At 46.8% G+C, this 70,316-nt stretch overlaps 2 protein-coding genes across 5 annotated transcripts; one reads left to right on the forward strand and one right to left on the reverse strand.

The window, feature by feature from the left end:
• Window positions 1-900: 900 nt before the first annotated feature.
• Window positions 901-7,969, reverse strand: MGME1 (mitochondrial genome maintenance exonuclease 1). 2 transcript variants are annotated; one of them, XM_084774554.1, is made up of 5 exons: window positions 7,830-7,969; window positions 6,540-7,105; window positions 3,752-3,968; window positions 2,189-2,321; window positions 901-1,846 (listed from the first exon to the last, which is right to left on the reverse strand). In XM_084774554.1, the coding sequence occupies exons 2-5, from the start codon at window positions 7,042-7,044 to the stop codon at window positions 1,685-1,687; spliced, it is 1,017 nt and encodes a 338-aa protein (XP_084630680.1). In that variant the 5' UTR covers window positions 7,045-7,105; window positions 7,830-7,969; the 3' UTR covers window positions 901-1,684. The 2 variants fall into 2 exon arrangements, with proteins under 2 accessions (XP_084630680.1, XP_084630681.1); XM_084774555.1 differs by having other exon boundaries at window positions 6,540-7,076; window positions 7,830-7,966.
• Window positions 7,970-8,037: 68 nt separating this feature from the next.
• On the forward strand, window positions 8,038-25,488 carry SNX5 (sorting nexin 5). 3 transcript variants are annotated; one of them, XM_084774551.1, is made up of 14 exons: window positions 8,038-8,194; window positions 8,430-8,522; window positions 15,816-15,920; window positions 16,535-16,645; window positions 17,427-17,548; window positions 18,496-18,619; window positions 19,249-19,344; window positions 20,765-20,870; window positions 20,958-21,033; window positions 21,421-21,460; window positions 21,543-21,629; window positions 22,835-22,994; window positions 23,938-24,023; window positions 24,897-25,488. In XM_084774551.1, the coding sequence occupies exons 2-14, from the start codon at window positions 8,466-8,468 to the stop codon at window positions 24,945-24,947; spliced, it is 1,221 nt and encodes a 406-aa protein (XP_084630677.1). In that variant the 5' UTR covers window positions 8,038-8,194; window positions 8,430-8,465; the 3' UTR covers window positions 24,948-25,488. The 3 variants fall into 3 exon arrangements, with proteins under 3 accessions (XP_084630677.1, XP_084630678.1, XP_084630679.1); XM_084774552.1 differs by lacking the exon at window positions 8,430-8,522 and having other exon boundaries at window positions 8,064-8,194; XM_084774553.1 differs by lacking the exon at window positions 8,038-8,194 and having other exon boundaries at window positions 8,301-8,522.
• The last annotated feature ends 44,828 nt before the right edge of the window (window positions 25,489-70,316 follow it).

Raw genomic sequence — 70,316 nt, forward strand, 5'->3', positions numbered from 1 at the left:
TGTTGTGGGACCCATGTTTTTGGTTGTGAGCTTAGCCTTTAATGGCTGAGCCATCTCTCCAGCCTTCTTGTGGGACTGACGGTGGGAGCAGGGGCTGTCTCTGCCTCTTTTGCCTTGGGACTCTTTTCCTCCTACTGGGTTGCCTTCCTCAGCCTTAATATCAGGGGCGGGGGGGTGTCTAGCCCCAACCCCCCCTTTTTCCCCCAAGACAAGAGTTTCTCCGTGTAGCCTTGGCTGTCCTGGACTCACTCTGTAGACCAGCCTGGCCTCAAACTCAGAGAGATTCACCAGTGTCTGCCTCCTAGAGTGCTGGGATTAAAGGCGTGTGCCACCATGTCCACCTTGCTCAGGAGAGGGTTTTTTGGTTTTTTGTTTGTTTGTTTGGTGTACCTAGTCTTATTGCCACTTGATACACATGGCTCGCTGCTATCCCTGGGAGGCCTGCCTTTTCCTGAAGGGAAATTGAGGAGTGGACCTGGGGGAGAGGAAAAGTGGGGGGGGAGGGACTAGGATAAGTGGAGGAAGGGGAAACTTCGCTCAGGATATAATGAGAGAATAAAAAAATAAAGGTGAGATGAGGCAGAAAATTAAAGGCTCATCATTTATGTGATTGTATGTCTGAGCATATGAGCACAGGTGTCCTCAGAGTCCAGAAGAGGGTACAGGATCCCCTGGAACAGGAGTTAACAGGCAGCTGTGAGATGCCAGGCCTAGGTAGTAGGAACCAAACTCTGGTCCTCTGAGAGACTAGGAAGCATTTAACAGCTGAGTCAGTTACATGTCGTCTTTTTTTTTTTCTTTATGACTAATGAAAACTAAATGTGACTGCAGAACCTACAATTTTGTCAGTAGTTGTAACTTCAATGCTACTAGACTTACTTTATGAAACAGAAAAGCCTCTTCCAGGTAAATAAAGGGCATTTATTTAACTTTCCCAAATTCAAGGACAGCCAATGATTTTTGTTACCAAACACAGGAAAAAAAAAAGATCATAAGTGTTCCTTTTAGCTGAAATATTCCACAACAGTATTTTTTTCTCTAGTACATGGCCTGCTGACTGACACAAAAAAGAGATACTAAAACCCTAACAATGGTGACTTTCAGACTCAGGCTTGATGACTGCTGGGGCTTATCGGGTACACAAGAAGAATCCAGCCAATGACGTGTGAGTGTCCCAGCATCCTAGGCAGCCAGGTCTACACTGGGCCCAATAACCGATGTGAATGAATTTAATGTGAAGAAGAAGAAGTTCTCCTGTAGTGATAAGAGTCCTAATGTATAAAACACCTTTCAGGAAACTGTTACAGTGGCAATGTCGACATGCTCTCTCTGCACTCTCGGGGTTCGAGGCCCCTCCCCTTCCTGAGAAACTTAGGGACATGCTGGGTGTTTGACGTTTCATGGCCTTCTGATTTCAATTCTAAGATTGGGCATCTTGGCAGGGAAACATAAGGATTTGCAAAGGAGTGCAGAAGTCACCAAGGTCACTGCCAATCGTGTGTGCCCTCTTCTCAGGTAGGTGACAGCCTGAGGTAGATTAGCTGGTGTTTCAAGTGCTGATTTTTGACTTTCTGACTTTTAAGCAGCAGTACATCCCAACCCCTTCCATTTTCATCTTGTGCTAATGGAGCGCTCTCCCCAAGCGGTGCAGGTGTGTGACGGTTCCCAAGCGATGTCCTGGCCTCTAGTCTGGCTTCGGGATACTCTGGTTCTTTTGCTTTTCTGTATATTCTTCTAATCGAAGAAGCCACTTGGCCCAGTACTCAGAACAGAGCTCTTCATCCATGAAATGAGGGTGGGCAGGGGACCCATCTTTATAGGCCACCACAATTAAGCCACACTGAACCTAGAAAGAAACACAGCACGGCCCCAGTAGTTTCTCTCGATCCAGGGCAAACTAGCCAGTGCTAAGCAAGCTACAGTAGGATCTCTAAATCAGCCTTTAAGGCAGGCTGGTTAAAGACTGCACCAGGACACAGAGATGGCAGGGAAACACTGAATAATGGACTGTGCTCATTAAACAACTATGGAGAAGACACAACAAACAGCAAACAAAACAGCCCAGAAAGGGAGGCGGGCTCCGTAGATGAGAGAACCCTAAGGAACAGCCAGCAGTGCTGTAAATAAGAGTTAAACCCTAACCCCCGCCCCCCGACACACAGGAGCTTGTCAAGCTCAATGTTCTGACCTGAAAACTGTAGTGGGCATCATGGTTTACGGCACCCATGTACGCCACAACCTGTAGCGGGTTGTCGTATGTATTTCGAATAAAAGGCTTTGGTTTTTCTGATGTCTTCCAGTCAATCACACACAGCTTGCCCCTAAGGAGAACCCAGAGGAAATCTCTGTAACAGTTCAAACAGAAAATCGTAGGCCAGCAAGACGGCTCAGTGGGTAAAGGCACCTGCTGCCAAGCTGACGACCCAAGCACAGTGCAGGAGAGCAAACTCCCCAGGATGTTCCTGGATCCTCACACACACACTGGTGTGGGAGCCCACATATTTACACAGGTACACACAAATACATATACACACAATAAATAAACAAGCAAATAAGAAGGTAATTTGAAACTCCTCTGGAACAGAAAAACTACCAAGTTAAGTCTTCTCTTGTGTACTTTAATTCTGGTCCCTCACTGACTGTTGCTTTTCTCCTTCACTTCTTAGGATTAGAAAGCTTGGCAGCCGGGCGCGGTGGGGCACGGAATCCCAGCTGTGGTGGTGCACGCCTTTAATCCTAGAACTCAATAGCCAAAGGCAGGCACATCTTTGTGAGTTCAAGGCCAGTCTGGTCTACAAAACGAGTCCAGGAGAGCCAAGAATAATGTAATAAAGAAACCCTGTCTCAAAAAACAAACAAAAAGAAAAACCCAGCAAAAAAAAAAAACCACAAAAAACCCTTACTGTGTAACCAGAGGTTCCGATGTCACCCAGCTCCCAGCTCCCCTCACATCCTGTTATTGCCTCCCACGCTTTGTTTGGAATGTGCATCTGCAGATGACAGCAGCCCTTGGACTCGGCAATGCCTGTAAGAGCAGCAACTTAGGAACCGGAGGCCGGTTCAGCTGCTTCAGAGTCCTTATCATATCAGCCACTGCCTGGGAGCCAGGAAGAGAGTTGATACTCAGGGCCAAGAGACCACTGTACAATCTTTGGGAAAACAGGAAAAAAAAAAAAAGAGGGGGGAGGGGAGAAAACCAAAAGAAAACAGCACTGATTAAAAGGAAACCAGAAAAGAAAATGTAGGAATCAAGTTGGGTCTTCCAGCCGGCAACTTTCTTAGAGAGAAGGGCAAAGAGACAGCCTAGAAGATAAACCATGCTAGGGACAGTGAAAACACACCCTTCCCTGTCACTTTCATTTGTTTTTTTGTTTTGTTGTTGTTTTTTTGTTTTTTGTTTTTTGTTTTTTTTTGAGACAGGGTTTCTCTGTGTACCGTGGCTGTCCTGGACTTACTTTGTAGACAAGGCTGGCTGGAGCTCACAAAGATCCACCTGCCTCTGCCTCCCAGAGTGACAGGATTAAAGGCGTGTGTCACCACGCCCAGCTGTCACTTCGATTTTCATATTGTCACAGAGTATGTGGCTTACCCCACCATGATTCTCCTACTTCCTGCCTTATTCTCACTTCTCTCTTACTTTAAAAAGGTGGAGGCCACGATTCCTCAGGCACATCTACAAGGGCAGTTAAGGGCCACCTGCCCCACAGACATTCCTGCGCTCCTGCACCGGGATGGAAACTCCTGTACTTACTGGTACTCAGCCACGCAGTCCAGCAGCCCGACATACTGCAAGGCCTCATGCTGGACAGCGCTCTCCAGAGCTTGCACACCACTGATCTCTTTCAAAACATGCTGGACACTTTTGATGTAGCCAGACTGGGAGTATTCTTCTCTCTCTTTTACGTTCTCCTGGGATGCAAGTATGCTTTCCAAGGCCTCATGGAACTGTTTGCCTTGTAAAAACATATCTAAAAAGAAAATCAAGGAAAAAAATAAAACCAAAACAGGATTTAAAAACTGAGTATTATATATATTTATATATAATAATGTATAGTTTAAATTACACAAAAGTTATCTTTAGCTGGAAACCCTTTAGTCACGAAATCTCACTTTTTTGTTGTTGTAGGCAGGGTCTTGTCTGTACTAGACTGGCCTTGAACGTGAGATCCTCTTACCTATCTCTCACGTGCTGGTACACACAACTATGCTCAGCAAAATTTACTGTTCTATGAAGCCCAAGAAAATTTTTTTTTTTTTGAGACAGGGTCTCACTATATAGCTCTGTCTGTCCTGGCTCTCACTATATAGGCTAGGCTGGTTTTGAACTCACAGAGATCTGCCTGCCTCTGGCTATTGAGTTCTAGGATTAAAGGTGTTCAACACCACAGCTGGTTCTTCTTTTTTTTTTTTTGGTTTTGGTTTTTTTCAAGACAGGGTTGATCTATAGCCTTGGCTGTCCTGGACTCACTTTGTAGACCAGGCTAGCCTGGAACTCACATCAATCTGCTTGCCTCTGCCTCCTGAGTGCTGGGACTAAAGGCGTGCGCCACTACACCCAGCACCACGCCTGGTTCTTTAAAAATTTTTCTGAAAGAATTTAAAAGAAAACCATAGGGCAGCCAAGTGGTAAGTCTTTTTTTTTTTTTTAAATGTGTAAGAGTATTTTGCCTAAATGTGTATCTGTGTACCACATGTGTGTGCCTGTTGCCCATGCAGGTCAGGATATCGGACTCCTGTTACAGGTGGTTGTGAGCTACCTCGTGGGTGCTGGGAATGCAACCTGTGTCTTCTGGAAGAGCAGCAAGTGCTGTAAAACACTGAGCATCTCTTCAGTACCCAAGTTGTAAATCTTGGCAGCTGCCTCGAGGATGGAGAAGAGGAAGAGGGGCAGACTCACAGCAATCCGCCTGCCTCTGCCTCCTGAGTGCTGGGATTAAAGGCCTGCTATTCAAACTGGAAGGAGATTGTCATTCTCTTGAACAGAAGGAAATAGCTTTCACTTAGTAGGCCTCACTGGAGCCTGGATTAAGGCCCTGCCCCACATGCTGAGAAGCAATGCTATAAAGGAAAGCCTGAGCCACTGCTGCTATAGCCAAGTACCACCCACATAATTATATGCTTATACTATTTTGGTATTTTTCCCCCTAAGTTACCTGGAAATAAGGACAATCATCTTAAAAGAAGAGTGCTCATGCATCATTAGGGGTGCACATAATATTCGTGGGGAAACAAAGGCTAGAGAATGTCAATGTGAGCCCTATTTTACCAAGGACACCTATGTAACCGGTGAGATCAGCTTCTTCTCTTCATGCCAATGGTTTCTCACCCCTCCCCCACCACCAGGGGCCCCTTAGGTATTCCAGACTGGCCTGAACCTGTCACCTTTACCTTGGCTTCCTGAGTGCAGGGACTATAGGCATGCACTGTCATGCCAGACTCAAAAGTCTATTATTTTAAAAGAATCTGTCTTCTTTGTTTTTTCGAGACAGGGTTTCTCTGTATAGCCCTGGCTATCCTACACTAACTTTGTAGAGCAGGCTGGCCTCGAACTCACAGCGATCCACCTGCCTCTGCCTCCTGAGTGCTGGGATTAAAGACATGCGCCGCTTGGACCAAGACAGGGTCTTTACTATGCAACCCTGGCTGCCCTGGAACTCACTATGTAGACCAGGATCACTCAACGGAGATCGGTCTTTCTCCTCTACCACCACGTGCTGGGAGTAAGGGTGTGCGCTACCAAGCCTGGCTTAAAGAACCTGGTTTAAGGAAGCTATATTCACCCGTCTAACAAAGAGTTGAAGGCTGACAATATGATCAAACACATTGTACAAAATTCTCTAAGAACCAATAAAATTTTTACAAATGAGAGAGTTGGCTAGGCGGTGGTAGCACACGCCTTTAGTCCCATCATTCCAGGAAGCAGAGGCAGGTGGATCACTGAGTTTGAGGCCAGCCTGGTCTACAAAGTGAGTCTAGGAGAGCCAAGGCTACACAGAGAAACCCTATCTCAAAAAACTGTAAGAGTTAGAAAATAAGTGAAACTGTTTATAAATTAAATCCATTTTATGCGTTTGTCAACTTATTTGATCACTGAGTTTCCATTTTATCCTAACAGGAAGATTATGTCAGTTAGCAGATATGAAATGCTACTTAATGCTATTTGAAAGTAGTTCCTCAGTAAGATCTTTTTTTTTTTTTTTGAGACAGGGTCTCTCTGTGTTAGCCTTGGCTGTCCTGTACTCCCTTTGTAGACCAGGCTGGCCTCGAACTCACAATGATCCGCCTGCCTCTGCCTCCCGAGTGCTGGGATTAAAGGTGTGCGCCACCACTGCCCAGCGTTTTTTTTTTCGAGACAGGGTTTCTCTGTGTAGCCTTGGCTGTCCTGGCCTCACTTTGTAGACCTGGTTGGCCTTGAACTTACAGCAATCCGCCTGCCTCTGCTTCCCGAAGTAAGATCTTTTTAAGCCTCATTCCTCTGCCAGGAATGCTCTATCTCCTAGGATCTGGTGAGCACATAAAACCAGAAGTGAGAGAATTACTTGAAGTATATTCTGCAAACCCTTCTTCTCCCAGCTCCAGAACCATCCGCTGCTTCCATCTCTCCAAAAAGAAAGCCTGTTCCGACGTCATGGTCTGCTGAAGGATTCGAGTCACGCTGGGTGTCACATTCCTCTTCAAAGGGATCTTCAAAGGACTGGAAAAAACACTTGTGTGTGGTTTTACACTTCTCTCTTCATTGAAGAGAGGACACCAGTTCTGTGGAGCTCTTGCCTGCCGCCCTTGCTCTGGAGCCTTCTGCTTACTCACAGGACCATAGAGGATAGCATCTTCTTTCAACAGTGACTCTGGGGTCTGGACGGGGCCTCTGGACAAGACAGACTGTACCAAACGAGAGTACTTCGCTTGGTCTACTGTTTCGTAAGAGTTTTTTTTCTTCTGGCCACACGAATAAGAGGAAGTAGAGAAACTCTCAAGTGGGTTTGGATTTACAGGAAACCTGTTTAAACTTCTAAACAGCCTGCAGATGGTCAGAAGCGGCTTCATGTTTAGACGTCACCCCCTTACTCTTCTCTAGTCTGCAATATTTAAAAGCGCACTGTGTTATCTTTAAAAAAAAAAAAGGTGGGGTTAGGATTAGTACATTTTATATATTAAAACCATGAAAGTAAACACACACACACACACACACACACACACAAGAATAAACATCAAAAGTGCCTACTCTAACCTTTGGTGTATTGAGAAAAATTCTCAAAAATGACTCACCAAAATCATTTAACATTCGTTAAATGTCAATGTATTGGCAATTTGGGGCAAGACGCCCTGACCTATTGTGGAATAGGTCAGGAAACTTAGTACTTGGAAGTCTGAGGTTAGCTTGCCTATCTCTAAAAATAAAGACAACTACCCTCTCCCTCCTCCCCCCCCAAAGTAACCAACCCAAACTCAAGTCTTTTTTTTGTTTTGTTTTGTTTTTTCAAGACAGGGTTTCTCTGTGTAGCCTTGGCTGTCCTGGACTCAGTTTGTAGACCAGTCTTAACAGCTCAACACCCTACGTCTATATAGCAAAGTCTTTACAAAATATTTTGTATGGACATTACTCATTTATTCCTCACACCCTTTAAAAAGTGGGTCCCCCGTGGGACAGACTTGGGACAGGTGCTTCTGCAGGTAGGTCACTTGGTAACTCCAGAAAGTGACCTCTGCAGGCGTCTCCCATGGCGGGGGAGGGGGGGGGACAGGACAATTGTGGCCCCTCACGCGCGAGTTTGAACAGGAAAGAGACTATTTAAACAGCCGCTCAGCCTACTGCAGGGTTCTCTCTGTACCTGAGATGCCACCACGCTTTTACATCCAGGGTGCGAACAACCTCTCGGGATCCGTATTTTTATCGGTCCCGCGCTTTCCCCAAAGAGAGGCGGCCCCAGCATGCACTGCGGCGTCCACGCACCACCCGGAGAGAGATCCCTCTTCCGAAGCAGAAGCGTGGGCACCGTCAAGCCTCGCGTTTCCGTTCTCGCGAGATCTGGCTTACGTCACCGAGGGTCGCCATCTTGGACTCTGGCTGAGCAATAAATTCCCCGGGCCGCCGTGCGCGCTCTTTCTCGAGGCGTGCCTCGCCGGTCGCGGGTCCGGACCCTGCGTCCCCGTCCCGGCCCTACGGTGCTGGCTGTCCGCGTGGCGCGGAGCGAGGGTAGGCCCCGCGTTTCTTCTTTGCCCGGCTCCAAGATGGACGGCTGCGGGTACGGGGGAGGCCGTACTTGGGGGAGCACGTGGCGTGCCTCTGGCCTGCGCCCGGGGCTGCTGGGATGGTGGCGGAGTCCAGCGGCCTCCAGCCGCCGTCCGGCAGGGAGGCCGGCGGAGGCGGGGCCGCGGCCGCCCCCGAAAGGCGCCCCGGCGGCGGCCCAGCCTCTTCTTTCCTCGCACAGCCGGGCGGCCCCTGCTCGAGGCCCCTGCGCGTCGCCATGGCCGCGGTTCCCGAGTTGCTGGAGCAGCAGGAGGAGGAGGAGGACCGCAGCAAGGTGAGGTGCTGCCTGGGGCTGCACATCCCGCCGGCCTCCCTGGGCGGGCAGGGGGAGCATTGGCAACACCCGGAGCTCTCCTCCCCGTGCCGCCCCGGTTCCCGCCGCCCCTCCCTAGATGCTTTCCAGCTCCGTGCCCTTAAGTGCTCTGACCCAGGAGAGCCAGACAGGCGGGACCCAAGTTCTTTAGCTTTTTGGTGCGAAGCCGACAGACGCTCTGCCAGTCCATGAGGCTAATGTCGGGAGACCCTCAGGAGCGTGTTAATTAAAGGCTCCTAAAATTTTTTTTTTTTTCGAGACGAGGTTTCTCTGTGTAGCCTTGGCTGTCCTGGACTCACTTTGTAGACCAGGCTGGCCTCGAACTCACAGCGATCCGCCTGCCTCTGCCTCCCGAGTGCTGGGATTAAAGGCGTGCGCCACCACCGCTCGGTAAAAGGCTCCTAAAATTTAACTCGCCTCCTTGGTAGTTGGAAAGTGAATCGGAGGTTTGTTTGCAATTCTTAGCCCCATTTAAGAAAATTGCCTTTTTGTTTAGAATAGTGGGGAAATGCCACCGAGAATTTGTAGCATGTTTCTTGCAACTTAGAAGGGCTAAATGTGTCCCTGTGGGAGTTGTAATTCTTAGTAAGTAAACCCTGTGTGTTGATGTACGCCCCAGGCTGCAAATATCTTGAGGTCTAATGCAATAAATGTAGATTGCTATGTAGACAAAGATTTCACTTTTATTGGCCCTTTAAATTACAATTTCCATCGCACAAGTAGGTTGTCGGCCACAAATTTGTTTTCAGAATCATAGTTCTTTGACAAAATGAGTTTTTAAAAATCTAAAAAGGAAATTAGCTATTCTGTTAATAATAGCTGTATTAGTGGGTGTTTTTTTTCTTTTTTTGTCTCTGAATAGACAAAATTTCATCTAGTAAGAAAATACAGCTCTGATCACCAGTTGGATTGTTCCAACAAAGGTGCTGGATTGAAATAGAGCTTCTGTACTTGGTGTTTTATTTCTGTTACACGAGAAGAATTACTTTTCTCTCCCCTAGCATGTATAGTAGGTACTGGATGGGACTTGATGTCTGCTTTATTAACTAATAGATTTTTTAAAGGGAGTTCGCCATTATCCTGATCCAGCAAAACTGGAGATTAAAGGTTTAGTGAGTGCAAACTGGAGAAAATTACATAGCTTTTGCTTTCTTCTAACTAAAGTTAAATATTGAGATAATTACTGGTTTTAGCAGGTGGTTTCATTTTTGTTTCCTGATTTGTACTAGGCTGTGGCAGATCAGGTCAAGATGGCAGAAGTGATGTGAAGGAAATTTGGCAACTGTAAAAGGGAATTGGAGTCCAAGTTGGGCAAATTTGTCAACTAATGTATTTTGCAATTTTAATTGAATGCTCTTGATTATTTAGCTTTGAGTTTCCATAAAGATGGAATTCTTAAGTTGTTCTAGTGACAAATAGAATTAGAATTAATTTTTCAGATTTTGGTGTTGGTGGGAATGAAACTCTAGGAGTAGAGTAGAGGGTAGAGTCTGGACGTTTGAATTCTCTAAAAACCTTTTACCTCAAGATGGTTTCTCCTTATGCTGAATTTAGAGGTAGAATTGCATGGCACATATTTTCTTTTACATAGAAAGCCCATGCTCTTTCAGCCCTTAAGTCTGGTGGGGTAAAGTGTCTGTGTGTGTGGAAGGTAGGGTCTCCCTGAATAGACTAGATTGAGGTGTATATCAAATTTATTGTGTCTTTGTGAGGTCTTTTGAGATTAGTCTGATTAGTCTAATTTAGGGTACATTAAATGCACAACAGTATTGTTATGTGTTGGAGTGTTCTGATTGTTCCTGGATATGTCTTATTTTTGAAAAGCTTGATTTTTTTTTTTTTTTTTAAATCCGAGCATTTGGAAGACAGGCAGGTGGATCTGGGGAAACAAGCTTGGTAGTGTGTCCCCAGGACAGTCGATCAGACTCTGTCTCAAAAAAGGGGGAAAAAAACTCTGAAATGGGGTTTTTCTGAAAGACAAGCCTATCTTTGCGCTTGCAAGGGCTAAATGAAGACCCTTTCTCTTCTATAGCCATTTTAAACTAGGGATTCTCCTTGTTAAGAGGGCTGGGAATGTAGCCGAGGTAGCATGTTTGTCTACCATGAGCGAGGTCCTGAATCCAGTCCTCTGTTTGACTTGAACTCTGTGACTAGAGGGTCCCATGGGCTTAATGAGGGTTATCTGTTTAGACCCAGGAAAAAACTTTTTATAATTTAACTGCTGTTCCCTATAGATACTTGCACAAGCTGATAGTACAGCCTTGAACTCTTTGATCAGTACTGTTAGCAAGTCTTAATTTTATCAATTTTGTTTTTTATGTAGAGTGAAGTTTTGCACTGTAGTCATAACTGCGGAAGTGGCTTCTCAAAGCTGCCCACGCCTTAGTTCTGGATCAGTGACTTGCACACGGTGTCTTGGTGTCCCCTTTGTGAATACTTTAGCAGGTTATGATGTATTTGTGGGTTCCTCCCCCCCTGTGGAAAGCAGCTTGCCATTTTTAGATTTTTTAGAGGATTTTCTGTTCTTGTTGATGAGACTTCGTAAGTGCCTGACAAAGTCAGGCTTTTTGTCCAACTTGGGCACTGGTGAAATTGTGTTTTGGGAACCTGTCCTTCCCATAGTAGACACTAACAGTTCCACTTGAGATGACAGGCACCCCCTCTCTGTAAACACTGTCAGATGTCCTTTGGCACTGAACATGTTGACTGGTAGTTGAGAATCATAAGGTTAAACCAGCTTTCTAAAACAGTGTGATGGGTGGGGTAAAGTTTGCCAATTTGTTGTAAGGTTTATGATTAATAAGTTGTGAAAGGAAACAACATGACGTTGTTGAGCACTGGATTGTTGAGTACAGATAGTATGAGGAACTTTATCAAAGGCACTAAAGGGTGAGTTTCAGGTTCTGTGCATTTAATTTAGCGATTGGAAGTGATGTACTAGGCGTGGACTTGAGGAGCCTCGAGTGCTTTTGCTATAGCGTTCACAAAGCATTGTGGGCCAGAATTGGAACACACCTGGAAATGAACTGGGTTTAAAGTCACCAAGTTGTTTAGTGTGGCTGCCCTGCGACCCTAGCCGCCGCCTCCTCCTCAGGAAGCTGAAGCTGAAGGATCAGCATGTATGTGTATGGGTCAGCATGGGCGGGCTGCCCAGCAGAACAGTAACACGCACATAAACACTTTTTAAAAATTAATGCTGTTTCAACATTATGTTGTGTTACCAGCCTATTGCTTGAGCAGTTGAGCAAGAACAATTTTGTGGGTAGAAACTGGAATGTCTCCAAGTATCAATTCAAAGATTCAGTGTTACAGTTTTGATTGTCTCAGTTTTTTTGAGAAGACTGTTTCATTCTTTGGAATCAACTACTACAGGGCATTTTGTGGTAAGCTTAACTAATATCCAAGTTGAAATTTTTGTGAATATCTAACTTTCCACAGGTGACTGCCCTGCCAGCACATTGCCCTTTTAAAAATTTAAGTTTGGGGCTGGGCATGGTGGCGCACTCCTTTAATCCCAGCACTTGGGAGGCAGAGGCAGGCAGATCTCTGTGGGTTTGAGGCCAGTGACAAAGCGAGTCCAGGACAGCAGAAGCTAACACAGAGAGGCCCTGTCTCCAAAAAAAATTTTTTTAGGTTTGTATGGACACGTGTAGAAGTTGGAGGACACTTGAGGGAGTTTGTTCTTTCCCTTGTGTGTCCTGGGGAATCTATCTCAGGTGGTCAGGCTTGGTGACAAATGCCTTCTTGGTGTCACCAGCAGCTATTTTCTGTTAAGCCATTGAGGATCCCTAATCTTTTGCAGTTATTTGAAAGTAGTCCAGATAGCTAAGGCTTTTTGACACGAATTACTTAAGGCAGCAATTCAGCATATTCTGACTAGTATCCGGGCTTGCGGCCTTGTGAAATGATGATTCTGTTTATCCATTCGCTGAGTACGCTGCACTGACCTTCTTCCCGGCCTCAGTTCCTGTTCTGGGAACTTGGGGCTGAGTAGCCTCAATCCGCTGCTGTCTGCAGTGTTCTATTGCAGATGGCGTGTGTGTTGGTAGACTACTGCTGGTAAGAATGGCCAGTGTCAGCAGGGATGGGGCCTTCTGGATTCCATCTCACTGAGATGAGTGGTGCAAATCTGATCACTTCCTGCAGCCCTTCCAGTTCTTGTTCATACGTTACCCTTAGAATGAACAGAATAACTGAAGGGAGGGCTCTCATTAGCATGTGCTGGGTTAGATTTCTACATTAAGAATTTAAATAGGAATGGCTATTTTTTCTTTGTAGTGATCAAATAAAAATAGAAAAAATAGGGACTTGATATTGTATATGCACATACACACCCCTACCCCAGTTTCTTTGTGTGGCCCTTGGTGTTCTAGAACTTATCTTTGTGTGTTTTGTTTTTGTGTTCTGAGACAATTTCTCTGTAACAGCTCTGGCTGTCCTGGAGCTTGCTTTGTAGACTAGGCTGGCCTCAAACTCGCAGAGATCCACTGCTGTTTGCTGAGATTAAAGGAATGTGCTGTCACTGCCCAGCTCTGTAAATGTTTATATGGCAGAAGCAGAACTTGGAATTGCTGTGACAACCAAACCAGTTACCGTATCTCAATTTTGTTTCTCCTGTGTTCAAGGTATTGAAATCATGCCTTGGTGCTGGCTGGCCTCATCTCTGGTTTTCTGCCATAGCCTTCTAAGTGCTGAGATTATGCAGGGTGTGCATGCGCGAGCGTGCGCCGTGCAAGTTTCCAAAGGAGGGAAGGCAGTGAACATTCCCGCCTAGCCATGATGCCTATGAACTACAGCTATGACCCGCATGGCTCTAAAGCCCTAGGAGTGCAGTATATTTATATGGCTTGCATATCTCATTAACAGCTTCTTAGTTTTAAATTTAGGATCCCATCAAGAGAAAAACAGTGGCTGTTATTAGAAACCTAGCAACCTACCCAGGGGTATTGAAGTCATGAATCTTAGAGGGAAACTTAGGACTGATACTTTCCCTAACTACGTTCTAAATGTTTGTCCTTGTAACCACAGGAATGTAGCTCTCATCCCTCATTAAAGAAACTTCTTGCAATAGGCCACTTTCTAGAAAAATCATAACCAATCAAAATGCAGTTACAGAGGCCAGGCCCAACTGCTGCATCTACAGTACAGCTCGTGCACTTAATTGAGGCTCAGGGATCATTGCAAAAAGGGACAGCAAGATTGTAAGAGAACAGGGAGTATCTAAGTGAGATGTATCTGGGTGTGTGCTGGGAGTGTGAAAAACTACATCTATGAAGCCTCACGAACGTGTCTGTCTAAACATGTTCGGACAGCAGTGGATAGACATGTTAACAGAACAAGGTAAATCCAGGAGGTCCCAGCCATGCACAAAAGACCTGCAGAGGGCTGGGCATGGCGGCACACTACTAGCATTATTTTACATGCGTTGGTGTTTTACCTGCAAGTAATGTGTGGGTGTCAGATGTTGGAGTTAACAACAGTTGTGAGCTGCCATGTGGGTGCTTGAAATTGAGCCTAGGTCCTCTGGAAGAACAGTCAGTGCTCTTAACCCTGAGCCACATTGGTATCTTACTACCCAATGGTCAGCCCTGACTGAGCAAGCTGTGCTTCGTGTTTAGGGATGTGTGTGTAACAACAGTGAAAAAGGAAGCCGTGGATTTGAAGAATGAGGAGGAGGGGGTGTAACAGTGCTTGGAGGAAGGAAGGGGAGAGCGGTATACTTGGGTTAGAATTTTAAGATTCTTGGGAGGAACTAGGTGACAGTAAGGCTGCCACCCCTTTTATCCTTAGGCCTGGTTTATTTAGCAATTGCTATGCCTTTGGACTACTGGGTATTGGATTTGCTAAGTATGGGCAGGAATGCTGAATTTTTAATCCTCTTTGGTGGCTCCAGAATAAGGATACAAGCTCTAAGCACTGCACAACCTTTTACCACTGAGTGGGATAGAAGTGGTAGGGGCTATATATACCCCTCTGTGGTTGTCAGTGAGAGAAGATAAAGCCAGATGATAGTTAGAAACGGGAGGACTCCTGTTGTCACTTTGCCTGCAGTACTTAAGATAAACCCTGTTTATTTCATCACTTGCCCACTTAGGTCCTCTTACCATAATTCCAAAAGTAATTACACAGCGGTTCTTAACCTGTGGGGTCACATAAACTACTTATATTATAATTCATAATGGTTGCAGAGTTAGTTATTAAGTAGCAATGAAATGGTTTTATGGTTGGCAACACTACAGTATGAGGAACTGTCCTAAGAACTTATCTGACCATAACAGACATGAAAGATGGAGTGTGGCCAGTTTACCTTTGTAGTTCGTATTGATAGCTCTTGACTGTCTATTTAAGAGTTAACTTACAGAAGCAAGGCTGCTTACCAGAAATGTCAGAACTAAGCAAAGTTGTGAATAAAGAAACCCTGGGCTGCTGGGTGTGGTGGCGCACTCCTTTAATCCCAGCGCTTGGGAGACAGAGACAGGTGGATAGCTGTGAATTTGAGGCAAGCCTGGTCTACAAAGAGTCCAGGACAGCCGAGGCTACACAGAGAAACCCTATCTCGGCGGGGGTGGTGGCACTCTCCTTTAATCCGAGCACACAGGAGGCAGTTTTCTGTGAGTTCCAGACCAGTTTATGAAGCAAGTCCAGGATAGTCAGGGCTACACAGAGAAACCCTGTCGAAAAAACCAAGAAAAAGAAACCACTTGGCCTTAGGTTTCCAAATGTAGCCAGCCTCCTTACATATCTACTCTGGTTATAGAAGAAAACAAATGTTTTCTAAGTCAGCTTCTGGTTCTGTACTGGATTGTATGCACGGCTATGCTGGTGTACATGCTGCGTAGCCACAGGCTGGGTCTGAGGGAATCTCACATGGGCATGTGAGAAACTGAACAAATACTAAAATGTGGCCAGGGAAACAAGGGTTGTTTATGCTAAGATGTCAGGATCTCTTGACTGGGTATGTATCGTAGCATTTATTAATATAAGGTTTTCTGGGGGAAGGAGGATTTGGTTTTTGAAGACAGGTTTTCACTATAGTTTTAGCTGTCCATAGACCAGGCTGGTCTCCAACTCACAGAAATCCTCGAGGCCGGGATTGAAGCATGCACTGCCATGTCCCACTAGTATAGCTCTTTGAGATATTTGGATGATCTGGCCTGTGGCCATGGGTCACCTTACTGAAGAGTGCTTGCTGGCTCTCCCAGTGGGAAATGCTTTCTAAAGTGAACATGTCACTAATACTGAAATGTCTTTCAGCTGCGATCTGTATCTGTGGACCTGAATGTTGACCCCTCACTTCAGATCGACATACCCGATGCACTCAGTGAGAGAGATAAGGTCAAATTTACAGTGCACACCAAGGTGAGTGACGGTAAGAACTACAAGCGCTAGGTTGCATTTCAGAGGGGTCTGGAGCAATTGATCACTTGAGCTGAGATGGTACAGTTGTTAGGGCCGTGGGACAAACTGCTGGGAACTTGAGCTTCTGTCTTGCCTGTCAAGGGGTTAATTCCCTTCCGCTGAGGTGGAGCCCTTAACAGGCAAATGTGCACTCACAACCACTTCCACAGCTTGAGCCTCTTGGTTTCATCTGCATGTGAGGTAAATCACTGGTGTGAAAGGAAGCCAAGGACAGTTTCCAGAATTACATAGTGAAGACCTCAGGAAACATTGTACTTGCTGTTGTCTGTTTTTATGACTTGGGGAAGGTTCAGTCTGAAAGGTGTCTTTTACTAGTATTGTATTTGCTGTTTAATGAGAAGCAAGCTTCAAAAGGTCTTGTGACCTGTCTCGAAAAACAAAACAAACAAGGTCTTGTGAAATGTCCACTAGAAAAGAGAATATCTAAGCGGTGTAGGCGAGTGGCTGGATCATCCTGCTGTGCTCTTTATTAGGTCTTACTGTGTTGTTGATAGTGTGAGGCTCTCATCAGTGGGGCCTAGGAAATCTAAATCCATTTTTTTATCTCTTTACAGACCACACTGCCCTCATTTCAGAGTCCAGAGTTTTCTGTTACAAGGCAACATGAAGACTTTGTGTGGCTACATGACACTCTTACTGAAACAACAGACTATGCTGGGCTTATTGTAAGTTTATCTCAGGGAAAAAAAGTCAGAGTCAGATCCCTGGAGCTGGAGTTCACATGGGTGCTGTGAACTGGACTTTACCACTGAGCCATCTCTGCACACGCACCCTGGCACAAGTAGCACCGATAGACTAGAGTTCCTCAGTGGCACACAGTGAAGGAGACAGTTGGCAGAGCTCTCGATCCTGTCTGCTCCTGGGTGCTGTACACCACAGCTGTCTATAGTTCCTTTCTAGTTTTGGTGGTTTTGGTTTTTCAAGACAGGGTTTCTTTGTGTGGCTTTGACTGTTCTGGACTCTTTGTAGACCAGGCTGGCCTCAAACTCAGAGAGATCCACCTGCCTCTGTCTCCCAAGTGCTGAGATTAAAGACGTGCCACCACTGCTTGGCTACTTGTCTGTAGTTTCTTACATTGAATTAGATGGATGCCTAAAGTTTGCTCAGGAATGTTGTTAATTTAAAAAGAATTATTTATTTATGGTATGGGAGGGTCAAACTCAGAGCCTCAAGCCACAGTAGTTGGCCTCTGTAGTAGATCACATCAGCTTTGAACTTAGATCTGCCTGCCTCTGCCTCCCAAGTGCTGCGATCAAAGCATGGCCACCACACCTGACCTGGGATAATTCCTCTTTAAAAGGTCTGAGAGAGTGAGGTGTGGGCGAGAGGGGAGCTGACATTTATCTCCGTTTGTGGTGGCCACCTGTATTGGCAGAAGTGATGTGATGGCAGCTACCACATGGCCACCAGGATAAGGTCCTCACAGGTGCTGTGCTTCTGCTTCAGATCCCTCCTGCCCCTACAAAGCCAGACTTCGATGGCCCCCGAGAGAAGATGCAGAAACTGGGAGAAGGGGAAGGATCTATGACAAAAGAAGAATTTGCCAAGATGAAGCAAGAACTGGAAGCGTAAGTGAATTTTCTTGAGCTCTGTCTTGTGAGATGTATATAGGGACTGAATGGAAAGACCTGATACTAAAAATATAACTATTTGTTGTCTAGTGCCGGTTTCTAAAGCTGCATTTTGTAGAGTTTGATCTTGTAGAAGATTATTAATATTTACAGTTATTCATGTAGTTATTACTGCAGTTATATTTAACTTGCATTATTGAGGATAATTTTGGAGACAAGGTTACACAGCATCACTTGGTATATGTGAGGGTTTGCTCAGAATAGTAAGAATCTCGAGGGTCAAACAACTACAAAGTACCATACCATACCACAACGTAATGTGTTCTGGAACTTTGTTGTTGGATTATAGCAAATGCTGTTTGGTAAGTGTGAATGACCACATAGATGGCTTTAAGGAGGAGGCCAGGTTCACAGATTACAGCATCTCTTTCCCCCCACAAATTCCTCCTTATGACACATCATTAAAAGCATTCTGAGACAAGGCGTATGAATAATTTTAAAACCACATATTTCCATACTGTACACCTTTTGTTTATAGATGTGTGTGTCAGAGCAAGAGTGAGTGCCCTTTGGATTTCTTTATCTTGGCTCAGAAGTACTCTTCCCCTTCCATCAGTCCCTTGTGATTTATGACATTTAAAGAAAGGAGTATTTTGCCTTTGCAGATCACAGCAATAATTATATGTTGGTTTGGGGTCTTTCCCTTGATGCAGCAAATTCAGTTATAGTTGTACTTTTTTCTTCATTGGTTCATTCATTCTACAAATTCCAAAATGTAGGCTGCCTTACTTAACTAGACACCGAGTGGGATTAGAGTGTTTAGGTCTCGTCTAGTTGTGTTGTATCAGTGACCATGCGCAAAAGAGTAGAGTTAAATAAGGAGTGCTCTGTGTTGGGCAGGACTTGAGCAATGCCAACTGAAGTCTCTGCGTGTGTCTTTTCAGTGAGTATCTCGCTGTATTTAAGAAGACTGTGTCCTCACATGAAGTCTTTCTTCAGCGGCTTTCTTCTCACCCTGTTCTCAGTAAAGACCGCAACTTCCATGTTTTCCTGGAATATGATCAGGATGTAAGGCAATTTTTACATTTCCATAATTGAAGTACTTTCTAAAATATGAGCTTATTGAGTTTGAATTTATCATCATAGAAAACAAGTGGAGAAACAATACTTTCTCTTCCTCTTCGGATCCATTACAGAGCTCATTTTTAAAAACCACTGAAAGATAAAAATGGCCTCCTCCCCCTTAAACTAATTTTCTGCTGTTTAGTATTGTTGGAAGGAATTGAAATATATGTGCCTTTATGTCAGTTACCTTTTTTAAAAAAACATGCTTCTTCATACGTAAAGTGAGCCCTGACTTCACACACCTTTAGTCAGGCAGATTCCTGTGAGTTGGAGGCCAATCAGGGACAGGGAATGTTGCATGGTGAGACACTGTCTCGGAATATCTTTAAATTCTTGAAATCTGAAATGAGTAGAACTGAGCAGTGGTTCTACCAAGAGCTGAGCAAGCTCTGAGACTTGGTGCCTCCGTGGTTCGGAATGTTAGGTTGGCCTTTTGGACTACGGTGTTACTTACGTTTGAGACATAGTGGTTTAAGGCAGGCTTACAGTGCTCTGCATGTGTTATGATAGTAAGTGTGATTACTAACAGATGCCATATCATAAACGGTTCTTTTGGAATTTCCTTCCTTTAGCTAAGCGTTAGGCGGAAAAATACCAAAGAGATGTTTGGTGGCTTTTTCAAAAGTGTGGTGAAGAGTGCTGATGAAGTCCTATTTTCTGGAGTTAAGGTAAGGGGCAAAGATGCTTGGCCTGTTAGAAATTTTCTTTTCTTAGTTTTTTCAGACAGGGTTCCTCTGTAGCAGCTCTAGCTGTCCTGGAATTCACTCTGTAGACCAGGATGGCCTCAAACTCACAGAGATCCGCCTGCTTCTGCCTCCTGTGAGCTGAGCTTAAAGGCGTGCACCACCACTGCCCAGTGAAAGCTCTTGATTTCATAGGAATGGGTGGGAATGTTTCTAAAACAGTTGATACAATTTTAGGAAATCGTTGGCTCCCCGCTCCCCACCCCCCAAAAGGAACAACAACAAACAGGGTTTCTCTGTGTAGCTTTGGCTGTGCTTGAACTCATTTTGGAGACCAGAGTTTCCCTGAACTCAGATCCACCTGCCTCCTGGGCTCAAAGGTGTGCACTGCCATGCCCAGCAATTTAACTTTAATTTACTTCCTCAGAATATTCTTTCTCTTAGCTTTTTTGTCCTTAACAATTGAGTAGGTTACTCAATTGTAAAAAGAAAATAAGCATGGTGTCATGGGGTGTGACCTAGTGAAGGCTGTGAACCTAGTGCTGGGGTGAAGGCTGGCTGTGACTGAAGACAAGGATTGGGGGTGTAGCTCTCCTGTGTCTGGAAGCCAGTGTTCACTTATCAGAACCACAGGAAGTGTGGATTGCCCATTATAAGTCGTGGTGGAAAACATAAAGCTTGGCTGACACACATAAGAACTACTTTTCTTTTTTGAGGACTCACTGTGCAGCCTTGCCTGGCTTGGATCCACCTGCCTTAAGATGTGTTTGGCTTTTTGTTGAGGAATGGCCAGAGATAATGACATTCTTCACACGGTGTCTTTATGTTTTTTGTAAATAATTATTTGGGCAGTTATTATCTGATACTAGCTTTGCCTCTCGGGCTTGATGGGGGAACCCAGAACACAGGTAGTAAATGAAAAGGAAAGGTTAGAAATGGTGTTTCTTAGGAAATACTGTATGGGTTTTATGTATATTCCATGTGGGTCTGTTGCCATTGCTGGAATGGCCAAATTATAAAAAGAAAACCAAAACCAATACAAGTGGTATCAGGGCTAGGTGGCGGTGTCCACCCGACAGCTGCTGTGCTAGGATTACAGGCGTGTGGAGGCTGTCAATCAGTAGTTCCTGGCTAGTCACAGAGTGCTCTTCAAAACGATTCTGTGCAAATGGAGCTGTAGCTTGTTGTACCTGGTTGGTTTTGCCAGCCTTGGGAATTACAAATCTGTAAGTATCATGATAACCTAGTATGTCCAGGTTAAGTTCGGGATATTTATTAATAACCACTTTGCTTGGTGTGGACTTGGGCTCTTATTGTGTAGCCCATGCATGCTAGACTCAGTTTGGTCGTAGCCTCATAAATGAATGTGACATTTTTGCTTAAGTTTCCTTTTCCTCCTTTTTAGGAGGTGGATGACTTCTTTGAGCAAGAAAAGAACTTCCTTATTAACTATTACAATAGGATCAAGGATTCCTGTGCTAAAGCTGACAAGATGACCAGATCTCACAAAAGTAAATACCTTTACCTACTTGGCTACCTACAGCTGTGCTGTGTGCTTGTTCTGCTCAGATAACGAGGTCTGTGCCTGTTTCCTCCAGGTGTTGCTGATGACTACATCCACACTGCAGCCTGCTTGCATAGCCTGGCCTTAGAAGAACCCACAGTCATCAAAAAGTAAGTTTTGGGTGGCTGGGGTGTTTAAGCCAAGGGTTTTCCTCAGTTAGGCAAGGCCCTTAGTTCAGCTTGTAGATCTCTCCCCTTCCCTGATCTTCTCACTGGGTACTATAGTGAGAGCCCTGGTGCCGTGTGCTGATACAGTTACATTACATCAGACATTCCAGCTGGTGATCCTTGGTTACAGTGAGATTGATACACATCCTCATCTCTTTGTTTGGTTTGGTTTCTCTGTATCCCAGGCTGGCTTCAAACTTTGATCTGAGTGCTGGGGGTTAAAGGTGTGTGTCACCATCACAAACCTTAATTCTTGGCTATGGTGGTCTTAAGAGCACTGATAAGTTTATATATCATAGAGAGCTAAGATCTTAAACTATATACTTTCAGGTACCTGTTGAAGGTTGCAGAGCTATTTGAAAAACTTAGGGTAAGAAGTTTTGTGTTGATATTGGTAATATTTAGTTAACATTCTGCCTGGATGGTGACTGACCTTTACTTATTTAAAATAGAAAGTGGAAGGTCGAGTCTCATCAGATGAAGACTTAAAACTGACAGAGCTCCTCCGGTACTACATGCTCAACATAGAGGCTGCAAAGGTAAGGTGGAAGTTCTTTAGTGCTTTAACAGTACTAGTTTATTTTGCCATAACCAGACATTTAATGCTTAAGATAGTCTCTTTGGACTGCACAGGAATGTTGCTTTATATTGGGGTAGACTTGTTTGGAATGTTTGTGTGTGCATGCACATGCATGTGAAGTCCAGTCCCAAAAAACCAAATCTTAATACTAGAGAAAAGTCTTTACTCTGTGGGTGCTTTCTAGATGGGGGGCGGGGGGAGAGGGGGCTAGACATTTATTTTTCCTTCAGAGCCATACATTTTAATTTAATTTTATTTAAAAAATGTATTTAATTATTATGTACACAGTGCTCTGCTTGCATGTACTCCTGCAAGCCAGAAGAGGGCACCATATCACATTACAGGTGGTTGTGAGGCGCCATGTGGTTGCTGGGAATTGAACTCAGGACCTTTGGAAGAGCAGGCGCTCTTTTCCACTGAGCCACCTCTCCAGCCCTGAGCCATACATTTTAACCCCTAGTAAAGCAGGCCCTCTCACACTGGCCTGAAACTCAGAAATTATAGGGTTTATGTATTTGAGATGCAAATTTTTCAAGTCAGATAGTCCTTGGTGCTGATTTCCAAAAGTTCTAGATGGAAGCCTTTTCTGGGTCTTCTATATAAGGATTATTAAAATAATCTTCAGAAGTGTTTGGTCAATGGTGGCACACACCTTTAATCCCAGCACTTGGCAGGCAGTTGCTGTGAGTTCGAGGTCAGTCTAGTTTATAAAGCGAATCTAGGACAACCAGGGCTATTACACAGAAACCCTGTTTCGAAAAACCAAAGAGAAGAGAAATCATAGCGTGTGCGAGGCAAGTACTATATCATCCTCAGTCTCTTAAGAAATTTTATTATGCTGGAAAACGAGCTAGAGAGGTGGCTCAGCAGTTTGATTTCCTGCGCCCTTGTCATGTGGCTTAGAATGAGACATTCTATGTGTTTTCTCTGGATGGCTTGGAACTCAGAGATCTGCCCGCCTTTACCTCTGGTGTACCTGCATTAAAGGCGTGCACTACCACCGCCTGGCCCAAAAATAAACATTAATACTAGATAGAGAAAAGTATTACACTGTGGATGCTTTCTAGACTTTGGGTGGGACAGCAGGGCTAGACATTTCCAGTGTGTGATACTTTATTTTGCTCTCTGGAAATTTTTATGTCATGATTGTTAACTTTGTCCCAGGATCTCCTATACAGACGCACAAAAGCCCTAATTGACTATGAAAATTCAAACAAAGCTTTGGACAAGGCCCGGTTAAAAAGCAAAGATGTCAAGTTGGCTGAGACTCACCAGCAGGAATGCTGCCAGAAGTTTGAACAGCTTTCTGAATCTGCCAAAGAAGGTTGAGCATTTCTTCTATAAATTTTTATTTGGGAACAAATACTAGAAACTATGTAGACATAAATCCCTCCCCATATGGCTGAGGTCCAGCCTTCCTAGGGTGTCTGGGGCTATGGGCTAGACCCAGCAACACAAGAAGGTGAATTGTAACACTGAAGAAACTGTTTCTGTTAGGCTGGAGAGTTGGCTCACAGCCATCTGTAATTTGAGTTTTAGAAACCCTCTCTTGATCTCAGTTGGTTACTAGGCTCAAATGTGAACACACATATACAAAAGGATACTGAGGTTATGGGAAATTCAGAGTGTGTTCGTTATTATAGGAGTGTATTATAGAGTAATCTTCATGAACTGATGAAATGCAACATGGCGGGGTGAGAGTTTGTGCCTCAGCACCAGAGACAACAGTAGTGGATTATCTGAAGGATAACATGTTTCCCAGATGAGATCCTGGTCCCAGTGTATGTGTTAGCTAGGAGCTTACCCCCAATGTCAGAAAGGCTGGAAAATAAGGTGTGGCTTTTTCCTGGGAGGGTTTCGTTTATCCTGCCCCGGTGGGCATTAAAAGCAATAAAAGCAAAGCCAGCACAAATACTAGAGTGTATCTCCTCAAATACATAAATGTAATTAAAATAGTGCAGTGGATTTGTTTCCTATCCCACAGGGTTCCATAAGGAAGTTAAGTATAGTCATCCATGTCCCGCCAGCTACATATAGGAAGTGGTGGAGGGGAGGGTCACCCCAACTTTGGGCAGTTTTGGGCTACCAGTTCTCTAACCAAGATGTACTTGGTGATTCAGTAGTATGGCGCACATACAGGCAATGCATGTGCCGTGTGTTTTCATGTATCTTGACTGGCAGTGTAAGATGGGGCTGGGGGTCATTTGTGATGTGGCATCTGGGTGTTGTAATGAGTGGGAAAGTTGAACTTTTCTTTATTCCCATAGAACTGGTAAACTTCAAACGGAAGAGAGTGGCAGCGTTTAGAAAGAACCTAATTGAAATGTCTGAACTGGAAATAAAGCATGCCAGGGTGAGTTCTTTTTTTAACCATACTGTATTTTAGGCTCTCACTTACTTAGCAGGTAAAATTGTCCCACTATTGTGGTAGACTTGAAATTTTTTGAGTATTCTTTGGTCTCCCTTGTGGACCTGACTTTTGTTAGTAAGCTCTTCAGAACTGAGTGTGGCAGTGTAAACCTTAACAGTCCCAGAACTAAAGGTTGTGATAGAAGAGAAATACAAGTTTAAAGAGGACAGCTTGAACTACATAGTGAGACACTGCCGTGCAATCACATACCCAAACAGGACACTTTAGTGTCTTGATACTGTTTTTGTTTTTTTGATACATCTCAATTATAGCTCTGGCTGTCTTGGAACTTGCTTGGAACTCAAAGAGAGCCACTTGCTTCTGTCTCTTAAGTGTTGGGATTAAAAGTAAAAACTAAAAATTAATTCATTGTCCTGTGGTGTGTGCTTAGTGGTAACTCAGCAAAGAAACAGGACCCAGGTGCTTGCTCCTAAGTTCTTGAACTCAGGGTTAAGACTTTTGGTACCTGTACTTAAGTCCCAGTCTGGTTTTTGGGAGGGGCGCTCAGTGCAGGGCATAGGTTTGGTCTCTAACAGCAACAATCCATGGAAGAGTCTCCTTGCAGCTCTCAGAATATTGTCGAGTTAGTCTGTGGCAAGCCTCTCTCGGTCACCAGCGTTACAGTTTGTGATTCGAGTGTGGCGGGAGTGGCCACTGGCTTCTTGCCTGGAGCCCTCTGGGAAGTGCAGGCAATGGGTGGTGTTGGGAGTTCATAGAGGAAAGTGTCAGCCTAGTTTGGTTACTTCAGGTTCAGAGTTTGTAAGAAAAGCTGTGTCTGGGTTTGTTTCATTCATTTATCCCCCTTCTTTTTCCTAGAATAATGTCTCCCTCTTGCAGAGCTGCATTGATTTATTCAAGAACAACTGAACTGTCTTTACTCTGAAGGACACCAGTGTGAAAGCCAGCATCACTTGCACTTCAATCATTACTGCAAATGACATAGCTTTGACTAGTTTAAAATCATGTGAATAAATATTTTGATTTCTAAAAATCTTAACACTTAACCATGTTGGTTTAAAAATATTTTCACTGCATGTTACTTGGACATAACCAATCCTTTTCTTATGCATTTAATACCTCAAAGTAGGTAGACTGAATAATGGATTCTCCTATAGATGGTCAGGGGTCACTAGTAAATGGTATGGAGATGTGTGCCTTCTGGAAATAGCCTGGCCTACATCTGTCTCAACATTTCCTGTGCTTCTGCCCCTACAGATGTGTGCCAATTCCAGCCAATGGTGACTGCTTGTGGGCAAGTAGTAGACACCCTTTGCAGCTCCATTTTTGTATCTGGGATAAAAATACTTGAGGAAAAGGAGAATCTAGGGTTCTGATACTCCATGATGGTGGGGCATGTGTGTATGCTTTGGATGTTTTTATAAAGTATATAATAAAATAATTCATGCTACCCTATCGAGTGTTTTTGCTGAAAACTAGAGTGGGTCTCAAGAATTCTGTTGAGGCATTCCAGAGGTGAAAAGGTTTTATTGTCTGCCCAGTCTTTACCACCTGTCTTACCTAGGGCCTGAGCCCAGGACTTCGGCAAGCCTTACTTTGAGCTCCCAGTATTTTTTGAAACAGGGTTTGCTCTTGTATTTAGGATTCTACTGCCTCAGCTCCCCGGCCTCTGGAGTTCTGTGGGTGTGATGTGCCAGCACTCCTGCCTAGTTTTGAGGTCTGTTCAGCTTGGCTGTTGGCCAAGTTTCTAGTAATTTAAACTGGTATTTAAATATTAAATACCATGTTTGTTTGTGGCCTGGGTGGGGTGTACTTTCATACCTAAATCGGTTTGATTCCATAGCACAGTTGATGGGAGTCTGGAGTTAAGCAAAGACTTCACAACAAAATCTGGCTCCTGTCTTTATCGCCTTCCCTGTCATTCCTATACTGTTTCTGTGTTTGGTGACAGTGGGTGCCCAGACCACAACTACATGAGTGGCTATGATCATGCCTGTATTTCCTCCCACCGTATTGTTAGTTGCATGTTAAGATTTATGTCTCAGCTGGGCGTTGCCTTTAATCCCAGCACTCTGAAGGCAGAGGCAGGCGGATCAGTGTGAGTCCAGGACAGCCAAGGCTACAGAGTCCCTGTCTTGAAAACAAACAAAAAGTTCTGTCTCGTGCCTGGTATGCGGCCACCTCTAACTAAGCCAGCTGTCAGCTGAAGCCCTGTGGTCTGATGATGCACGTACAGACTTAGTCTACCGCACAGTTGTAGGGTACTCATTCAGTGCCCCTTGGTTGGTCCTGGCAGGCACAGATGGAGTAGACCCGAAGACATGTATACTACTCAGGCTGCATTGGATGGCTTCTCACAGTGCTTGGGAACTAGCTGAACTGTCAGGAGAGGCCACTACTAATATCCTGAAGTAAGCCAAGAGTACAGCTGGGCTTAGGCCACCCTCACAGGCCGGCTTCTGAGGAAGGTAGTCCACTCTGCCTCCTAAGTGCTGGGATTCTAGACAATGCTGAGACCCCAAAGTGATGTGGAAGCAGGCAAGTTAAGTTGTATTTGTACATTCTCCCTCACTGCAAGCAAAAGAAGACTAATTACAAACCCCTAAAGTCTAGGTTAGAACTAGGTTGAGCTGAGGTGTTAAGAATGCACCCACACCAGGCAGCTTGCAAACTGTCCGGGTTCTGCATCAACTGGTCTTCACAACACAGCAATTAAAAATGGTCTTGCCTTGTTTGGCCCAGTGAGCATGAGCTCTGGGTTACTTTGCCTGTCATTCCTGTTGGAGGTTGATCAGAGATAACAGGCCCACCTGGGTCTTTTGTGAGGGGGAGTATACATTGGAAGGTGTTTTCAGCAGAGGAAAAATCAAGCATGTTGTATTTAACTTTCTGCCTGTAGGCAGCAGGCAAAGTGTTCAGCCACTGGTTCAGAGCTAGGTGGGCTTGGCCTGCAAGGTTCTTCAGCTCAACAGTAACAGAAGGGGAAATGTCATGTGACCTCTCCAGCAATACAGGATGCTATTCTATACCCAGACTAGTGGGCCCTGAAGTTCCAGGCTGAGGCCCTTGTGGTCTGGATTTCATCAAGCAGCTGTGGGGTAATAGGGCTTCAAAGCCTTGCGATCTGTCTAGGTTAAGCAGAGCTGGAAATGAGAGATCTAGGGGACATTCTCACTTCTTTGTAGTATGTCTCGATGCACACGCATAGTCCTTGTCTGGTTGAGTTGCCCAGTGTTTTATTGCAGATTTGGTTAACCTTGGCCTTGGACAACCACATGAGTAATACATGTTTGTATTAGATATTGGATTGGAGTAATACAAAAATGAATTTACCTGTTTCACTGAAGTAAGTAGCTAACTGGCTGGCTTTTGCTACTTTGTAGGTTTTTTTTTCCCACCCTGTACCTGCTCCCCTCCTTTAACCTATCACTAGATTGTTATTCCATCACTTATATCCTCCTGTTCCTCATGCTTTCACCCTATTCCCCTCCCCTAGATCTAAGACCAAGGAGGACCTCCTCCCCCACTATATGGTCATAGGCTATCAAGTCTCATCTTGGTAGCCTGCTTATTATTTGAGTGCCATCAGACCTCTCCACCAAGGAGAGGTGGGGAGCACTTACCAGGACATAGGGATAGATGTGAGGACATCCTACTGAGACTCTAGGTAAGAGAAATATGTGAGATGGGGAAATAGACCCAGAGGGTCCTAGAAACCTACAAGAATATCATGATGGGTGGATCAGGGCCCAGGGGAGTCTGCTCAAACTATTGCAGTAACAGGACATTCTCCACAGTTTTGTGGAGAGCAGGGACTAACTCTGACATGAACTCTGGTGCTCTTTACCCCCCTCCCAAGACAGGGTTTCTCTGTGTATCCTTGCCTGTCTTGGACTTGCTTTTGTAGACCAGGCTGGCCTTGAACTCAAAAGAGGTCGACCTGTCTCTGCCTCTTGAGTGCTGGGATTAAATGTGTGTGCCACTAAGCCAGGCTATTGGTTTAAAGAAACCAAAAATGCCAGAATTGTCAGTACAGGTAACAATCAAACATCTTCTGATTTCTTTTCTATCCATATACACATCCTGGGGGTAAATGGTCCATGACACCAACACTGGGGGGGTAATTTCTGAATTTTTCTAACTTCTCTCAGTATGAAATAGAGGGTGCTTTGGAGGAAGGTAGGGAAAGCAACACCCAGGGGGTTGTACAAATAAGGCCAGTGATCCTACCATGAGCTCTTCCCCAGCCCCTCTCCTCTTGGAGTAATCCCCAGACTGTCTCCAGAGGCCTGGGAAATATATGTCCTTTCAACTGGGTTTTGTCCACTTCCAACTGGAAATCACCAGGCTTGCCCAAAAAGCACTTAAAAATTAATGTATATGAGTGCTGTCTTTATACACATCATAAGAGGGATTCAAATCTATTAAGATGGTTGTGAGCCACCATGTAGCTGCTAGGAATTGAACCCAGGACCTCTGGAAGAGCAGTCAGTGCTCTTCACTGCTGAGCCATCTCAACAACACCCCCTCCCTCAAAAACAAAACAAAAACCACTCCTGACAAACTGATTTCTGCATTCAAACATTTAAAGTTAGTGTGTTGGGTACTTTTTTTATTTTAGTTTTTGAGAAAGGGTCTCTTGGCTGTTTTTCACATCTTGCCCACCTGCAGTAATTCGTCTGGTAAATAGAACAAAGCATCTTTTCAGGGGGTTTATTGTATCAAGGCTGTTGGAGAGTTGGGGCTTCCATGTGACATTGATTGACGATAATGTGGATGGATGGCCATGTCTTAGGCCTGTTGATAGCAACTTGACCCAGGTTCTTTACCCCTATCATATGAGTGGGACTTTGTGTTTGCTGTTTGTCCTGGTTCCTTCATGTTGCAAAACCATAGGAGGGAGCAATTTGTACTTCTGATGTATAATCCCAAACCGGATGAAGTCCAAAGCTGCAAATGCAACCTGCTGCTTGGTCAGGCTCGGTGTCAGTGACCCAGGCCCAAAGCTCCTGTAATTCTTGACATAGTTCTTCTAGTCCTACTTGCTGCCTGCCTTTCCCTTTCTTATTAGCTCAGGGAGGCTCCTGCAGAACAGTTTAGTGCTTTACTGTAGAGTGGAACTTCAAGCTAAAGCCAGCTTTTGCAAGTCCAGCTGCAGCCCCCACAGGGCTTCTGGGCTCCTTGGAACTGGGAGGTGGGAGAGCTATTGGAAAGCCTGGTGAGAAAAGTATCCCATAGAGACGAGAGGAACCATCGGTGTGCACGCAGGCTGTGTGCCAAGTCAGGCGAAGCCAATTTAATTTTTTTTTCTTTATTTAATGTATATGAGTGCTCTGTCTGCATGTACCCCTGCATACCAGAAGAGGGCATCAGATCGCAGTATAGATGGTTGTGAGCCACCCTGTAGTTGAGATGAATTGAACTCAGGACCTGTGGAAGAGCAGACAGTGCTCTTAACCACCGAGACATCTCTCCAGCCCAGATGAGGCGGATTTTGGCCTGTTCCCTGAATGCTGGGCAGGATTTTTAACTTGCAGTGAAGCCCAGAAGGCTTTTATCTGAACAAAGTGCTTGCTGTCTGCAAGGCTCTGTGGCACCTTTCACATAGTCTGAAATGTGTTCTAGCAGGAGAGATGAAAGCACCTGCCACTGTCTCAGTTGTGGATTAGAGCTGAGGGCACTTGCTGCTTGCAAGGGCCCTTGTTGGGATGAGCTAAAATGCAAGTAAGATGACAGCAACTTCTCCATCACTAACAACTTGGCTGAAGTCTGATTTCAACATAGCCTAGGGTTCGATTTAACCCAATCTAGAGACTGGACCCCACTGTTGGCCCGTCTCTAGAATCCGGGTCTGCTCTTGGGACACACATGAATGCAAGCCAGGAAGGGTTGCTGGGGAGCAACTCCCGAGTACAGAGCAGAGGAAACCTTGTTTGGGGGTTACTTCCTCTTAGAACCCAGCTGTGCTTCAGTCCGTGAGGAGCCAACCACACGTGGTTAAGGCCTGTCTCCTGCTAAGTCCCAGCTCCAAGTCATCCTGAGTGAATGATGAAGTCCTTGTAACAGAGCCCCGGCTGTGAGAGGGAGTGCTGGGTAAAACACGGGACACCCTGTCGGTTCTGACCTTCAGGTAAAGCCCAGAGTGTTTCTTTAGTGTAGCACACCCCATGGAGTATTTGACATTGTTCCTTTGATCTGAGATTTAAGTTTTTACTGGGAATTATGTTTTATTTGGTGAGTCTGGCAATTCTATACTGACTTGAAATGTAGCTTAGTGCAACTGAGGAACGGAAGTTTCAATTTCATATTTAACATAAACTTAAGCTTTATAAAAAGGTGCTTTGTTCCATTTACCAGATGAATTACAGCACGTGGGCAAGATGTGAAAAACAGCCATCAGGACCACAGAGAGACCTTTTCTCAAAAACTAAAATCAAGGGCTGGAGAGATGGCTCAGAGGTTCAGAGTGCCGACTGCTCTTCCAGAGGTCCTGAGTTCAGTTCCCAGCAACCACATGATGGCTCACAACCATCTATGAGATGTGATGCCCTCTTCCAGCAGGCAGGCACACATGCAGGCAGAACTTTGTATCCATAATGAATTGTTTACATTTTTTTTTTAAATTTTAAAATAAAAAGCACCCAGCAAACTAAGAACCCTTAAAGGTTTGAGAGAAGGCAGAAACTCAGTTTATATACTTAGCTAAATGTTTGAAATAAGTTAAATATTTAACTTATTTTAACATTTTAATTTTGGGTCATATATGCACCTGTGTGCATGCGTGCGTGCACAAGCATGTATTCTCCAAACATTCACTAGGGATTAGAAATTCAGGACCTCCGGGCTGGAGAGCACCTGCCTGCTCTTCCAGAGGACCCAGGTTCAATTCCCAGCGCCCACATGGGCAGCTCACAACTGTCTATAGCTCCAAGATCTGACACCCTCACACCAATGCACATAAATTAAATAAAATGTTTTTTAAAAAGAAATTCAGGACCTCACTGGGCGTGGTGGCGCACACCTTTAATCCCAGCACTCGGGAGGCAGAGGAAGGTGGATCTGTGTGAGTTCGAGGCCAGCCTGGTTTACAAAGTGAGTCCAGACAGCCAAGGCAACACAGAGAAACCCTGTCTCGAAAAACCAAAAAAGAAAAAGAAAAGCCAACACCCAGGACCTCATGCTTGTTGAGCATATGCCCAACCATTGAACTATCTTCCCAGCCCCAGATCCAGGCACTTAGAATCCTGTGATGTTCATGTTTTCATAACCAAAGCCGCCAGCATTGAGTAACACAGACAAGCCACTCCACTGCGCCCTGCCTGGCCTCCACCCAGATGGTCTTGTCATAATGAAACTGCTGGTTCCAGGCACCTGGTGCTCAGTGGCTTTCTACTCAGCAAGTGTAACTGGAAGTCCTCAAGCCTCTCTTTTCTGGGCTCCATTTTAGCCCAGTCTCAGGTTCCTAAGACGCCTTCATGCATCACAGCCTCACTCCAATCCTTCCCCACGCTTACAGATCTAGATTTCTGCAGTAGAGGAGACAGCCTGGGTGTTGGTAGTTTGTTGTTTATAATTTGGTGGCTTTGAGCCAGAGTTTCTCTTGGTAGCCTAAGCAGACTTACTTCCACCTCCTCCCCTGGGTGCTGGGTTTACGGATGGGCACCCATGGGTTGGTAGTCTGAGAAATATGTGTGCTCTTGTGAGCCAAAGCTAAGGCTGAGACCACTTGGTTGACCCAGTGTCATCATATCCTATGAGTTGGGATTTGTCAGCTCCATTTTGCAGCCGAGGAAGATGAGGTGTAGAGACCAGGTCAGGTGCCCGAGATTCCAGGTGCATCTGGGACTTTCCCTTGGGGTCTCAGCAGTGAGGGGCAGGATCTGGACAGACAGTCATGGACTCCCAGGCTTTAGAGGGACTTCCAGTCACCTCCCCTCTATCCCAGGATACAACTTTTTCCTTGGCTTTCTCCCCCTTAGCTGGGCCTCTTTCCAACAGGGTGAGTTAATGAAAGGCTCTCCAGAGCCTGCAGCTTCACTTCTGTAATTTACTCACAGCACTGCTCTCTAATTTCATTGCTTCCTCAGCCAGGAAGCTGCTCTCTGCCTTGAAGGGTCAGCTTTCCTGCTGCTGGCTGTCCAAGGGGAGAGGTTCGTTTGCTGAGCGCACAAGAGTAGGAATGGTAAGAGCAGGAGACAACAGTGTCTGCTCACGAAATTTTAATTACCTCCACCCTATGCTGGGCATGAAACCCAAGCCCTCACACATGCTAGGAAAGCACTCAGCCCCTCTAAGTGTGTTGTTAGATACTTCTTGAGGAACTACGCAGTCATAAAGGGCATGTCTTCCTTTCTCTCTTTTTCTTTCTTTCCTCCCTTCCTTTCTTTCCTTTTGTTTTTTGCTGGTCTTTTGAGACGGGTTCTTTGTGTACCCTTGGCTATCCTAGACTCACCTTGTAGACCAGGTTTGCCTGGAACTCACAGAGATCCACCTGCCTTTGCCTCCCTAGTGCAGGGACTACAGGCGTGAGGCACCGTACCTGGTGTAAAGGGCATTCGTAGAAGGAAGCAGAAGGCAGTGGTGTTCACAGATGGTGCGGGGTTTCTGCTTGCTGCCTTCACACTGCGGCTTAACACTTATTTCCCTCAAGGTGTTTCTTGTGCCTGCATGGTGGCTCCTGAAGAACAGGCTTCTGTAATGTAGTCAGTGCTCGTTTTACATAGTTTTCTTATGGTACTGTCACTGCCTCTCTCCCTGACATCAGTGACCCACGGGGAATTTGTTCCCTTTGCGTATTCTAAGTAAAAGAAACATTGTCAGGGTGTGAAGGCTCTGCCCACTTGCTGAGAGGCTCTTGGGACACTGGCTTGTCTCAGGTGAGAGTCTAGATATCTTTCTGTCTCATGTAAAGGGTTGCGAACTTGAAGTGAGGTTGTCCATAAGAACCTGCAGCAGGGAGGGACTGAAGAGATGGCTCTGTGGCTAAGAGCACTTTCTGTTCAGAGGCCCTGGGTTCCCTGAGCTCTGTCTGTTTCTGGCCTCTTGTGACAGCAGGCACAAGCATACTGGAGCTCAGACATACATGTAGGCAAAGCACTAGTGCACAAGTTAAAAAGAAGAAGCTGCAGCTCTGGCCGCCACTCGAGCAACGCTTGATGAGGGAGGTGCTGGCATTGTACAGCCACTGCTGTCACTGAATGCCCTGGACTGCATCTGGTGAGCACAAAGCCAAGACGTGCAGCCAACGAGTGCTTGAGAATTGGTCCGGTATAGTGCCCTCCAATAGAGGAGGTGGAGGCTTTATTCTAGAAGCCTGTGTATAGTCGTGTAAAGTTGGGCCCATTGTTGAGCATACTCAGTCAGAAGGACAGATAACAACATATTTTGGGGGCAAGCTGACCATGTAACCTTTGTGTGTGTGTGTGTGTACGTGTGTGGTGTGGGGTGGTGTGTGTGTGGGGGTGTGTGGGGGTGTGTGTGGAGGGGTGGTGTGTGTGTGTGTGGTGTGGGGTGGTGTGGGGTGGTGTGGGGGGGCATGGTGTGTGTGGGGGGTGGGGGGGGGTGGTGTGTATCGGGGGGGTGTGGGGTGGTATGTGTGTGTGTGTGTGTGTGTGTGACTCAGAAGTAATGGGACATTACTTTAAAGGTTAAGATGGGGGAAGACGCTTCAGTTGGTGAAGTGCCTGGAACCATGAGCACCTGAGTTCAGTTCCCAGAACCATGTGAAAAAGCTGAGACCTGGAGGTCATTGAGTTAAGCAAAACAAACCAGACCCAGAAAGAGAAATGCTGCATGTTCTCTCTCAGGAAAAGATAATGAGCCAGGCATCATGGCAATGCCTTTAGTCCCAGCCCTTGGGAAGCAGAGGCAGGTGGATCACTGTGAGTTCAAGGCCAGCCTGGTCTACAAAGGGAGTCTAGGACAGCCAAGGCTACACAGTGTGTGTGTGTGTGTGTGTGTGTGTGTGTGTGTGTGTGTGTGTGTATGAAAATACCATAATGCATTGAAATCCAGCATCTTGTGTGAGTACGGTATGGTGATAGTTAAGTTTGAGGGTGGAGGATAATGCTGTGGTAGAGTGCTCGCTCAGCATGCACGGGGCCTGGGCTCAGGCCCTAGCAGCACACTCAGAAAGTATGGTGGTGACTAAAGGTGACTAAAGGCATATTTCAGGGCATGAGTTCGAAAAATAAGGGGTTCGAGAGATCTTTCAGAGTGGAGTTGGGGCCTTTGAGGTCAAAAGCGCACTTGCTGGCCTCCTGGACACACCCAACGTTAGGCTGCTTCACACGCTTTGGCTATTGCAAGGCTACCTCCAAGTTGTACAGGACCATGTTAGCATCAGTTTCCGGGGTGACCATAGATCTGAGGTATTATCAGTAATGATATGCGCCCTCTGGCACTGTGATAAGAGGGGGCACTAGAAGGGAGAAAGCTTAGCTTAATTCTGCGTGTCGCCCTTGGGCTCACTGTGTCTGAGGCTAAGCCCCAAGGCCCGTGTCCTTCTCTTTCCTTCCAGCTGTTCTACATAAAACAGTGATAGTAATTTGCCAGGGCTCAGCATTAAAGGTACCAGGCGACCTATGACCACCTTGCTTCACACCCTTCCTGCTTGACATGTGTGCCTTTTCCAATACCTGCTGTCCAGGTATTGCTATGTAGTACTCTATGTCGGTCTGTCTGTCTGTCTGTCTGTCTGTCTGTCTGTCTCTCTCTCTCTCTCTCTCTCTCTCTCATATTTGAGACAGGGTTTCTCTGTGTAGCCTTGGCTGTCCTGGACTCATGCCCCGGGAACTCTTCTTGCAGCAGTTTTTTTCAGGATCCTGGAGTGACCCCGGGAAAAGCTCCCACAGAACCTTTATAGTGTGCCTGTCCCTATCAGAAACTGCCACGTCGTCACTCCTGGTTGGTGCATTCGGATCACACCACCTCACACCATGCCTTGTCAGATCACACCACCTGACGCTATGACTTGTTTGAATCACGCCACCTCACGCCATGCCTTCAGGCATGCGCATAAGGGGGGGGCTTGCTCACTGCGCATGCGCATAAGGATTACTCACTGCGCATGCGCAAAAGGGGGCACATTGCGCCAGGGAAGCAGCAGGGGGCGCTGCTATCTGTGGCTCTCCACAGACTCACTTTGTAGACCAGGCTGGCCTAGAACTCACAGAGATCTGCCTGCCTCTGCCTCTTGAGTGCTGGAATTAAAGGCATGAGTCACCACCGCCTGGCCAATTGTCTCAACTCCCAAGTAAGTGGGCTTTGAGATGTGTGCCACTGAGCCCAGCTTAATTTCTTTCTTTCAATGTTTTTATTTTATTATCTTATGTGTGTGGGTATTTTGCCTGCATGTAAGTCTGTGTACAATATGTATGCAGAGTCCACTAATGCCAGAAGGGGGCATTGGGTCTCCCAGAACTGGCAGTTGTGAGCTGCCATGTGAGTGCTAGGAACTGAGCCTGGGTCTTCTGGAAGAACAGCAAGTGCTCTTAACCATTAAGCCATCTCGCTAGCCAACCCCCCCGCCCCCATTTTAGTTCTTGAGTTGTTCTAGTTTTGCCCAGCATCGTGGCGCAGGCCTTTAATCCCAGCACTTGGGAGGCAGAGGCAGGCAAATCATTGTGAGTTCGAGGCCAGCCTGGTCTACAGAGCGAGTCCAGGACAGCCAAGGCTACACAGAGAAACCCTGTCTTGAAAACAACAAAACAAAATAGAAAAGTTGTTCTAGTTTTCCCAAAATTATAATTCAAGGTAGAAAATACAGAAAGACATAAAGCTGCCACAATATCAGGGCTATGTGGTAATAATGACAAATATCTCTCTAGCCCCTTATACATGCAGACACATGAGTCTACACTTTTCAGCTCAAATATACTACACACAGAGAGAGAGAGAGAGACAGAGAGAGAGAGAGGGAGAGAGAGAGAGAGAGAAAGAGAGGGAGAGAGAGAGAGAGAGGGAGAGAGAGAGGGAGAGAGAGACACACACACACACACATACACAGAGAGAGAGAGAGAGAGGGAGAGAGAGAGGGAGACACATACACACACACACACACACACACACACACACACACACACACACACAGACCGAGACCTAGACACACATACACACCCACCCTACAAACAGACAGACACTAATACTTTTCCAGGTGTTGTATTCTTTATTCCATGTGGCAACAAAAGAGTCGAGAGGACGGAAAGCTGGAAAGCTAACTTAGTGGTTAAGAATATTTGTTGCAGGTCGGGCTTGGTGGTGCACGTCTTTAATCCCAGCACTTGGGAGGCAGAGGCAGGCGGATTGCTGTGAGTTCCAGGCCAGCCTTATCTATAAAGTGAGTCCAGGACAGCTCAGGCTACACAGAGAAACCGTCTCTAGGAAAAAAAAAGAATATTTGTTGCAGCCAGGCATGGTGGTGCACACCTTTAATCCTCGAATTTGGGAGGCAGAAGCAGGCAGATCTCTGTGAGTTCGAGGCCAGCCTGATCTACAAAGGGAATCCAGGACAGCCAGGGCTACACAGAGAAACCCCGCCTAGAATTCCCCCCTCCCTAAATAAAAGAACATTTGTTGCTCTTACAGAAGACCTGAATCCGATTCCCACACCAACATGGCAGCTCACAACGTTAACTCCAGTTCCATGGGATCCAAACCCTTCCTCTAGCCTCTACAGGCACCAGACAAACATGTGGGACACAGATATATAGCAGGCAAAACACACATACACATTAAATAAAAATAATAATAATAAAAAACAATAAAATAAAATAAATAATAAAAAAAGAAAAGGAGGGACAGAGGCTGGGCTGGTGGCGCATGCCTTTAATCCCAGCACTCAAGGCAAAGGCAGGTGGATCTCTGTGATTTTGAGGCCAGTTTGGTCTACATAGTGAATTTCAGAACAACCAAGTCTATGCTTGAGAGAGACCCTATCTAAGAGAGAGAGAGAGAGAGAGAGAGAGAGAGAGAGAGAGAGAGAGAGAGAGAGAGAGAGAGAGAGAGAAGGTCTGGGAGGGATGGCTCAGTTCTTAAGAGCTGGGCTCCTTGAGAGAGTTTTTGTCTCTGTTTTGTTTTGATTTTTAGTGCAGGGTCTTACCATGTAGCCTTGGCTGGAATTAGGCTAGTCTCACACTCAAACTCATAAATATCTGCCTGTCTCTGCCTCCCAAGTGCTGGGATTAAAGTTGAGTGCACTATGCCTGGCTTGGATTGTTTTTATTTTTAATAAAATTATAAAATAAAATAATTAGAAATATTAATTTTCTAGCCGGGGATGGTGGCTCATGTCTTTAATCTCAGTACTCAGGGAGGCAGACAGAAGCAGGCAGATCTTTACGAGTTTGAGGTCACCCTCGTCTACAGAGCTGTTAACACAGAGAAATCCTGCCTCAAAAACAAAAAACAAAACAACCAAAAAATATTAATTTTATTTTATGTGTGCTCCCGAGTAAAGATCTGTACCGTGTCTCTGTACCAAGCTGTATGTCCTCATGAGCTTGGCAGGTCACGAAAAGCATCTTAACTGTGCAGGCAGCTCTCCAGCCCCCCCCCCCCATCTCTACGCCTTTTGGATATTTCTATATAAGTCATGCTGGCCTTGACCTCCCAGATCTACCAGCCCTCAGAGCTGACATTAAAGGTGTGTACCATCGGGCTGGAGAGATGGCTCAGAGGTTAGGAACACTGACTGCTTTTTCAAAGGTCCTGAGTTCAATTCCCAGCAACCACATGGTGGCTCACAACCATCTATAATGAGATCTGGTGCCCTCTTCTGACCTTCAAGCCGAATACTGTATACATAATAAATAAATAAATCTTAAAAAAAAAAAAAAGGTGTGCACCACCATGCCTGGCCTAGAGTAAATTTGTTTATGATTTAATAATGTTTGATTTTTGTATACCTATTTTAAAGATTTTTTTAAAAAAAATTACATATATGTGTGTGTCTGTATGTAGATCTGCATACATGAGTGCAGTGTAAGTGCAGGCCAAAAGAGGGCGTCACATCCTCTGGAGCTGGAGTCACTGGTGTATGCGAGCCACTTGATGTGTGCGTTAGGAACTAAACTTGGGTCCTCTGAAAAAGCAGTATTCCCATGTAACCACTGAGCCATCTCCCTACGTCCACTTACACCTGTTTTTTATTTTTCATTTTTTATTTTTATTTTTTAAATAATTTATTCAGATTACATCCCGAGTGTTATCCCCTTACTTGTATCTTCCCACTCCCCCCTTCCTCCCTTTTTCACCCTGTTCTCCCCTAGACCTCTGACAGAAGGGGACCCTCCCTCACCATATGATCACAGCCTAGGTCTCATCTGGATAGCCCTTCCTCTGAATGCCACCAGGCCTCCCCCCCGCCCCCCCCAGGTGGAAGTGGTCAAATAGGGGGCACCAGAGTTCAGAGGCAGTCCCCACTTTCCCCATAACTGGAGAATGCACTGTCCATTGCCTAGATCTGAATAGGGGATCCAGCTTAATGCATGCATTGTCCTTGGTTTGTACAGCAGTTTGTGCAGGCCCCCCTGGGTCCAGATCTGCCAGCCTTGATGGTCTTTGTATTTATTTATTTTATGTATGAGTGCTCCATCTGCATGTACACGTGCATGCCAGAAGAGGGCATCAGATCCCACTACAGATGGATATGATTGCTGGACATTGAATTCAGGACCCCTGGAAGAGCAGACAGTGCTCTTAACCACTGAGTCATTGTTTTTTGTTTTGTTTTGTTTTTCGAGACAGGGATTCTCTGTGTAGCCTTGGCTGTCCTGGAATTCACTCTGTAGACCAGGCTGGTCTTGAACTCACAGTGATCCACCTGCCTCTGCCTCCTGAGTGCTGGGATTAAAGGCGTGCGCCACTACCACCTGACTTATCTACTTTTTAAAGACATGGTCCGCCTGCTGCTGCCTTCCCAAGTGCGGGGATTACAAGTGTGCACCACTGTCCTGGCTATTTTATATACTTATATGCCCAGGGTCATATAAAATTTTTTCCAGGCCAGGTAGGCATGGGGCCGAGAGGGGTAGATTGCTATGAGTTTGAGGCCAGCCTTGTCTACAAAGTGAGTCTAGGATAGCTAAGGCTACACAGGGAAACCCTGTCTTGAAAAATCAAAATAAATAAATAAATAAATACGCCACCCCTCCAAATTTCCAGGCCAAAAAAAATTTTTTTTCCCCCAAGCTAAAGGGATTGTGAGTGGAAAAAGCTTAAGAAGCCCAGCTCTTGCCATATGGCCTAGAATAGGGGTTCTCAGAATACGCCCAAGAGCCCCAGAGACACTGCTGGCTGCAGCACAGGCCCTGGATCCAAATCTGAACAAGCTGCAAAGAGGCAGCAGCCATGGACGTGCGCTTACAGATGTTCTCATTGTCTTCCGAGGAGTCAGAGCCTGCCATTGGCCGAAGCTGGGATGTGGGCCTGAGCCCGTGTTGCTGTTGATGAGTGAGTGACAGGCCACAGGCCAGTCCTCAGCATCTACAGGGCTCAGCTATTCAGCTGCGACTCTTCCAAAGCTCAGGGAGAGCTCTTAAAGAGAAACGGCTTCGGCCCCAACCTCTTCTCTCCCACATTCAAAATATTTTGAGCTCTGTTGCCCTGGTGTCAAGCACCGGTCAGCACAAACGGCAAGACACTGCTGGGAAACTGGGACGCTGCTGCTTGGCTTTTCTCCCTCTTTTCGTTTCTATTAAATTTGTACTTTGGAAAGCTAGTAATAAAAGAAGTAACTAACCGGAGCGCCAGAGGTGTTGCTCAGTTGTAGAAACCTCGCCTAACAGGCACAAGACACTACGTCTTTTTTTTTTTTTTTTTTTTTGAGACAGAATTTCTCTGTGTTTGCCTTGACTGTCCTGGACTCTCTTTGGAGCACACCTTTAATCCCAGCACTCTGGAGGCAGAGGCAGGCTGTGAGTTCGAGGCCAGGCTGGTCTACAAAGTGAGTCCAGGACAGCCAGGGCTACACAGAGGAACCCTGTCTTGGTAAGGAGGAGGGGGGGGGGCGGGAAGAATGCTTGTTGCTCTTATAGAAACCTGGGTCTATTCCCAGCCCTGAAGTGGTGGTTTGCACAGCCTGTAACTTTAGCTCCAGGGGATCGGAGCTCCTCATCTGGCCTCCACAGGCATTTGAACACAGATTGCACACACACACACACACACACACACACACTCACACATAAATAAATAAATAAATATTTTAAAGACGGTAAAAGAGCTTGGTGGTGGTGGCACCCGCCTTTAATCTCAGCACTCGGGAGGCAGAGACTGAAGGAGAGAGAAACTTGTTTTTGTTATGATCCCCAGTGTGGGATGGGGAACGGTCTTGTGAGAGAACAGGTGGTGTTAATCCACTAGAAGGCAAACCACCTCGTGCGTGCAGGAGCTTGATTGTTGCCAGCTGAAAAGATCCGTGAAAAGATTCTGGGAGATACATAAGTGAGCCAGAAATAAGAGGTGAGGCCTTTTGGAGACTTGGGATACTTTTGGCTGTTCATCGCTCCACTTTGAGATGCTCCTAGAGAGAACGGCTTGAGGGAAGGCTTTGGGGCTCCGGCTCCTACTGAGGTTCCGGGTTCTGGTTACTCCAGGTTCCAACAGAAGAAATCCTGCTGATTACGCCAGGAGAATCATTCCTCGGGACAGCCAAGGCTACACAGATAAACCCTGTCTTGAGGGTAAAAAAAATTTTTTAAAGAAAGTAAATAGCTGGGTGGTGGTTTATACCTTTAATCCTAGCACTTGGAAGCAGAGGCAGGTGGATCTCTAAGATCAAAGCTAGTTTGGTTTGCAAATTGAGTTTCAGGACAGCCAGGGCTATTACACAGAGAAATCTTGTCTCTGAAAACCAAAGATAAAATAAAAAAGAAAAGCTCCAAGAACCAGTATAGCATTTCACCTTATTCCTCCTTTAGCCTCCTCACCACACAAAACCACAGGATTAGCTGGACGTGGTAGTGCACACCTTTAATCCCAGCACTCCAGAGGCAGAGGTAGGTGGATTGACGTGAGTTCGAGGCCAGCCTGGTTTACAAAGTGAGTCTAAGACAGCCAAGGCTACACAGAGAAACTCTGTCTCAAACAAACAAACAAACAAACAAATAAATAACAAAAGACAACAACAACAACAACAACAACAACAACAAAACAAAAATGAAAAACGAACAAACCCCTCCCCCCACAGGATTATGGTCAGACCCGGGAACCGACCCTGCTATGGTACCTTTAGTCAAACTTTGGACCAGTTTTCTCACTGCCATCCTTTTCTTTCCCTAGAGTCCATCAAGAATCTACCTTTGCAACATAGTTTTATTTTTGTCTCTGGTCTCTGGCCAGCTGCAGCCTTTCCTTTGCCGTTGGTACCTTTAAGACCTAGATACCCATGGAGAGATGTGACTGGCTCTCAGCATCCTCTGCTTGGGTCTCCTTCACTAGGTGCATGCATCCTGGTCATGCATTGCGGATGTGCAGTGTATCGCATACCTGCCCTTCGCCCTGGCCACCACGTCGGCGATCTCCTGGAAGAGATCACCTGAGGCTTTGCCAATCATTTCTCAAACCTTCCTGTCCCCAGTCACTGTGATTTGCTTAAGGTTCCTTTTTCCTCCCTTCTCCGTTCCCCCGACAGTGGCTGACTGAATTTCTGTCCCAAGGAAGAGCTGTCACTTCTCTGCTCGCAATTTATGTAACCAAATATTAATGTATCTCAGTACGACCTCATGGATACATATTTTATTCTACAGTGTGGTGCTGTTATTTATTTTCTCCTTCCTATTTCCCCCTGCCCCAGTCACTGGGCTCCCCTGGGGCTTTTGCACGCTTTAACCAAACCCCATCTTACCTGATTCCACATGATGCCCCAGGATTTGCTACAAATGTTGCTGAGTTCAGTTTTAGATCATTCTGGCCAGGCTAGGGAAGCATATCACTCCTCTGACGGTGCAAGCGATGCTCAGAGCTGCTCAGCGATGTCAGTTAGCTGCTTGGTGTACTGGGCTGGCATCTTTGAAAGTCAAAGGCTAGAAGTTATGTGTCTGTTGGGAGCCCTTACACTAGGTAGGAGGCAGGGCTCCACCTCTGAGTTACATGCCGAATCTCCATGTTTTATTATGTAGTTCCCTCTTACTTTAAAGTCTCTACACAGGCATCATAGATGGGAAAACCTCTGAATATCCGTACAAATAGACCTGTGGCTCCTTCCGCTTGCAAACAGAATAGAGCCAAGATTTCAACCTGCACTGTGAGAACATCAGGAAGTCTTATCTCAGAAGCTGACCCTGTGACCCCTGTGGTCCAAGTGCTTTATGCTCCCACCTCTTATGTGGAAGAGATAGGCAGGGGTTTATGGGGAATTAGAACAGAACCGAGGTGCAGCTGATGAGGATGTGTGGCCAAATGCATCATCTCTACGAGCAACAGGAGCTCAGGCTCACTGGCAACCTCGGGACACCATGGAGACCACCTTCCTAGCCCCGCCTGCCCTTGGGAGTCCAGGAGTCTGTTCTACAGCTGTTCCCTAGCTGGTTCTGCTCTGAAGCGTGCTGAGTCTCTCCTTCCTGTCAGCATACAGGCAAAGTAGTGCACAGGCTGGGCGGGGCCTGCAGCCTGCTGGGGAGGCGCTGACGGTACCCACTACAGATAGGCTGACATGTTACAAACCAAGAAACTGAGGTGCCAAGAAGCTAAAGGACTTCCCTCGGGGTCTAGAAGTAGGACAGGGCTGTTCTCTGACCTATGGGCTTGAGTAAAGGCTGGGGTAGATGACTCTAGCTTTCTTCCAAGTCCTGAGATTTTTCTCCTTTTTCTCCTCTACTTCTCCCGGCATGTGGCCCTCTCTTGTGTCCAAGGTGAGACAAAATGTCCTGACTTATGCATGGTCAGTGAGTTTATCTCTTCTCTCTCTACCTGAATTGATGAAGATGATCTCTTTACCCAATCTACTTGGAAACGCTGATCACGTATGGAAGCACCAACATATAGTATGTTTTGCCAGTGGCTGGCTGTCAGGGCAGCTGTCAGCTCAGTGAGACTGACAGGGACAGAATTCTCAGGAGGCCAGTCCACCTACCTTGATGCTGGATCTTGCTTATATTTTCTTTCTGGTCGGTTTAAGAATAGTTTTTGTTGAAGTTCTACTTTAAAAACAATTATTTTCATTAGTCACTCTTTTTAAAAATTTTTTTATTTCCTCATTAGTAATTCTTTTTTTTTTTTTTAAAGATTTATTCATTCATTTTGTATACAGTGCTCTGCCTGCTTGTACACCTGCAGGCCAGAAGAGGGCATCAGATCACATCATAGATGGTTGTGAGCCACCATGTGGTTGCTGGGAATTGAACTCAGCACCTCTGGAAGAGCAGTCAGGGCTCTTAACTTCTGAGCCATCTCTCCAGCCTACTCATTAGGCTCATTAGCTTAAAAAGACTTATTTTATTTTTAGTTATGCATGCACACAAATGGACATCAGCTCTCCCTGAAGCTGGAGCTACATGCAACGGTGAGCTGCCCCAAGTGGATGTTGGAAAACAAACTCAGGTCTTCTGCAAGAACAGTACGTGTGCGTTTAACCACTCAGCCAGCTCTCCTGTCCCATGAAGTTCTATTTAAAAAAAAATACTCTTTTTAAAAAAATGTATTTATCATATATACACAGTGTTCTGCTTGTGTGTACAGCAGAAGAAGGCACCAGATCTCATTATAGATGGTTGTGAGCCATCATGTGGTCCTATGTATTCCTTCCTGCAGTGCTAATACTTTTTTCTTTTTCAAAAATTTATTTATTTATTATTTATATGATATTCTGCCCCCACATGTGTGCCTTTTTGCCAGAAGAAGACACCAGATCTCAGTATAGATGGTTGTGAGCCACCATGTGGTTGCTGGGAATTGAACTCAGGACCTTTGGAAGAACAGACAGTGCTCTTAACCTCTGAGCCATCTCTCCAGCCCCTAAATTATTATTTTTTTCAATATACATATATATTTTTGTTTGTTTGAGAAAAGGTCTCTAAACAGCCTTGGCTGTCTTAGAACTCACTATGTAGACCAAGATGGCCTTGAACTCACAGCGATCCACCTGCCTCTGCCTTCCAAGTGCTGGGATTAAAGGTGTGTGCCACCACGGCCAGGCATTGTTTCTTCTATGTATGTTTTCCAGGCTGACCATTTGACACCAGATAACCAATTGGCATGCCCTTTTCGGGAGAACACTTTCCCCGCCCCCCACCCCCCAGCCCACCCTCCACTCTCAGCATTCCTTGGCCGCCTGTAGTCCTTCATGGAGGGTTGAGGCCCCATTGACTTTCCAACATCCAACTTTCCAATAGGATGTATGTCCTTGCTTAGGTCATGCCTAGGCAGCCATGTTGGTGAGGTCTCAAGGGTGTAGCTTCTGACCTTCTAGGAAACTCAATCTCCCAGCCAATCCCCTGGTCCTTTGGCTTTTACAATCTTCCTGCCTCCCTTCTGCAATGCTCCCTGAGCCTTAGGGACAGGAGTGTTTCAAAGATGTAGCCTTCGGGACTGAGCTCCGCGGCTCTGCTTTTGGATTGGTCGTGGTTTTCTGTAATGGTCCCTGTCTGTTGCAAAGAGAAGTTTCCCTGATGAGGGCTGAGGACTACACGTCCTTATCTGTGGGTATAAGGACAAATGTTTAGAGTGTAGTTAGTTAGGAATTGCGGTGGTCTAGTGACAGTTGTAGGTTTTCCTCCAACTGACTTCACTAGCCCTGGGTATTGGCTAGGTCTCCAGGATGAGGCATGACTCTTCTGTTGTTGAACTGGGGAACTGGATCTCTTTAGGGATTGCCACCTGTTCTCCGGGGTGGCTGCTCATCTTACAGTCTTGGGGGGAACTGCGTTTGCTGGTGTCTCAGGGGCTTCAGTTTGCATCTCCCTGGTGGCCGACAGTACAGAACATGTGCGGATGGACCTGCTTTCTGTCTGGACAGCCTCTTCACAGAAATGCCTGGGTTTTTGTTTTCTAACTGAGCTGCTTATTTTCGTACTGTGGAGCTTTGTGAGTTAGTTCTTTGATGGGCAGGTGGTTTGAAACATTATCTTACAACCTGAGGCTCATCCCCGCACCATGTTAGCAAGGGCTTTCACAGAGAAAAAGTTGTTAATTTCATCCAAGTCCAAATTGACCCCTGTGGATAGCGACCTTCACGTGCAGAGCAGGTGCTGGATTCCAGGATGCTCTGGGCCAGCTCTGAAGTGTGTGCTTTACGTTTTGCACAGAAGTTAATAACCCATTTTTTTTTTTGAGACAGGGTCTCTCTGGGTAGCATTGGCTGTCCTAGACTCGATTTGTAGACCAGGCTGGCCTCGAACTCACAACAATCCACCTGCTTCTGTCTCCCGAGTGCTGGGATTAAAGGCATGTGCAATAATCCATTTTAAATTTATTTCTTACCCAGGGTCTCACCATGTAGGCCAGGCTAGCCTCCCAAGTGTGATTTTCACGCTCTGTCACGGGTGTGATTACCTTTGTGTTCTGTCACTGGCTCTGTAGTCTGTGTTGAGTTTTGCAGCATGTCTGACCAGTGGGTGTCCATTTGCTCCCATGACACTTCACTGTGGCTTCTGTACCATCCTGAACAAGAAGCTGGCTTTACCACAAACATCCGGTCTCTCCTGTGCTCCACTGATCCGTCTACCCCGTTTTTAATACGGGGTTTTGTGAAACCCTACAACTTTGTCTTTCTTGGAATTGTTTATTCTTCTTCCTTTGTCATTCCATGTAAAATTTAAAATAGTCTTCCTCATAGCAATAAAACCCTGGCTGGAATGCTGATGGCGTTAGTTTTGAACCTGTCAGTTATGGACAAGTAACTGACTATTGTCTGGGGTTGCCTAGTTCATGAACATATAGTGACTCTCCATTTCCTTAAAATGTTTTTAAAAATATTTTGTTATGTTATTTATGTATGCGTGCACATGCGCCCATGTGTACTACAGCACACATGTGGAGGTCAGAGGTCAACCTGTAGAGTTAGTTCTCTTTCTGTATCCTGGAGATCAAACTTAGGTCTTACTAGTTTTGGTATTCTCTCCCCACCGCCCTCAGAAACCTGTTTCTCTCTCACTCACTGGGAATAGAACCCAAGGTCTTATATATATTACTTTACAGGCAATCCATCACAGAGCCACACCCACAGCCCAGGGCAGTACTTTTGCCCCTTCCTCCCTCCCTCCCTCCCTTCCTTCCTTCCTTCTCTACTTCCTTCTTTCCTGTCTGCTGTCTTTCTGTCTGTTGGGCTTTGTGTGTGTGTGTGTGTGTGTGTGTGTGTGTGTGTGTGTGTGTGTGACAGGTCTCTGTACCTAGCCATGGCTGTCCTGGAACTCACTGTGTAGTCCGGGCTGGCCTCAGACTCACAGGTCCACCTGCCTCTGCCTTCCAGTTGCTGGGATTAAAGGCGTGTGCCACCACATCCAGCTGCGTTCTGTGAGTCTTTCCTCTTTCATATCTCTTTATTTTGTTTTTGCCTTATTTCACTAGCTAAGGCTAGTTGAATGAGCCCATTGGGTTCTGCCTTTCTCATGATCTTATGGGGAAATATGCATAGGTAGCCTTTTAATATAAGGTAAAAAAGACCTATTTATGTATGTGTATGTGTGCCTGTGTGTGTGCTGAAACCAGAAAAGGATGGTAGGTGTGCGCCTCCATCACTTTCCACATTTTCCCTTGAGGCAGGGTCTCCCCATGAACCTGGGGCTTGAGTTTTCCCTGGCTGTGAGCCCATAAGCCCCAGCAATCCTCCTGCCTCCAAGCACCTTGGAGCTGGGGTTACAAGTGTGAGCAGGGCACCCAGCCTGTTGTGTGGTCTCTGTGCTTTCCCAGCAAGTGCACCTGCCTTCTGTGGCAACTCTAAGTCCATTTATCTTGACTATGAGGTTTAACTACCACAAATGGAATATGATATTTTGTGACTTTTGAAGACTCCATCTACAATGTGTGGCTTTAAAAAAACATTTATTATTTATTTTTGCTTTTTTTTTTTTTAATTAAATCTTGATTAAAAGCCAGGCTTTCTGGCTACCAACTATATCTTGGCTCTCAGAAGGTTGAAGTCAGAGCACCATGTGTTTAAGGCTAACCTGAGCTACTCATAAAACTCTGTCTCAAAAGAAAATAAAATTAACAGACTCTCACTGTGTAGCTTTGGCTGGCTGTGTAGATCAGGCTAGCCTCAAAAGCATAGAGATCCACCTGCCTTTGCCTTGGGACTAAAGGTGTGTGCTACCACCACCACTGACTATAATTTTTTATTTTAGAGATTTATTTATTATGTATACAGTGTTCTGTCTGCATGTTTGTCTGCACACCAGAAGAGGGCACCAGATCTCATTACAGATGGCTGTGAGCCACCATGTGGTTGCTGGGAATTGAACTCAGGACCTTTGGAAGAGCAGCCAGTGCTCTTAACCTCTGAGCCATCTCTCCAGCCCTGACTACAATTCCTTTTATTAAATTTTGTTTTGAGACCTGATTTCACTCTGCAGGTCAGATTAGCCTTGGACTCGCAGTTCTCTTGCCTCCATCCCCCGAGTGCTGGTGTGCACCGTCGTGCAGCCTCTGCAGTAGCTGACCTTGACAGTCAGCTTGATTGGATGGAGAGGAACCTAGGAGATTAATAAACCACATCCTTGGGAGCGTCTGGGAGGCCGTTTCCTGAGCCAGCCACTGGGAACGTAGGCTGCACATCCAAGGGCCTGGAGGGGATGAGCTGTTGAACACAGGCCAGTTCTGCTTCCTGTTTCCTGTTGCTGGGATCCTGGCTTTGCGCTGAGATATGGTTACCAGGATGAAAGGCTGAGCAGAACGCCACACATCTCACCTAAGTAATCAGGTTCATCCACGAACAGTCGTTTATTTAAAGAGACCTGGTGTCTGGGTTTGAATGCATCACTTTTCCCCCCTGTTGGCTATAGTTGCATCAGACATGTAAGTTACAAACGGCTAATTAGCTCCCTTACCCTTTCTCTGTAATGTGGTTGTATTAAATACTTACTATCAGGTCTCTCCGACCCCATGACAATCTGGCCTCAGCTCATGTTGGACTCTGACCCGGTAAACACTCAACATTCCTCAGAAACCTTGTAAAATGGGTTTCTGTTTGTCAGGAAAAGCCATTGCTTTCTTATCTGCTCCTACGGTCCCCGGGCTCCGGAGAGGGCCTCTAGTTCTGTCTAGTCAAACAAGTGTCCAACAGATAGAGCCCCAGGCTAGTTCCTGCTAAGCTGCCTCGCCCCTCTCCTGTGCCCCCTTGCCCCCCTCCCCCATACCTACCTGTTCTCTTCATAACCCTTAAGGCGCTTCCCTGGCCTGCTTCTCCCTGCTTTTCCTTTGAGAGCTAGCCATGGCAGTTTGGAACAAACCTTTTCTTTTCCATCCACAGAGCGGCCATTTCAGCAGTTCCTTTACTGCACCTTTGGCATGCTCCCTTTACACCACCAGATCTGGGGTTATGTCTGTTCAAGGCAGCTGCACGCCAGGGGGTGGTGTGGGGTGCTGTGAGGGGGGTGGGGGTGGTGCGCACCTTTAATCCCAGGAAGGCAGAGGCAAGGCGGGTCTTTGAGTTCTAGACTGGCCTGGTCTACAGAGCGAGTTCCGGGATGACCAAGGCTACACAGAATAACCCTGACTCAAACACACACACACACACACACACACACACACACACACACACACACAATCCAAATAAGTAAGTAAGTAAATAACATAATAACATAAAACAGCTGTAGAGAGGCAGAGGTGGAAAGAGAGGCTCAGTCTGACCTTAGGTGGGACCATGTTTATTCATTGTGAAGAATCTCCCACCCCCACACCCCGAGACAGGGTTTCTCTGTGTAGCCTTGGCTTTCCTGGACTCACTTTGTAGACCAAGCTGGCCTCAAACTCACAGCGATCTGCCTGCCTCTACCTCCCAAGTGCTGGGATTAAAGGCGTGCGCCACCACACCCAGTTTGTGAGGTGTCATTTTTGTTACCGGCATGTGCAGATATCCAAAATGCTTACAAAAAACAACGGGATGCAACAACTTATAGGGGAAATGAATTCTGTAGTCTGCACAGGAAGTTCAGAGTCTTAGCAGGAAACTCTCAACGTCTCCTCAAGTGTCAGACATAATTTAGGAGAGGAAATACAGTCCATTGTGTTTCTCCAAAAGTCTTTTGCTTGAAGTGTTTTTTCCTTTTCCTGAGGATCCAAGGTACCTTCTTTTGCCAATTTCTTTCCTTTAGAAAAATTCCTTTGACAATTCTTCTAGCCCAGGCCTGCCATCTTCCAGACTATTGAAGGCAGCGCTCCCTTTCTCTTCCTCTTTCAGTCTTACTATTGTCACTGTTATTAGTATTTTGATCCTTGGTTTTAGAGGTTTACTATGATGTGTCTCATGGATATTTTGGGTTACCTTGTTTGGGGTTCACAGAGTCTCTTTTCTAAAAAGATTTTGTTTTTAAGTGTGTGTGTGTGTGTGTGTGTGTGTGTGTCCTTTTGAGTTCTGGTGTTCCCGCTTGAGGGTGTTGGGAGCTGAACTCAGACTCAGCCTTCCATTGGAGGTCACATGCTTAAGTGCTGAGCCCTTGCTCCAGCCCACACATAGCTGTAAGCCTTACGGCTTTTTAAAAAGCCAAACTGGGAAGTTTATAGTCATTATTCTGTCAGCCGCCTTTCAGTTCCGACCTCCCCTCCTTCCCCGACCTCCTTCCCCCTCCCCCGACCTCCTTCCCCTCCCCCTGTTCCCTCGGACCTCCTCCCCCTCCCCCTGACCCCCGTGGCTGGCGTGGAAGTCAGCTCTTTGATCACAGTGCCTGGGTCCCTGAGGCTTTTATCTTCGTCCTTTTTCTTTTCTTTCTTTCTTTCTTTGTCGGATTGGGCTATTGTGTGCTTCTATTTACCCAGTGTTCTTTTTTATTTATTTATTTATTTATTGCTTGGGGCTATTTATTTGAAAATAGATTTTTTTCTCCTTTATTAATTTATTCTTGTTACATCTCAATGGTTATCCTATCCCTTGTATCCTCCCATTCTTCCCTCCCTCCCATTTTCCCCTTGTTCCCCTCCCCTGTGATTGTTCCTGAGGGGGATTACCTCCCCCTGTATATGTTCATAGGGTATCAAGTCTCTTCTTGGTAACCTGCTGTCCTTCCTCTGAGTGCCACCAGGTCTCCCCCTCCAGGAGACATGGTCAAAGGTGATTACCCAGTGTTCTTGTGAGGCTGTTTTCCTCTCCTAGGTTGGCTAAAGAGAGCAAACCGGCCCCCCCTTCTGTTTCCTCCTCCCGGCCTCTCCCCTCCCTTTTTAGCGCACCTGTTGGCTTACATTTATAGACTGAGCTTTTCAGGCACCTATTCGGGAATACATGGCTGTCCTGGTACTCACTATGTAGATCAGGCTGGCCTGTTCTGGAATACATGGCTGTCCTGGTACTCACTATGTAGATCAGGCTGGCCTGTTTCTGCCTCCCAAGTTCTGGGATTAAAAGCATAAATCGCTGTGTGGTCACCATGCTATTACTGTTGAGTTTTAAGAGTTCTTTGTATACTTTCAATACATTATTTATCAAATTCAAATGCATCTTTTGCAAATAGTTTCTCCTGGCAAGTGGCTTACGTGTTCTCTCTCTCTCTCTCTCTCTCCCTCTCTCTCTCTCTCTCTCTTGTTTTTCAAGACAGGGTTTCTCTGTGTAGCCTTGGCTGTCCTGAACTCACTTTGTAGACCAGGCTGGCCTCGATCCACCTGCCTCTGCCTCCCAAGTGCTGGGATTAAAGGCGTGCGCCACCACGCCCGGCCTAACATGTATTTTTAAATTCTCTCTCTCCCTCCCCACCCTCCCCCCTCTCTCCGTGGTTGTGCGCTGCTTTGGGCAAGTGAGTGCAGGTGCAAGTCAGGAGCTTCAGGTCCCTCTGGAGCTGGAGTTATTGGCAGTTGTGAGCTGTCCCATGGGTGCTGGGAACTGAACCAGGGTCTTCTGCATGAGCCGATGTGCTCTTAGACCACTGAGGCATCTCTCTGGCCTCTGTTACAGTGTTTTGTTTTTTTAAGTGTTTGTCTGCTTAGAGCACTTATCTAATGTCTGCCTACCTTTTCCACTAAAGTCCTTATGACGTTAATCATATGTGTGAACTATATCATGCTAAGTGTGTGTATGTTTGAGCTGGCGGGGGTTGGGGTGGGGTGGGGTGTCTCTGTGTGGCCTGGGCTGGGGTGGGGTGTCTCTGTGTGGCCTGGGCTGGGGTGGGGTGTCTCTGTGTGGCCTGGGCTGGGGTGGGGTGGGGTGTCTCTGTGTGGCCTAGGCTGGGGTGGGGTGGGGTGTCCCTGTGTGGCCTAGGCTGGGGTGGGGTGTCTCTGTGTGGCCTGGGCTGGGGTGGGGTGGGGTGTCTCTGTGTGGCCTGGGCTGGGGTGGGGTGTCTCTGTGTGGCCTGGGCTGGGGTGGGGTGGGGTGTCTCTGTGTGGCCTAGGCTGGGCTGGGGTGGGGTGTCTCTGTGTGGCCTGGGCTGGGGTGGGGTGTCTCTGTGTGGCCTGGGTTGGGGTGGGGTGGGGTGTCTCTGTGTGGCCTAGGCTGGGCTGGGGTGGGGTGTCTCTGTGTGGCCTGGGCTGGGGTGGGGTGGGGTGTCCCTGTGTGGCCTAGGCTGGTCTCCAGTTCTCTGTTCCCTCAGTTTCCTGAGCTCTGAGGTCAGATGTGTGTCACCACGCCCAGCTCCACAGTTTGTTTTTTAAGGCCTGGTCTGGTCATTGCTGCACTACTGCCATATCAGATTCAGATGCTTCCTCTCATATCTTCATATTCTTCCCCCCTTCAGCCTTGGAGGGTGATTTGGAAGTCAGGCACGATGGACCAGGGAAAAAGGAACAGTGTCAGAAAGCCTCTAACAGCCCGGTGCTTACGTGAGGGGGGAGAGGAAGACTCGATTCCCAGGATTGGCCTCTGGCCCTTAATGTGAGTCTGTGGCCGGGGCTGTGAATTCACAAGGCAGCTCCAGCTTTCTCCTCTGTCTAGAGGAGCAGGATGCCTGCAGGAGGCTGGGGCTGGGCTTCTGCCATTCCCTGAGTCAGTTCAACCCGGCATCTGAGCGGACTCCTGTGGATCGGGCTGTGGTGAAATAGTTTCTCTTGGAGGCGGGCTTGGTTCAAAAGGACAGAATGCTCTGGCGTATTTCACAGTGACAGAGGTTCCCATCCTACACCCCCCACACACACCCCGCCCCCTCCCACCCCATGCAGAAGCGCCAGACCACTTTCCTCCACTCATTACTGGGGATAGCCTTGGAGGTAAATTCACCGAAGCATGGGTGTGCCCCTCCTACCCCGGGAGCCTTCCCTCAGCCCAGTCCACACTTTGCCCCCCCAGCACACTGACAACTACATGCTGCTTGCTACAGAAGCTGCCACTGCCGGGGTCTCACAGCAGCGCGTTAGCTGAGAGTCTATGTATCACCCTGCCTGTCCTTTTATCACTTGTTTTGTGTTTTTCTAGTGATGCCGGGGAGTAAGGCTAAGGCCTTGCTCACGCTAGGCAAGGACTGTTCCACTGGGCTACGTTCCCAGCCTTGTCTGTGCCATGCGTTGAGTAGTATGTGGCCTTGTGACTGCAGTTCTGTGACAGATTTGGAAAGAATGGTTTGTGTTTACTTTCTTAGGTCTTGCTTGATAAGATGATGTTCACACTGCTCCCGAGCTGGGCTATAAACCTATAGATCCTCGTTTTAGGTCACACATTGACAAAGAAGTAAACAACGCTGGCAGGGGCTGGGGTGGGCTGGGGGTGGCTCAGTGGTAAAGTACTTGCTTGGCATGTTTGAAGCCCTGGATCCCATCATCCAAGTGTGCACTTGTGTGTGCACCACACACACAGTTACACACACACACACACACACACACACACACACACACACACACACACACACACACACCAATAACCAGACTCCCCGTACTTGCTTTTAGTCACCAGCTGGCCATTCAGTGCTGTTTCCACTCTCTTTGCTTGGGTTCTGTTGACTCCGCGGGGTCTTTCCTGTGTACAAAGCTGGCAGTCTTCTCCTTTATGGCCTCAGCCAGGAGGAGCTGGCTCTGCCCTGGGAGGTCAGTGTCTGCCTTTAGCAGGCAGCTCAGCCGCCCCCTGGGCAGGGTCAGCAGCTCAGTGGAAAACCACAGGCTCCAGAGACCTGGGAACAGAAAGGCAGTGTCACTTCTCCCCGTTCTGGTCAGACAAGGCAAGTCACTGGGAGACTTTGGATTCTAGGGTCACCAGAGTAGCTGCCGCCACTTTGTGACAGAAGACTTAATGCATGGATTGACTAGAAGAAGAAATAAAGGGTTTGGTCTATCTTCAGGCTACTGACTAAGCTTTAGGTTTGGGCAGGAGACAAAAGGTATGTAATTAAAAAGTCCTGGTCAAGGCGTGGTCCTGCCTGTCAAGGTCCCCTCCCACCCCAGATGATTGTCCTCCTTTGGAGGGTCTGCCCCCTGAGGAGCCTCACCTGTTCCTGGAATCCGCTGATTATAGGCCTAGGACAAATATTCTTAACGTCATGCCTTCTCGACTTCAGCATTTTGAGATCAAGGGAGGAGTCAGTGGGGTTTAGCCAAAGTAGTTTCTTTTTTAAAAAAACATTTATCGTTATTTATTTATGTGTGTGTGTGTATTTGCATGTGCCTGAGGTTAGGGGCATCCCATGGAGCTGGAGTTAAAAGCAGCTGTAAGCTGTCTGATGTGGGTGCTGGGAACTAGCCTCTCTGCCTGTGTCCTGACACGGCCTCCAGACTGCCTGTTGAGATCTTAGCTTGTGGGGCTGCTGAGGTGGTTTAGTGGGAAAAGGTGCTTGCTGCCAAGCTGGGCAACTTGAGTTTGACCTCAGGGATGAGCAGACGGACCTACGGACAGGGACACACACACACACACACACACACACACACACACACACACACACATCACATCACACCACAGAAGTTATAAAGCTGTAAAAAGCCAGGTGTGGTGGTGCATGCCTTTGTCGTAGCACTTGGGAGACAGAGGCAGAAGGATTGTTATATATTTCAGGTCAGCCTTTGATTTAAAGACTGAATTGGCAGTGATGAAGGTACAACAGTGTACCTTCGGCTTGGAACTGTTCTGCACTGACTGCCTGACAGCTCTGTTGGTAACTTCCCAAGTGCAGGGATCGCCGTGGGTTCCACCGTGTCTAGCATTAATTGAGCAAAGACTGACTGAACACCGTGATGTGCTTGGTAAATGCCCTCAGTAGTGGGGCTACACGGAGAAAAGGCACTGCAGCTCTGAGTGGGACACTGCAGCTATGGGTGCATCCACTTCCCAGTTCTGAGAATGTGGCCAAACACCTGAGAGGGGTTGTGAGGGGCAGAGAACGGGCTTACCACGCCGTGGTCCTCGGTGCTATTCTCAGCGTTGGGTTTCAGACCCCGGACAAGCGGCTGCGGTGTATAATTAACACACCAAGTCTCCCAGCAGCCTTCAGCCCCTCCCTGGCACAGGGTATGGCTGGCAGACCCCACCGTCCGCCCTGACCTTTCCAGCCCAGGGGCTGGGCTTCCCTGTGTGATCCCGACATTTTGGTCCCCCACCCCTCTGCCTTTTCTCTCTCCCTTTGTGTGCAGGCTCTTTCTCTCTTTCTCTTCCCCTCTCCTCTCTGTCTTTCTCCCCCTGGTGACCTCCCTGGCCTCCGTCCTTGGGACCAGTGAACCCGCCCCGAGAGCTGCACCCAGTAAACTTGCCTTTATGCTTTAACCTCACTTGAATTGGCTCATTTTGTCAGCAGAGAAAACATATTACTCAGCACCGTTAAAACAACAACAACAACAACAACAACAACAACAACAACAACAACAACCATAGCTGGGCGGTGATGGCGCACACCTTTAAAGCACTCAGGAGGCAGAGGCAGGCAGATTGCTGTGAGTTTGTGGCCAGCCTGGTCTACAAAGTGAGTTTAAGACAGCTAAGGCTAGCCGGGCGTGGTGGCGCACGCCTTTAATCCCAGCACTCGGGAGGCAGAGGCAGGTGGATCACTGTGAGTTCGAGGCCAGCCTGGACTACAAAGTGAGTCCAGGACAGCCAAGGCTACACAGAGAGACCCTGTCTCGAAAAACCAAAAAAAAAAAAAAAAAAAAAAAAAAAAAAAAAAGACAGCTAAGGCTACACAGAGAAACACTGTTTCAAAAAACCATCACCACCACCACCACCATCAAACGTAGCTGGATGTGGTGGCGCATGCCTTTAATCCCAGCAAGCAGGAGGCAGAGGCAGAGGCAGAGGCGGAGGCAGGCAAATCTCTATGAGTTTGAGGTCAGCCTGGTCTTCACAGCCAGAGGAGAGCAATGCTAGCAAGTTAGTGACCACCTGAGGTGGGGCGGCACCTGAGGTGGGGGGAGGGGGATGCTATCCTGGGATCAGGATGGAGGGATGGAGGTGCGGATGTCACCACATGCAGACTGAGCACCCCCCCCCCCGGAGTCCTAGCAGAGCCAAAGCCTGCTTTAGATGCACAGATCCCCAAAGCAGTGTGGCCCCAAGCAGAGCCCTTCTTTCTCTCGTGTATATATTTTTTTTAAGATTTATTTATTATTATGTATACAGTGCTCTGCATACATGTACTCCTGCAGGGCATAAGAAGACATCAGATCACATTATAGATGGTTGTGAGCCACCATGTGGTTGCTGGGAATTGAACTCAGGACCTCTGGAAGAGCAGCCAGGGCTCTTAACCTCTGAGCCATCTCTCCAGGCCGGGAAATGGTCTTTTGTATCACCTCCCTCTGTCCTTCCCTCTCCCTTCCCTCCTTTCCTCTTAGTTTTGCTTACACTGCTGGGCATCAAACTCAGGGTCACAGGCATTCTAGATAAGTCCTTTGTCATTAAGCCACATCCCTTCCCTCTGCATCTAATCTCTTTTGCTTAACATTGGGTTTTCAAGATTTATTAATAACATTGAGTGTCAAATCAGCTCATTGGTTTTTGCTGTGCTGCCTACCAGAGTACACTTGGCATTCTTCAGTGGACTGCCATTTGGATTCTACTGTTGGGGCTATTATCCATGTGGCTGCGATGTATGCCTTTGCACATGTCTTTTGGCACACACAAGCGCTCATTTCTTCTGAGGTATACACCCAGGGGTGGAACCGCATGGTCATGTGCTCCGCATACCATTAATTTCAGAAGCATCTGCCTGTGCTCCTCCAACACCCTTTCACCGACGTCAACTCCCACAGCAGCTTCTGAGTTAGCTTGTGCCACACGCCAACTGATCCAGGTGTTTTCAGAGGTTTAATTGTAGTATGCGGCCGAAGTTCGCATAGTTTTCATTTGCATCTGGCTGAGCCCATTGATGCTGAGCATGTTTTCATAAGCCTGTGGCTGCCTTTGAGCAAGGCGCCCGGTTCATGCATCTGGTACCCTTTCCCGCCTGGGAAGGGAAGAGTGTTGGGAAATAGCATCTCACTTATCCCGGGAGTTAGAGAGGGGCTCGAGAGCTTTACGCAGTGTGTGATGAGGGTGAAAGGGGCTCTGTGTGAACCTGCCCCTCCCTGAAGCTTACCCTCTCTCTCCTCCCAGAATCTAGCCCATGGCCAGACCCAAGGCAAGAGTCTAGAGAAAGTTAACTGAGGAAGGGATGATCCCTGTTTTGGGAGGGCTTTGCTACTGTGAACTCTGCAACAAATGGTACATTTGGTACTCTTCCATCACCCCCTCAAAGCTAGACCCAAGCCTGAGACCTCTCTAATTCCAGACAGGTGGCCCCTGAGCTTCCTCAGGCCACCAATTCATGGATCGAGTCCTGACTCAGCCTTGTTGACCACATGCTGGTCCCATGGAACGTCACCCCAGGAATGCGGCCCTCCCCAGCCCTTGGGGATTATGTCACTATCTATGCCCCATCTGCTACAAGTTGGAGATTTGCATGCAGAACTTGAGCTCCCCTGGCACCTGGACCCACTAGATTCTGGAGTTCCCGGAAACCACAGCCACCTTTCCAGCATAGCCCTCTTCAGGGCATTCGCTGCCCCATAGGGTTGAGGGCCTTCATTGCCACTTTTTTTTCTCTTTGTTTTGGCAAATATAAATATAATGTGTCTGTCCCCAGGTAGGGCAAGACCTATAGTCCAATCCACTCTGACCCTGTCCTCTGGCAAAGTCAAGGAATTTAGGTCAGGCATGGTGGTACCCACCTGTAGTCTCTGCACTTTGGAGGCAGAGGCAGGAGGATTACCAGTTTGAGGTAAGCTTGGGCTACATAGTGAACCCAAAGCAAACCCCAAATGAAAAAGGACTTCATTCTTGAACTAGGTTTCCTGTGATCTAAATTCCAAATGTCCTTTCCAGGCTCCTGTAGAGAGTGCTTGGTCCTCAGATGATGGCCCTATTTTTGGAAGTGGTGGGAAATTTAGGAGGAGGGCCCAGCTAGAGGAAACAGATCACTGTGGGTCAGGGGTGGGGGTGTCTGTCTTCAAAGGTTATGCCTAGACCCTGGTCCCCTCATGCCTCTGTTTCCTGTCTGTCATGAGGTTAACAGCCGCCTCTGCCATGGTGTCCAGTTTCACCTTAGGCCCAAAGTCAGAGCCAACTGACCATGGGCAGAATCATGGACCAAACAAATCCTTTATCTTTAAGTTGTTGTTGTTGTTGTTGTTGTTATTATTATTATTATTATTATTATTATTATTATTATTTTGGCCAGGAATGATGGCACATTGCCTTTAATCCCAACACTCAGGAGCCAGAGGCAGGGGGAAAATCTCTGTGAGTTCAAGGCCAGGTTGGTCTACAAAGAGAATCCAGGACAGCCAGAGCTCCGTGTAACAGAGAAACCCTGTCTCAAAAACCGAAAAAGCCAGGAGTGGTGGCGCACGCCTTTAATCCTAGCACTAGGGAGGCAGAGTCAGGTGGATGTCTGTGAGTTTGAGGCCAGCCTGGTCTACAAAGCTAGTCCAGACCAGCCAAGGCTACACAGAGAAACCCTGTCTCAGAAAAAAAAAAACAACACAAAACAAAACCAAACCATTGGACTTTATTTACCTTTATATTGTGTGTAAGAGTATTTACCAGAATTCTTGCACCAGGTGCATGCAGTACCTGTGGAGGCCAGAAAATGGCATCAGATCCTCTGGGACTGGAGTTAAAGGTAGTTGTGAACCACCAGGTGGGGGCTAGGAATTGAACCCAGGTCTTCTGTTTTTTGTTTTTGTTTTTTTTTAAGACAGGGATTCTCTGTGTGTAGCCTTGGCTGTCCTGGACTTGCTTTGTAAACCAGGCTGGTCTTGAACTCACAGTGATCTGCCTGCCTCTGCCTCCCGAGTGCTGGGATTAAACATCTGTGTCACCACGCCTGCTAACAGTCAGTGCTCTTAACCACTGAGTGAGTCATTGCTCCGCCCTGAGTCTTTCCTCCTTTGTAGCTGTTTCATCTAGTATTTTTGTCCAGTGATATAAAAGTCTAATATTAGGACTGAGCTAAGACAAACCTTGTGCTCAGGACCCAGAGAACCTCTTCTTGTCCCTCTGCTCCCTGGATACTGCGAGGTTTGTGAACTGGGTGGGTCAATACATAATTTAGATGAATCCATCTCCCAATCAAGCAAGCCACCACTCACTCCTGCGACCTGTGCCAAAGGAGGAGGCAGGGGCGTAACTTTGTGCTTTACTCAGAAGTCTTGCTGTCATGTGTTTTCATGTCATAAGTTGCCTGAAAGTAGATCCCATTTTTTCACTGATGTCTTAGCAAAGGCTTCATCCAGTTTTTTTTAAAAATCAAAGTTAAGACAAGAAAACATTCAGTGTAATGTTCTGGAGTCTCCTCCAAGCAAATCAATCACTGCACTCGTAATTTCTTCACGGATATATTAGTGGATGTGTGCTAGGCTGGTGGCCTATGCCGCTGGAGCGCTCAAGCTAGTGGTGGATGCATTTTCTGGCCAAGTTTAGCCTCCTGGCGCTTTGTGCCTCATCTTTCCCTGGTGTGGGGGCTTTTCTTACAAGTTCGGGCTGAGGGCCATTAAACCCGGCGGGTTCCAACATTCGGCGCCTGGTTGTGCTAGGGTGTAATTCCAAGTTTCACCTGTAGGTGTCTCCCTCTGACTCCAGAAAATTTTAATTTGTGCGTGACAAAGACAATATTGTGAACTCCAAGTTACCCTGGGAGTAGAGCGTGGTGTAGTATGCCTTTTATCTCAGCACTTAGCGGGCAGAGTCAGGAGGATCTCTGTGAGTTTGAGGCCAGCCTGGTCTACAGAGTGAGTTTAAAGAAAAGCTACCTTGGGTGGGAAAGTATATGTGAAGATTTTCAGGACAGCACTGTCAAACATGACATTTTGCAGTGGTGGAAATGTTTAATTATCTACCAAAACAGTAGTTGTTAACTAAACAAGGCTGTTGAGGAGTTGAAACGAGTCTAATGCTCCCGAGGAACTGAACCTTATATTTTGACTGCATTTAATGTGAGGATTTATGTGTGTGCCTCGATGCTCCCTGTAGCAGGCGGCCTAGCCTTGTTTGCATCTTTACTTCTATCATTTCAGCAAAGAAGAACCAGAAGAAAAAATTTAAAACAGCAGCTGACGAGAAGTCTCAGCAATGTCAGAGTGGGTCACCGTGGGACTGTGAAGATCTGGGGGCCACTTGGATAGCTTGCTGTGAACCTAATAAGCGACCCTCCGTTTTTAATTCTGCGAATTGGGGATGGTGATAGCAACTTCAGAGGCCACTGCAGTGTGGGCATGGTGATGCAGTCTGTACCCCATCCCAGCACCGGGAGAGCTGACGCAGGAAGACAGCAAGTTTGAGGCCAGCCTGGGCTACATAGTAAGATCCTTCCTCAAACAAAGTAAAACAGCTTATTTTAAAGAGCTGTTATATTGGAGCGCCACTCAGCTAGCCGAAAGCATCAAGTGAACACATTAGTTGGGGGCCAGGGAGGAGTCAATCTTTGTGATGTCTTCATCAACATAAGGTTCAAAGTCACAGGGACTCAGAGAAAAACACCGGAGTAGAACAAAATGCGTCTCCATTGTTTAGGCCGGATTCGCAGTTAGCAACATTGTTGGCCACATTTGTCTTGTTTTTCTTTTTTCCTACTCCTGTATATTTCTATTTGTATATGTATACTTAAATCAAGTGAGAATAAATTACAGACATGATGCCCTTGACCCCCCACCCTAAAGCTTAAGCATGAAATTCCTAAAGAGAAAGTGTCATAGACATAGCCACAGTGCGGTTTCCTAGGTCAGGACATGGACACGATTTGACACAATTACCATCTAATTGTGATTAGATGTTACCAATGGTCGCAGTATTGTCCTTTACGGCAAAACAATACCCGGGTTCTCTGCTATAATCAGCTGTCCTGTCTCTAGTCCTCCAGTTCTGGCCTGTCTTTCATGACATTGACGTTGGTGACGAATACAGGCAATGATCTGGCATCACGTCCCTTAGTTACAGTCTGACATTTCTTCTAGATTAGCCTCAGGTTGTACACCACTTTTTTGTTGTTGTTGTTTGTTTTTGTTTTTGTTTTTGAGACAAGGCTGTGTAGCCCTGGCTGTCCTAGACTTGCTCTGTAGACCAGGCTGGCCTCGAACTCACAGCGATCCGCCTGCCTCTGCCTCCCGAGTGCTGGGACTAAAGGCGTGCGCCACCACGCCCGGCTGTACACCACCTTTCGACAATACTAAGGAAATAACGTCCATTCCTTCTCCTCTCAGCAGCGACAAGAGATCAGTTTCTTGGTTTGGGAGAACAAACTCTGGTGATGTGTTCCAGAAAAGAAGGAAAAATCCAGAAGCATCTAAGGAGCCTTGTTTAGTTTTTGTGAGCCACTGCAGTTAGTTCAGAGTTGTTGGGGGACAGAGCAAAGGGCTGGAGGGCGAGGACTGGACGCCCAGAGGGAGCCACAGAGAGAATAATTAAGGCTGAGAGCCAGAATGAGCAGAGGCCGGAAAAAGTGCTGAAGGCAACAGAGCGGAGCTTTAAAATAGCTTACTTAAAAAACTCTCATTTGTTTCTCTGACACTTAAAAAAAAAAGGAAGGAGGTGCCACTGTGGAAAATACAAAAGGAATAAAGAAGAAAATAACAATTGGACACACACCCCCCACTGCAGTCAGCTGCAGCCCTGTTAATCTTGTGGGCACATGCCCTGACAGCCTCCAGAAAAACCTTTTCCAAACTGCGTTTGAAGTGGGAAACAAGGAGGAAGAGCCATATCGTCACTGGAGGATGGTGACGTCATAGCAGTAGCCCTGAGGGCAGCTTGTGGACCTCTCAGACCGTGTCCATATATTTGGAGCTGAGAGTGGAGTTTACCAATGTTTAAATATACAAAGAAGAGGAGAGTGGGCTGTAACCCCAGCCTGTAGGTCTGGGGTGGCATGCAGGCGAGGGCCGGGCAAGGAGGAACCCTCTCTGAGGGCTGCACAGAAACCCATCACCTGCTGTGCATCACTGTCTTAGAGTCCCATACTCTAATGGCTCGGTGAACACACCCACACCCACACCCACAGAGATACACAAAGCCATGGGCACATAGAGGCAGGGTCAGAGGCCCTTAATAAGATTATTAATATATTTTGGCTTTTTGAGACATGGTCTCACTATGTACCTCTGGCTGTTCTGGAACTCACTATATAGAGCAGGCTGGCTTCTGACACAGAGATCTTCTGCCTCAGAATGTAGCAGCATGCCTGGCCAAGACTATTTTTTTTTAAATTTATTTTTATGTGCATTGGTGTTTTGACTGCATATGTCTTTGTGAGGGTGTCAGATCCCCTGGAACAGGAGTTACAGACAGTTGTGAGCTGCCATGTGGGTGCTGAAAATTGAACCCTGGGTCCTCTGGAAGGGCAGTCTGTGCTTTTAACCGCTGAGCCATCTCTCCAGCCCATGACTATTTTATGTTTTAATTGTGGTAAAACAGAACTCTACGGCTGAGGATGTAGCTTAGTGATAGAGACTTGACTAGCAGACAAGAGGACTTGAGTATGACCCTCGGCATCAGACAAACAAAAGCGCAGGCCACCGAGTCCACAGCCTTTATATTGTTGAGTGTGTGCCACACTGTCAACTGTACGCACTGCATGTAATAGTGCTTTGGAACTTGTCACCTCGCAGAACCGAAACTCTACACACTGTGGAACGACTCCTCATTTCCTTCTTGTGCAGACCCTGGCGACCACATCCTATTTTCTGTCTTTATATATTTGACTGTTCTGGGAACTCTGTATAAATGGCAGCTTTGTCCTTCTGTGACCAATATTTAGCATAACATCCTGAGGTCCCCTCCATGTTACAGAACATAACTGAATTTTCCTTTTCTTCTTGTTTCCAGAGAGGATTTTACTAGGTATCCCAGTCTGCCTTGGAGCTCACTGTGGAGCCAAGCTTGGCTTTGAACTCACAATTCTCTTGCCCTAGCTCCCTGTAGGTGTGTGCCACTACGCCAGGTTGAACTTCATTCTATTTGTCTTCCAGTGTTTATGTATTGACTGCCTTATCAGTTCATCTGTTGGTGGATATTTAATTTCCTTTTACCTCTTGGGTGCTGTGGCTGCAATAAACATGAATATGCAAATATCTTTTCAAGGGTCATTTTTAGTTATTTGGGATATATTCCTCTCTCTTAGTTTGTTTGGGCAGCTGCAACACAAAACCTTGGACTAGGCAATTTTTTAAAAAGTTGTTGTTGTTGGCTTTTGTTTGTTTGTTTGTTTTTCAAGACAGGGTTACTCTATGTAGCCTTGGCTGTCCTGGACTTTGTAGACCAGGCTGGCCTCGAACTCATAGCAATCTACCTGCCTCTGCCTCCTGAGTGCTGGGATTAAAGGTGTGCGTCACCACTGCCGCTCCCCCCCCCTCACTCATGGTATCTTTAAATTTTATTTACTTATTATTTATTTATACAGTATTCTGCCCACCTGTGTGCTAGAAGAAGGCATCAGGTCTCATTGTAGATGGTTTATGAGCCACCATGTGGTTGCTGGGAATTGAACTCAGGACCTTTGGAAGAGCAGACAGTGCTCTTAACCTCTGAGCCATCTTTCCAACCCTCACTCATGGTATCTTAATCATGAATCTTTTCTTCCCATTGGTGCTTTCTCACCTGGTCTCACCTCTTCACTCTGCTTATTGTTTACTTCCTGGACTTGCTGTCCAAATTTGCTACAATGCCAAGTCTTTTTTTTTTTCTTTCTGTTTTTGTTTTTTGAGACAGGGTCTCTCTGTATAGCCTTGGCTCTCCTAGGCTTGCTTTGTAGACTAGGCTGGCCTCGAACTCACAGTGACGCACCTGCCTCTGCCTCTCAAGTGCTGGGATTAAAGGCATGCGCCACCATCCACAATACCAAGTTTTCATCACGGTCTTTTCTGTCGGGAACTCAGGATACGGCCTGCTGCTTCCTTCAGGTCATGGAGTCTCCACACGGCTCTTCTGAGCATCTGTTGCTGTATAATGAACTGACACAAAATCTGGTGGCTTCAGATGGCCTCATTTATCTCCCCTGCTTCTGTGGGGCTGACTGGGTTTGACTGGATGGTGTTTTCTTGGTGCTCAACATGGTTATAGGTGGCTGTCTGGAGCCAGAGGCATCTGCAGCCTCCACCATGCTGATTGTCCAGAACAATTAGGGGTTCAAGACCAAGATGCAGGACAGGAGTCTGCTAAAGGGTTCTTCTGAAATAGTGTGGGGTCACCTCTACCACATTCTAGTAAAAAAAAAAAAGTACTTTCAGGATCTCTCACTTCAGGTAGAGAATGACTCATGTTTGAACGTGAGATGCCCCCATAAGCTCTTGTTCCCAGATAATGGCCTAGTTGGAGGAGGAGTGCATGTCTTGTCTCAACTCTCTCCTGCCTCCCTCTGTGCTGACTGACTGGCCTCCCACAGGCTCTTGCTCCCACAGTGTTCTGTTTCACCACTGGCCCACAGTGATGGAACAAGCTAGCCCTGCACTGAAATCAGGAGCCCAAATTCCATGCTGCAGAGAGCACTGGGACAGGATTTTCTTTTGTAGGGGGTGTGTGCCTCATAGCTTGGATGCAAACCTAGTCAGTATGGTTTGAGAAATCCTAATTGTAGCCTCCATTTTGCCACTGCTGAAGACAAATAAGGATGCCTGGTCATTTCTAGAGGACTGATGAGCTGAAATGGAAAACATAAGACTGATTTATCAGGCTGGAGAGATGGCTCAGAGGTTAAAAGCACTGCCTGCTCTTCCAAAGGTCCTGAGTTCAATTCCCAGCAACCACATGGTGGCTCACAACCATCTATAATGAGATATGGTGCCCTCTTCTGGCATACAGGTGTACATGCATTCAAAACACTGTGTACTTAATAAATAAATAATCTTCCAAAAAAAAAAAAAAAAAAAAAGACTGATTTATCAGGATCCCTTGTTTAAGTCCAGACTGACGTGGCCACAAGGGACCCCCCAAATATAGAGTCAGCAGCCTTCACCAGGATTTGGAAAGGTCAGAGCAGCATCACTTAGCATGTTTGGGATAGTCAGACACAACTACAGTGGAGCTCGCAAGATGGCCCAGCAGTAAAGGAGTTGGCCTCAGTGTGATCACTGGATGGCACATGGTGGAAGGAAAGTAAAGTTCTCCTCTGATTCCCACGTGTGTCTTGTCAAGGCTAGCCTGGGCAACTTAGTGAGACCCTGTCTCTAAAGAAAAGGGAGAGCCGGGCGTGGTGACACACACCTTTAATACCAGGACTCGGGAGGCAGAGGCAGGTGGATCGCTGTGAGTCTGAGTCCAGCCTGGTCTACAAAGCGAGTCCAGGACAGCCAGGGCTACACAGAGAAACCCTGTCTCGAGACAAAACAAAACAAAAAGAAAAGATAGAATCTCAAGCTGTACTATAGAGCAACAGTGATAAAAACAGCGTGGTACTGGCACAGCAACAGGCTGCTTGACCAATGGAATTGAACTGAAGACCCAGAAATAAACCCACACACCTATGGACACCTGATTTTTTGCCAAAGAAGCCAAATCTATTCAATGGGTAAAGGATAGCATCCTCAACAAACGGTGCTGGTCTAACTGGATGTCTACATGCAGAAAAATACAAGTAGATCCATATTCGTCACCATGCACAGAACTCAAGTCCAAGTGGATTAAAGACCTCAACATAAAACCAGAGGCACTAAATCTGTTAGGAGAAAAAGTGGGGAAGAGCCTGGAACATATTGGCACAGGAGACAACTTCCTGAACAGAACACCAACAGCCCAGGCTCTAAGGTCAACAATTAATAAATGGGACCTCATGAGGCTAAGAAGCTTCTGTAAACTAGGGGACACTGTCAACAGAACAAAGCAAGAACCTAGAGACTGGGAAAAGATCTTCACCAACCCTACATCTGACAAAAGGATAATATCCAAAATATGTAAAGAGCTCAAGAAATTAAACAGCACCAAACCAAATAACCCAATTGAGAAATGGGGCTCAGAACTAAACAGAGAATTCTCAAGAGAGGAATATCAGATGGCTGAGAAACACTTAAAGAAATGCTCGACCTCCTTAGTCATCAGGGAAATACAAATCAAAACGACTCTGAGATTCCATCTTATACCCATCAGAATGGCTAAGATTAAAACTCAAGTGACAGTACATGCTGGCGAGGGTGTGGAGAGAGGAACACTCCTTCATTGCTGGGGGGAATGCAAACTTGTACAACCACGTTGGAAATCAATCTGGTACTTTCTCAGAAAACTGGGAATAGGGCTTCCTCAAGGCCCAGCTATTCCACTCCTTGGACTATCCCCAGAAGATGCTCCAGCACACAACAGGGACACATACTCAACCATGTTCATAGCAGCCTTATTCATGATAGCCATAACATGGAGACAACCTAGATGTCCCTCAGCTGAAGAATGGATAAAGAAACTGTGGTACATTTGCACTATGGAATACTACTCAGCTAATAAAAACAAGGAAATCCTGAAATTCTCAGGCAAATGGATGGAACTAGAAAGGATCATCCTGAGTAAGTTAACCCCGACCCAGGAAGATACACATGGCATATACTCACTTATAATTGGGCACTAACCAACATGGATGTCCCCTGAAAGTCTTCACTTAGTCGGAGCTTGGGATAGATACTGGGACTTCCTATTGGAACTCTAGGTGAGAGAGGTAAGGAAGAATGGGGAAATAGAAGAATCCAGAGGGTCCTAGAACCCTACAAAAGACCATCAAGGCTGGCAGACCTGGACCCAGGTGGGTCAGCTCAAACTACTGCACCAACCAAGGACAATGCATGCAGTAAACCTAGAACCTCTATTCAGATCTAGCCAATAGACCGCACATTCTCCACAACTGTGTGAAGAGCAGGGACTGACTCAGACATGAACGCTGGTGCCCCCTATTTGACCACTTCCCCTTGGCGGGGAGATCTAGTGACACTCAGAGGAAGAGTAAGCAGGCTACCAGGAAGAGATCTGATAGGGTATGATTTTTTTTTTTTGAGGCAAGGTTTCTCTGTGTAGCCTTGCTTGTCCTAGACTCCCTTTGTATACCAGGCTGGCCTCAAAGTCACAACAATCCACCTGCCTCTGCCTCCCTAGTGCTGGGATTAAAGGCATGTGCCACCACATCTGGCAGGCTGTGATCTTATAGTGAGGGATGAGGTCCCCTTCTGTCACAGACCTGGGGGAGGGGAATACGATGAAAGAGGGAGGGAGGGAGAATGGGAAGAAATAAGCAAGGAGATAACAATTGAGGTGTACTCTGAATAAATTACTTAAATAAAAATTAAAAAAAAAGAAAAGAAAAGAAAAGATAGAGTAGCCGGGCCTGGTGGTGCACGCCTTTAGTCCCAACATTTGGGAGGCAGTCAGGTAGATCTCTGTGAGCTCGAGGCCAGCCTGTTTCCAGAGTGAGTCCAGGACAGCAGGGCTGTTACACAGAGAAACCCTATCTGGAAAAACCCTCAAACCTCTGCAAAAAAGAAAAAAAAAAAAGGAAGAAAAGGTAAAACGATGGTTGCTTATGTAGGGCAGCAACTGAGTACTTGCCTAGCATGTGTGGGACCCTAGGATCAATCTCCAGTACTGGAAAAAAAAAAGTCTCACTTAGGAGGCAGAGGCAGGTGGATCGTTGTGAGTTCGAGACCAGCCTGGTCTACAAAGCGAGTCCAAGTAGGCGAGAGGCATGGAAACACAACTCATTCAGAAGAAATCGATGTGATGAGGTAGAGAGATTTGAAGGTTCTACTCTTGGAGAGATGTGGCCACAAGCCAGGGAAGCCAGAAGCCATCAGAAGAGGCAAAGATCCCCTCTGCCCCCCCAAATCCCCCCCCATAATCCCTCTCCCTCCCCCGGGCCCCCTCCACTGGACACACTGGTTTTGTCTCCACGAGATAAACCGTGCTGGCCGATGAGCCCAGGCCCTAATGCAACACTGACCACTTAGCTCCAGTCACGTTCATTTATTCTGTGCTTGGGGTAAGCATGGGCTGAGGTGGAGGGTCGGAGGACAACTTGTCTGAGCCTTCTTTCACATCAAGTGGTTCACGGGGATTGGACCCAGATGGTCCCCCAGAGTCCAGCAATCATTGGGTAGTGTCTCTTAGCTTCTGCAGGGAGGGAGCCTGGGGTTCGTTTACTTCGGTTCTAGCTCTGAGTTTGTGGATGGCAGGAAGCAGCTTTGACTTCTGGTTTTCTTCCAGTTGTTCTCCCCCCCATCCCCCTGACACCCTGCCCCACCCATTGCACACCCTCCCCATCCCCCACTCCCCCCAATCCCAGGGCTCCATTAAGGTCATAGGACCAGCGCCCAGCGTGGCTCCTTCCATGAATGGTGAAGCCAGGCTGACTGTGGGCAGAGAGTTTCCAATTTTTGTTCCTAGACCTCTGTAGAGAAAGATTGCCCGTTCTCTCAATCAAGTGATCCAAAGGGGCGACACAGAAGCCCTGTGTCTGTCATAGATGAGCAGGTCACGGTCTGACATTCCCTCTGCTTGTACAGGTGACCGCCGGCCAACCTGGGAGGGAACCTCTGTGGGCCCAGCTACCAGGAGGGAGGGTGTGAAGGCTGGGGGCCTCCAGAAGAGTGGAAAGGGAAGTCACGTGGCCTGATGACCAGGATGACCCGGAACTGGCTGCACTGATGACATCTGCTGCAGGCAGGTCGGCCATGTTAGGGGAGGGGGAGGGGGGTGTCTTCCTTTCCTCTGTGCTGCCAGTTTAGCTTCTGCCTGCACTGGCAGGGAGTGGAGGCCTCCTTTGGGCACTGGTGGATCCTGTTACACTGTCACAGAGCAAGACAGGGACTGCGGAGGAAACAATGGCCTCCATTGAGGAGTCATGACGCAAAGGAACCAGCAAGGCCACAGCCACCATTCAGGAAACAATAGGTGTTTGAAGAGGGCCCAGGGAGTGCTCCCAGGAGAGGAGATGTGCCACCAGTTCCCGACACTCCTTGCCCTCTCTGAGGTCTCCAATGCTGTGCCAAGAGAAAAATCTCTCCGGGGATTTGTCTGCAAAGGTCAGTCGTTAGGAACATCTTAAAAATCTGGCTTCTGATCTTCCTGCAGTTTGCGCTTGCTCAGTTCGGGCGACACTTTCCTTGATCCGTTTTCCAAGTCTACAAAGGGCACCCCCCCATGTGCTGGCACCAAGAGGAAATGGGAGGAAGTGAGAGGAAAGGTTGGAGTGTGGCTTGTGACAGCTCTGTCTATGTCCACAGCTCCAGCCTTGACATGTCACGTCCAGCAGAGCACTAGGTGACACAGTATCTTAAGAACTATGTGTGAGCCGGGCGGTGGTGGCACAGGCCTTTAATCTCAGCATTCGGGAGCCAGAGGCAGGCGGATCGCTGTGAGTTCGCGGCCAGCCTGGTCTACAGAGGGAGTCCAGGACAGCCAAGGCTACACAGAGAAACCCTGTCTCGAAAAACCAAAAACCAAAAACCAAAAACAAAAAAAACCCCACAAAAACCTATGTGTGAATCCAGCCATGTGTCTGTCAGCTGGGAGGATGGGTGACTTTGTTCTTGGGCTTGAGCAGAGCTCCCAGCTGTACCCCAGGGTCTGGCTGTATCGCTGTCAAATGTTATGAGTGAAGACACAGGTCTGCAATGTTGTCTAAGGGTCAGCACAGAGATGGGAGGGAGGCCCCGTCTCAGGACCTTAGCTGGTCCTCGGCTACTTGCCGAGGTTTTTACCTCTACAGTTAGGTAGACCTGGGGATCCCTGGTGGGAACTTGAGGAAAGGGCCTTCTGGGAAGACATCTGCTGATCTGCGGCTTACGGATCAGCTCCAGAAGGCACCTGGAGCATCTGTGATGACAGCTGTCCAGGTGGGCACAGGCAGCTGTTCTGATCTGAGCTTAGCCACTTACATAGAAGTGTGACCTTTCTAATGTAGTGTGTGTCTTTGTGGGAGGGCTGCCTGGCATTTCTGTGGGTGTTTCCTCTCCCAGCAATTTGGGGAACTGCCTGCCTTCTTTCTTACTTCATGCAGTCAGTGAGGACGTTGTAGGGCTGGGGGTGGGGTTTCGGGAAACACACCAACACCAATATGCTCCCGTTCACTTGAATGTCTGAGGCCAGGAACAGCAATATGTAAGTGGGAAAAAAAAAGTCCCATAATTAAAATAATTTAAAAAAAGATCTATTTATTTTATGTATGAGTGTTCTATCTGCATATTACACCTTCATGTCAGAAGAGGGCATCAGATCACATTATAGATGGTTGTGAACCACCATGTGGTGGTGCTGGAAATTGAACTGAAGACCTTTGGAAAAGCAGACAGTGCTCTTAACCACCGAGCCATCTTTCCAGCCCCTAAAATCAAGTTTTAATTGCAGGGCAAACTTTGCCTTTCAAAAGGAAATGGATGACGACATTTGTAAAAGAATAGCAACCATACACTCTCCAGTGCCACACACCTGGTAATTTCTAATTGGCATGTGGACTCTCAGAACATCTGTGCTAGAGATGTCCCTTTTGCTCTCCCCTGGGCTTTGCCAGGTCCCCCATCTATTCATCTTAGTGTCTTGGGATGCTGGGATGCTGGAACCTAAAGCCTGCATCAGTCAGTCCCTAGGATGCTGCTCTACTGGTTCTTCTTGATCGCACTTAAGAGGGCAGGGAGAGAGAGTCTAGCTGTCTCCCTCCCGATAACCCATTCCTCTCTGGGTCCCTGTAGCTTGGGACCATCTCCTGCCTAAGGCCACAATTTCTGGCTGGGGCCCTCTCTGGGCTGCCACCTTCTCTGAGTTCCAGGGGTTGCCCTTAAGGGGTGGTCCCCTGATGTTGCTGGCTG

The sequence above is a fragment of the Acomys minous genome, assembly GCF_964271855.1.
Source record: "Acomys minous genome assembly, chromosome: 3".
Taxonomy (NCBI): domain Eukaryota; kingdom Metazoa; phylum Chordata; class Mammalia; order Rodentia; family Muridae; genus Acomys; species Acomys minous.

Coding starts and splice junctions, on each gene's coding strand:
- MGME1 (XM_084774554.1), bottom strand. CDS start 7,044: ATGAAGCCGCTTCTGACCATCTGCAGGCTGTTTAGAAGTTTAAACAGG. Junction 3,969..6,539: donor GTTTGCAGAATATACTTCAA/GTAATTCTCTCA, acceptor TTTTCTTTTTAG/ATATGTTTTTACAAGGCAAA. Junction 1,847..2,188: donor ATGCCCACTACAGTTTTCAG/GTCAGAACATTG, acceptor GTTTCTTTCTAG/GTTCAGTGTGGCTTAATTGT.
- SNX5 (XM_084774553.1), top strand. CDS start 8,310: ATGGTGGCGGAGTCCAGCGGCCTCCAGCCGCCGTCCGGCAGGGAGGCC. Junction 19,345..20,764: donor TCCTATTTTCTGGAGTTAAG/GTAAGGGGCAAA, acceptor CCTCCTTTTTAG/GAGGTGGATGACTTCTTTGA. Junction 21,630..22,834: donor TCAACATAGAGGCTGCAAAG/GTAAGGTGGAAG, acceptor ACTTTGTCCCAG/GATCTCCTATACAGACGCAC.